Source organism: Echiichthys vipera, assembly GCF_963691815.1.
Source record: "Echiichthys vipera genome assembly, chromosome: 16".
Lineage (NCBI taxonomy): Eukaryota > Metazoa > Chordata > Actinopteri > Perciformes > Trachinidae > Echiichthys > Echiichthys vipera.
The window spans coordinates 26,975,332-27,047,420 of NC_139841.1; the positions used below are offsets into that span (position 1 = coordinate 26,975,332).

The following is a 72,089-nucleotide window of genomic DNA, read 5'->3' on the forward strand; positions in this document are numbered from 1 at the left end:
CCCGACTGAGTCAACATTTGTCCTCCTTCTCTAGGAGCCAAAATGTGTACTAAAGTGTCCTCTAGGAGCCAAAATGTGTGCTAAAGTGCCCTACAGGAGCTAAAATGTGTGCTAAAGTGCCCTCTAGGAGCCAAAATGTGTGCTAAATTGTCCTCTAGGAGCTAAAACGTGTGCTAAAGTGTCCTCTAGGAGCCAAAACGTGTGCTAAAGTGTCCTCTAGGAGCCAAAACGTGTGCTAAAGTGTCCTAGGAGCCAAAATGTGTGCTAAAGTGTCCTCTAGGAGCCAAAACGTGTGCTAAAGTGTCCTCTAGGAGCAAAAATGTGTGCTAAAGTGTCCTCTAGGAGCTAAAACGTGTGCTAAAATGTTCTCTAGGAGCCAAAATGTGTGCTAAAGTGTCCTCTAGGAGCCAAAATGTGTGCTAAAGTGCACTCTAGGAGCCAAAATGTGTGCTAAAGTGCACTCTAGGAGCTAAAACGTGTGCTAAAATGTTCTCTAGGAGCCAAAACGTGTGCTAAAGTGTCCTCTAGGAGCCAAAATGTGTGCTAAAGTGCACTCTAGGAGCTAAAACGTGTGCTAAAATGTTCTCTAGGAGCCAAAATGTGTGCTAAAGTGCCCTCTTGGAGCCAAAACATGTGCTAAAGTGTCCTCTAGGAGCTAAAATGTGTGCTAAAGTGCCCTCTAGGAGCTAAAATGTGTGCTAAAGTGTCCTCTAGGAGCTAAAATGTGTGCTAAAGTGTCCTCTAGGAGCTAAAATGTGTGCTAAAGTGCCCTGTAGGAGCCAAAATGTGTGCTAATGTGTCCTCTAGGAGCCAAAATGTGTGCTAAAGTGCCCTCTAGGAGCCAAAATGTGTGCTAAAGTGCACTCTAGGAGCCAAAACATGTGCTAAAGCGTCCTCTAGGAGCCAAAACGTGTGCTAAAGTGTCCTCTAGGAGCTAAAATGTGTGCTAAAGTGCCCTGTAGGAGCCAAAATGTGTGCTAATGTGTCCTCTAGGAGCCAAAATGTGTGCTAAAGTGCCCTCTAGGAGCCAAAATGTGTGCTAAAGTGCCCTCTAGGAGCTAAAATGTGTGCTAAAGTGCCCTCTTGGGAGCTTAAATGTGTGCTAAAGTGACCTCTAGGAGCCAAAACGTGTGCTAAAGTGCCCTCTAGGAGCCAAAACATGTGCTAAAGTGCACTCTAGGAGCCAAAACATGTGCTAAAGCGTCCTCTAGGAGCCAAAACGTGTGCTAAAGTGTCCTCTAGGAGCTAAAATGTGTGCTAAAGTGCCCTGTAGGAGCCAAAATGTGTGCTAATGTGTCCTCTAGGAGCCAAAATGTGTGCTAAAGTGCCCTCTAGGAGCCAAAATGTGTGCTAAAGTGCCCTCTAGGAGCTAAAATGTGTGCTAAAGTGCCCTCTTGGGAGCTTAAATGTGTGCTAAAGTGACCTCTAGGAGCCAAAACGTGTGCTAAAGTGCCCTCTAGGAGCCAAAACATGTGCTAAAGTGCACTCTAGGAGCCAAAACATGTGCTAAAGCGTCCTCTAGGAGCCAAAACGTGTGCTAAAGTGTCCTCTAGGAGCCAAAATGTGTGCTAAAGTGTCCTCTAGGAGCCAAAACACAAACAAACCAAAGCCTAAAAAGTCGTAGCTTTCACAGAAAACGTGGCTACATTATACTTCCTGTTTCCATCTCCAAAAGTACAGTAGTTGGGAGACGTAGGGCGTGATTATGATGATTATCCCCCAATTTGAAGCAAAGATTCATATTTTTATTCCCTTCTTCACAGGGAGGACACACCTGGCTGCCTCCTTCACACATGCCAAACCCCCACGCTTCCCTCACACACAGGACTTATGGGAAATATCTCCTCATCCTCGGCTGCTTCCTCCAGTTTCCCCAACCCCCCTCACATCCGCGTCGGGTGTCTCGCAGCAGCAGATCTGGGGTTACGGCCCTCCGTGTCTGTTAGAGGAGGTAGTGATCTGTAAACTGACAAATGAACTCTGAAGCAGCCTCAGAGGGGCGGAGGGAGACAGCCCAGCTCTCACTGCTCTGCACCCCCTCGTTTCTGGAGCTGCTGAGGGAAACACGCACGCCAGGCACGTCGTTAGACCTGGACACTCGGGGCTGTAGCCACGGGTCTCTTGGGGATAGCCCGACCTCCGTGCCGTCTAATAGATAAATAAAAAAACCATAATGATGATAGAAATAGCCCAGTATAGTAGACTTTAATGTGGCTGCATGACCAGCGGACAAAGATGCAACGTTGACGCCCATCTCATCTCATCTTCAGCCTCTTATCCGGGGTCGGGTCTCGGGGGCAGCAGCTTTAGCAGGGGACCCCAAACTTCCCTTTCCCGGGCCACATTAACCAGCTCTAACTGGGGGATCCTGAGGCGTTCCCAGGCCAGTGTGGAGATCTAATCTCTCCACCTGGTCCTGGGTCTTCCCCGAGGCCTCCTCCCAGCTGGACGTGCCTGGAACACCTCCCTAGGGAGGCGCCCAGGGTTCATCCTTACTAGATGATCCTGAACCACCTCAACTGGCTCCTTTCAACACAAAGGAGCAGCGGCTCTACTCCGAGTTCCTCACGGATGCTGAACTTCTCCCCCTCTCTCTAAGGGAGACTCCAGCCCCCCTCCTGAGGAAACACATTTCACACGCTTGGACCTAGACCTGGTTCTTTGGGTCCTGACCCAGCTTTCATGACCACAGGTGAGGGTAGGAACCAGGACTGAGGGTAGATCCAGAGCTTTGCCTTCATCAGCTCTCTTTTGGTCACAACGGTGCGGTAGAGCGACTGCAACACCGCCCCCGCTGCTCCGATTCTCCGGCCAAACTCACGCTCCATCGTCCCCTCACTCGTGAACAAGATCCCGAGGTCCTTGAAGTCCTTCACTTGGGGTCAGGACTCATTCCCTACCTGGGACAAGTGATACCTTCAAAATCAAACGACAAGGACTGAAGCGGGAAATAGTCCATTACAGTGGGTGAACGGCGAGACAAGAGGCGAGACGAGAGTCAACGCGGGGTCTTTTACCAGCGATGGCTAACGCAGCTTTATGCAGAGCTCAACACAGATGAGATGGTGGCGGTGGCGTTGGCGGTGGCGAAGTTTCTACTGGACAGGAACTTTTGGTCTGACTGATCCTAGAACGCAGCGTTACGCGTGAGAACGCAGCGCTACGCGTGAGAACGCAGCGCTACGCGTGAGAACGCAGCGTTACGCGTGAGAACGCAGCGTTACGCGTGAGAACGCAGCATTACGCGTGAGAACGCAGCATTACGCGTGAGAACGCAGCGTTACGCGTGAGAGCTCAGCATCCGGACGCTATATTTGTGTAATAAGATAGTATTTATGCGAGGAAGGTTAGCGTCAAACAAACCAGCCCTTTCACTAGCGCCGTTCACGTTCTCACCGCACGCGTCGGGCGAGGAGGGAGCGTCGGAGGTCAGGCGGGGGGAAGAGGGCGGGACTTTGGAGGGAGGCACTCAGCAGTTTCATCCCAATCATTAAATGTGTGTGCATGCGAGTGTGCATCCGTGCATGTTTATGATAATGGACTTATCCATACTCTGCATAATGTGTGTGTGTGTGTGTGTGTGTGTGTGTGTGTGTGAGGGGGAAAGAACAATGGCGACCATGTGGCGCTGCAGTGGTGGTAATTGATGAATGGGATGTTTAAAGAGCAGAATATGAATGAAGAGGAGAGGACCCCGGGGCTTCACTCCGCACCGTGGTAATCAAAGCCTTGATAGTGTCCCCGCCTTTGACTAATGGTCCTAAAAAGCCGCCTCTCGAGGGCGCCGCCTCTCACAGCCGCCCGCCTCTCACAGCCGCCCGCCTCTTACAGCCTCTCGATCCCCTCCGCGCTGTGACGCAGACCCCCAGAGAGACGCCGGCAGCGCGGGAGGGCGACGCAGGTCGGAGCTTCTGCCTCCGCACGACCTCTGCTGTCACTCAGGTACAGGTGAGACACCTGAGGGCAGCGGTGCAGGGAATACACAGATCAACGCTCAGACGAGGAGAGGTGACCGTTAAGTTTAGACGACTGAAGGAGACGGTTAAGTTTAGACGAGGAAAGGAGACGGTTAAGTTAAGACGAGGAAATCAGACGGTTAAGTTTAGGCAACAAAAAGAGACGGTTAAGTTTAGACAACAAACGGTGAAGGTTGAGTTTAGGCAACAAAAGATGACGTTTAAGTTTAGGCAACGAAAGGTGATGGTTAAGTTGAGTCAACTGAAGGTGACGGTTAAGTTTAGACGACAAAAGGGGACTGTTAAGTGTAGGCAACTAAAAGTGACAGTTAAGTTTAGGCAACAAACGGTGACGGTTGAGTTTAGGCAACAAAAGATGACGTTTAAGTTTAGTCAATGAAGGGTGACGGTTAAGTTTAGACGACAAACGGTGACGGTTAAGTTTAGACGACTAAAGGTGACGGTTAAGTTTAGACGACTCAAGACGACGGTTAAGTTTAGACGACAAAAGGTGACGGTTAATTTGAGGCGACTAAAGGAGACGGTTAAGTTTAGACGAGGAAAGGAGACGGTTAAGTTTAGGCAACTAAAGGAGACGGTTAATTTGAGGCGACTAAAGGAGACGGTTAAGTTTAGACGAGGAAAGGAGACGGTTAAGTTTAGGCAACTAAAGGAGACGGTTAAGTTTAGACGAGGAAAGGAGACGGTTAAGTTTAGGCGACGGTTAATTTTAGACGACAAAAGGTGACGGTTAAGTTGAGGCGACTAAAGGTGACGGTTAAGTTTAGACGAGGAAAGGAGACGGTTAAGTTTAGGCAACTAAAGGAGACGGTTTAGTTTAGACGAAGAAAGGAGACGGTTAAGTTTAGACAACTAAAGGAGACGGTTTAGTTTAGACGAAGAAAGGAGACGGTTAAGTTTAGACGAGGAAAGGAGACGGTTAAGTTTAGGCGACGGTTAATTTTAGAGGACAAAAGGTGACGGTTTAGTTTAGGCAACTAAAGGAGACGGTTAAGTTTAGACGAGGAAAGGAGACGGTTAAGTTTAGACGAGGAAAGGTGACGGTTAGGTTTAGACGACTAAAGATGACGTGATGACAACAGCCTGAATTATTAGCATGATGATAATGATACCGATATCTTCATCATCATCATTGAGATATGAAACTACCTTTATCCGCGCAGACGATTTTGCCCAAATTCCACCGCGTACTCAAGAACTGCAGCCTGTTGTTTCCACAACATGAAAACACAGCAGCTCGCTCACCTGCTCCTCTTAAATGTCACAGCTGTGCAGCCAGGAATATACAATCCACACACACACACACACACACACACACACACACACACACACACACACACACACACACTCTGTTTCACATGTACGGCGTTGCTCCTGTACCCAGCGTGGCCTTTTGCAGGCGTCCTCGGAGACCTGGCATTGACAAACCTCCAAACAGTAATTGGGCCATTACGACTCCCTGCCACGGTATCGATTCCCCTGGTTTAGGTGCAGCGGGTAATGGCCGTCTAGACAGAAGGGTTCATGTTGCAGGCAGTGGGGCCCGTGCGCTCGTACGCACAGTGATGCTGATGGCGTTCGTGACTCAGGTGCGTTGTTTCCTGTAATTCAGCCTGGTGGAGGTGATGTCATTTAGCCGCACGTTTGAGCTCCGGTTGCTTTCACAGTCAGGGATCGTACCGGCGTACGTGTGTTTTCTGATTATCGCTGATATGAAAATGTTTTTTTACAGAACACATGACGCAGAAAACGATGCTCGGGGTGAGAAATTGTGTCACATATCTATTTTAATTATTCTTCACGTGGTAGATGGACTTGACTTGTACGCCTTTACCGTCGAATGACTCAAAATGCGTCACATTCACACACGTGTCACATTCACACACGTGCACACGGAGCAGTTCAGGGTTCAGTTTATTTCCCAAGGTCACTTCAACACCGGGGATCGAACCGGGGTAGGACGTTCCTCTGGACCCCTGAGCCACATGAGTTTAAATGATCCACAAATGACTCATACAGAACATTATTTCGTATTTATTCTTTAAATTCTCAACATGTTTATTTTATTTATTTATATTATTTTGTATTTATCATTTTAATAGTTAATATATGACTAATACTATACTACCCTTTATTACCCTACAGTATTACGCTTTTATTTTATTAATTATTATTTAAATTATTCACAAATGACTCATACTGAACATTATTTTAGCCGTTTATTTTATTTTGTATTTATTCTTTTAATAGTTCATATTTGACTAATACTGAAAAAACAGCACTATCTGTTTGTTTTATTATTATAATTTATTAATTATTATTTTAATGGTAAACAACTGACTGATACTGAACACGATGTTTATTTTATCTATTTATTTATTTTGTTTTTATTTTTTTAATATTTTAATGGTCAACAATTATTATTTTTTTTTCATTTCTTATTAAAATAGTCAACAATTGATACTGAACATATTTATAATTTAGGTATTTATTTTATTTGTATTTATTCTTTATTTCAATGGTCAACAATTGACTAAGAACATATTTATTTAGCTTTTAATTTTATTTTTAATCATTATTTATTAAAAAAGTCAATTTATTTTGAACATACATGATTATTTAGGTATTTATTTATTTTTTATTTATTCTTTATTTCAATAGTCAACAATTGACTGATTGTGAACATAGTTATTAAGCTATTTGTTTTATTTTTATTCATTATTTTTTAAATAATCAGCAACTGACTGAAGCTGAATGTTTATTTATGTATTTATTTTATTTTTTATTCATTTAAATAGTCAATTGATACTAAACATACATTATTATTTAGGTATTTACTTTATTTTTAATCATTATTTATTAAAATAGTCAATTTATTTTGAACATACATTATTATTTAGCCATTTATTTTATTTTAATTTATTCTTTATTTAAAAAGTCAACAACCAACTGATACAGAACATATTTATTTAGTTATTTATTTTATTTTTATTCATTCTTTATTTAACTAAAACTGGATTTACTGTACATTATTATTTAGGTGTTTTTATTTTATTTTTATTTATATTTTGTTAAATAATTGATACTGAAAATAATATTTATTTAGCTTTTAAATTTATTTTTAATCATTATTTATTAAAATAGTCAATTTATTTTGAACATACATTATTTAGGTATTTTTTTTATTTTTTATTTATTCTTTATTTTAAAAGTCAACAATCGACTGATACAGAACATATTTATTTAGTTATTTATATCTTATTTTTATTTATTCTTTATTTACTAATACTGGATTTACTGTACATTATTATTTAGGTTTTAATTTTATTTTTATTTATAAAAATATTCAACAACTGTCTGATACTGAACAGGATGTTTATTCAGCCTTTATTATTATTATTATTATTATTATTATTATTATTATTATTTCTACTTTGCCTCATGCATGATTTCCAGAATACAGTATTTTTAACACTTAACTCAACACATCACACACATTTCCTCCTGGACGACTCACGAATCACTCTGTGCTTTAACCCTGACTGTAATAAACTGTGTGTTTAACGTAAAATAATGTTAAATATTCTTTAATAAAGTCATTTGTTTATGAAAGCAGAGTCACGTCTGACATCATCACGGGTCAGGGGGTGATCTCTACGCGCTGTGCGTTGGTGCTCCAGCACGTAGAGATGCTTTAGCACCGACTCACACACTGAGAGGAACTCCGCATGGGGAAAGAGAAGCAGGACACACGGAGACAGAGTCCTCTGTCCCCCCCCGTCCAATTATCACCAGAGGTCAAACTAACCCCCCCGGAGCCGAGTGACGCCGACCCGCTCCCTGACTTTGAACTTCAGTCACCTGGAGAGCAGCGCGCAGGTGAGAGGGATCTCATCACTGCCGCGCTGCTGATCCAAATCAAACATGACTGAGGCTGCTGAGGTTTCCATGGCAATCATGTGCCGCCCCCTCCGTGACATTTAGGGGTTCAGCTGTGAAGGAGGTCCCCCCCCCACCTCCCCTCCCTCGCTGTCTTGGTCCAAACGTGAGCAGAATAGATGAGTAAGCAGCGTCTTGGCCACCTTTCCACCTTGTGTGGATCTGCGTGGTTGTGTGCACAGCGCTCCCCTGGGCCGCACAGCCACAGGACCCGGCCACGTGACGCGCACACACTCCCTGTTCCGCAGAAGGCCGCGGGTCCGCAGAGAAATGCTGAGGCCATCGATTGTTTTCTCCGCGGGGGCACAGTGTGCAACCCGTGAGCCCACGAAATGTCAATGGATATGAATTCTGTAAAGAACTCTTGATCCCCTAATTCAATATTGCAGAGCTCAACGAAAGGTCGTAGTTTAAGGTGAAATAACAACAATGCCGCGCACAATCTTCTCAGCAGTGGCTTTAACAACTGTTCTGTTATTTTCTGTGTGTGTTAATGTGTGGTGATAACAGACACCTGCTGCAAATACATTAAACAACCAAATACAGACAACGCAGCTGTTTACTATTAAGCAAAAATGTGTTTCAAAAACACACAAAACACACTGCAAATACACAAAAACACGCTGCAAATACACAAAAACATATTGGAAATACACAAAAACACGCTGAAAATACACTAAACACGCCGAAAATACACAAAAACACACTGCAAATTCAAAAAACACACTGCAAATACACAAAAACATACTGCAAATACACAAAAACATACTGCAAATACACGAAAACACACTGCAAATACACAAAAACACACTGCTAATACAAAAAACATGCTGCAAATACCAAAAACACACTGCAAATACACAAAACCATACTGCAAATACAAAAAACACAATGAAAACACACTGCAAATACACAAAAAACACACTGCAAAAAAACAAAAACACACTGCAAATACAAAAATCACAACAAAAACACGCTGCAAATACACAAAAACATACCGCATATATACAAAACCCCCAAAAAATACATGTTGCAAACACAAAAACGTGCTTTAACACTCTGACTGTTGCATGACTCAGATATTATAAACACAGATGTAGATTGCTGTTGTTTACCCCGCGTTAGCCTTTGAAGTAAGGCCTCAGCTAGCGTTAGCTCTCGTGCTACGCCTCTTTGTTCATTTGTCAGACTGCAGCGCGTGTCATTATCTGTTTGTTTGCGTGTGATTCAGCCGCAGCGCACTGAGCTCTCCGGGCCACCGTACTGAGCAGCATCTTCACCAACACTCTCCCTCCTCACAACAGATCCTGCTGCCTTCCCACCTACGGCCTGAAATATTCATCTGGGAGAGTGCTGTCATGATGAAACACACATTTTAATGCTTACAAGAACTCTGCCCCGGGCTCTTTTCACAGCATCAGTCACCTACCATCAAATCAAAGCTGCCTGTGAGGGGTGAAAGTGTGAACGGGCCCCGTACGCCACACTGAGAAGGACTAAATAACAGGACTGGAGCGCAGCGGCGAACGCTTAGCTGTGAGCAAACAGGCAGGTACCGGCTCCGCGTGCAGGAGCTCCAGCTCTCTGCTCCTTTGTTTGGTTTGTCGCAGATGTTCCTGCCTCCGCGTGCGTGAGGGAGGGAGGGAATGTTTTTCACCGTGGTCGGCTGCTCTCCTCGCTACATTAGGTCGGGTCATTCCTGTGATTGCTGCCAAAGCTGCCGGTAGACCAGATGAACGTCTCAGGAGGAGGACGAGGAGACGCCGCGTGCATATGTTTAAAGTGCAGAAGCAAGAACAACACAAAGCTTTCGGTGAATGTGACAGAAATTTACTGTATAAAGGCCGAGTCCTCGTTCCCTGCTCGCACATTTACCTACTGCACTGTAATTCTTAGGTACGACACGTGTTTATTACAATATGTAAACGAAAACATACTGTAATTACACAAACTACAGCAAGTACACAACCAAATACACAAAGACACACTGCAAATACACAAAAACACACTGCAAATACATGAAAACACAAAGCAAATACACGAAAACACACTGTAAATACACAAAAACACGCTGCAAATACACAAAAACACACTGCAAATACACGAAAACACACTGCAAATACACAAAAACACACTGCAAATACACAAAAACACACTGCAAATACACGAAAACACACTGTAAATACACAAAAACACGCTGCAAATACATGAAAACACAAAGCAAATACACGAAAACACACTGTAAATACACAAAAACACACTGTAAATACACAAAAACACGCTGCAAATACATGAAAACACAAAGCAAATACACGAAAACACACTGCAAATACAAAAACACACTGCAAATACACAAAAACACGCTGCAAATACACAAAAATACACTGCAAATGCACGAAACACACTGCAAAAACACACTGCAAATACACAAAGACACACTGCAAATACACAATAACACACGGCAAATACACAAAAACACACTGCAAATACACAAAACACGCTGCAAATACACAAAAACACACTGCAAACACATGAAAACACTGCAAATACACGAAAACACAAAGCAAATACACAAAAACACACTGCAAATACACAAAAACACACGGCAAATACAAAGAACACACTGCAAATACACAAAAACACACTGCAAATACACAAAAACACATTGTAAATTTAAAACACACTGCAAATACAAAAAACACACTGCAAATACACAAAAACACACTGCAAATACACGAAAACACACTGCAAATACACGAAAACACACTGCAAATACACAAAAACACACTGCAAATACATGAAACCACACTGCAAATACACAAAAACACACTGCAAATACATGAAAACACACTGCAAATACACAAAACACACTGCAAATACATGAAAACACACTGCAAATACACAAATACACGAACAAATACTCAAAACCCACTGTGGGCCATTGTGTTTTGATGCAGTTTGCATTTGTTATATGTAGTTTTTACTTGTGTACGAGAGAAAAATAGAGGAACCACGTAAACATAGAGCTGCTTCAGGTGTACACAGTAGGCATGCTCTGCTGCTGGCGGCGCACTGCAGCCATGTACGCAGCCGTGTACGCAGCCGTTACACTGATGTGATGTGTATGTGTGATTTTGTTAGGCGTCGCTGCAGCACAGCACACTTCTTATCTCCTCTCTGTCCTTCAGTCTGTTCCTCCAAACCGGGGTCGTGCAGACCGCCATCTACTGTAGGAAGAACCTCCAAAACACCAGAAATGTCCCTTTAAGCTGCAAAACCGTTCTGCTCTACTTCGTCTCATTTACACTGATGTTTGTTTTTAATAAAAGAAACAACGACAAACGATAAATGGCTCTAATTTTAGCAGAATGCGCGACTTCACAACCAACAGATGAAGGGAACGAAAAAGACTCTGTGTGTGTGTGTGTGTGTGTGTGTGTGTGTCTCTGAGTGTGTGTGTGTGTGTGTGTGTGTGAGTGTATAATTGAATACACAGAGGGCCTCATTCTGTCTGGTCCATTGTTTTAATTGTCATACGATTCTGTTTTGCACAAACTGTCCTGTGATCACTGAAGGAGAAGCTGTGTAACACACACACACACACACACACACACACACACACACACACATGTCCAGTGGCTGGCAGCACCCCTCGCAGGTTTAAAACTGTAAATGCATCATCAGCAGAAAGTGTCTCAGGAACAAATTGGACCAAAAGCACAAAAAAAAAAACCCCGCAAAGAGGAATTGAAGCATCCCTCGTGCGGCTCAAGGTCTCAGCGGCGCGACTGTCCGTCAGCGTCCAAACGTCTCCCCAGAAACAAATGTGAGCGCCTGTTGAAAATTCCCAGAGGTTTATGGTTATTAATTATAGCAATTCATGCATCTCTAATCCAGGTGTAGGTGATTAATAGTCGTCTGAGAGGTGGAGGACGAGGCCTTGGGCAGCTCCAGCGCTATAAATCTGCGCTTCTCAAGGAAAGACGCGGCGTTCAGATGCATCTCTCTGTGAAGTTTTATCCATCCATCAAAAGTGTAAAGTGCGTTTTTACTTTGTGAAGCTCAAACTTTTTATGCCGTAGCTGTGTGTTGTGATTATTGATTCATTAGTGTGTTTTAAAATACACGAAAACACACCGCAAATACATGAAAACACACCGCAAATGCATGAAAACACACCGCGAATACATGAAAACACACCGCAAATACATGAAAACACGCCGGGAATACATGAAAACACACCTCAAATACATGAAAACACACCGCAAATACATGAAAACACACCGCAAATATGTGAAAACACACCGCAAATGCGTGAAAACGCACCGCAAATACATGAAAACGCACCGCAAATACATGAAAACACACCGCAAATACACGAAAACACACCGCAAATATGTGAAAACACACCGCAAATGCATGAAAACACAACGCAAATTCATGAAAACACACCGCAGATAGATGAAAACACACCGCAAATGCATGAAAACACACCACGAATACATGAAAACACACCGCGAATGCATGAAAACACACCGCAAATGCATGAAAACACACCGCAAATACGTGTAAAACACAACGCAAATTCATGAAAACACACCGCAAATACATGAAAACACACCGCAAATACATGAAAACACGCCGCAAATACATGAAAACACACCGCAAATGCATGAAAACACACCGCAAATGCATGAAAACACACCGCAAATACATGAAAACACACCGCAAATACATGAAAACCCCCCGCAAATACACAACAAAATACTGTAAATACACAAAAATACTGCAAATACACAACAAAACACAAAAACACACTGCAAATACACAAAAACACTGCAAATACACAACAAAATACAAAAAAAACACAATGTAATTACACAAAAACACTGCAAATACACAACAAAACACACTGCAAATACACAACAAAATACATGAAAACACACCGCAAATTCATGAAAACACACCACAAATACACAAAAACAATGAAAATACACAACAAAACACAAAAACACACTGCAAATACACAAAAACACTGAAAATACACAATAAAACACTGCAAATACACAACAAAATACTAAAAATACACAACAAAATACATGAAAACACACCGCAAATACATGAAAACACTGAAAATACACAACATAATACACAAATACACAGCAAATACACAACAAAAACGCTGCAAATACACAACTAAATACATGAAAACACACTGCAAACACACAGAAACTCTCTCCAGGAAAGTTCAGATGCATCTGTGTGTTGTGATTACTGATGCATTAGTGTGTTTCAGGATCAGTGCCACAGATTTCCTCATCTCTCCCCACTTCACTCAGTGTCACGTACGTTTTTTTATTTATATTTATATTTTTAAAAACCAAACGCATCTCAATGAAGATGAATTAATCCTCCGCTGCTTTGACTTCTGAAGCTTCTCGGGCACAACAACGCATGCATTTTTCATAAACGACAGATCATGGAGAGCAGGTCGGCGTTAGACAGCGGCGACACACTTCCTGCTGAACACAACATGCATATTTCATACCGCAGAGTGTTTTCTCCAAACGTGCACACTCACAGGCCCTGGAAGTGTGAGGAAGTGGAGGTATTCGTCTGTCGTTCACCGTTTGTTTTCACACATAAATCAGAAACTTAAATCAGCTTAAATCACACCGCCTGGAAGAGAATATCCCATTATCGCTAATGGTATTTTATTTTTATTACACGCACATTTCCATAAACTATAATCAGCAGAAAAGCACTCCGCCCCGCAGAGACAGGAGCGTTCCACTGCAGAGGCGGACGACTGGTTCAAAGTTTTCACCGTATAACTGATTAAAAAGGTTAAAAAGTCTGTTTTTATTTCTTTATTTCACCCCCGAAAAATCATAATACGCGTTATTTACCTAAATGCTAGTGTGCAGACATGCAGACAGAGACGAGTACATCCCAAGGACAGAACACCACACACCCACAAAAGCAACCTGGTTTATTCTGTCCAATGCAACGAGGAACGCAAAGATCTCTACACTGGAGAAACAAAACAACCACTGCAACCACACAAACGGCCTCCTGTGACTCCAACGACTGTCGTTAAGACTCAATAGAGCACTAACCAAGTCCAGACCTACTTCCACCAATGACTGGACCAGGACCAGGACCAGGACCAGGCTGGGACTGGACCAGCACTAACCAAGTCCAGACCTACTTCCACCAACGACTGGACCAGGACCAGGACCAGGACCAGGCTGGGACTGGACCAGCACTGACGAAGTCCAGACCTACTTCACCAACGACTGGACAGGGACCAGTATCAGGACCAGGACCACGACCAGGACCAGGCTGGGACTGGACCAGCATTAACGAAGTCCCAACCAATTTCCCACCAACGACTGGACCAGGACCAGGACCAGGACCAGGACCAGGCTGGGACTGGACCAGCACTAACCAAGTCCAGACCTACTTCCACCAACGACTGGACCAGGACCAGGACCAGGCTGGGACTGGACCAGCACTAACGAAGTCGAAACCAACGACTGTCACTCTAACGACGCTCGTTGGCACTTGGAGCACAAAGGGTTCCAGTGACATCATCGGCCTTGTGAGAGGTTAAATACCTGGATCTCACACCAGATAGTTGGACCAGTCCTAGCCTGGTCCTGGTCCTGGTCCAGTCCCAGCCTGGTCAGATGTGTACATGAACTGATGAAGCCTCTTGGATGAGAGGTGAAACGTCTTCCTGACAAAGAACCAAGTCCAGTTGCTTTTGACTGAAGTTGCTTTGAGGAGAACGACGACCTGGACACATGAGAACATTCACAGGCTACTTAAATGCTGATTCTGCAGTTCGATAATGTTCAAGGAAAACTGTGAATACAAACAAAAAGTACATTTTTTCAGTTTTTTTGTCCATTTGTTGAGGAAAAATACATTTATTTTTGATCAATTACCCTCAATAGATCTTAAGAATTATAGAGGAACGCCGTGCTAAAGTATTATTTTTATATTAATGCACATTTTTCCCAATAAAATTCTTCACATAGTGAGAAGAACACACTTTATTGTAGGTGCAGTTTGTCTAAAACTGGATATATACTACAATATTTATATTAAACGCAATATAATACAATTATAAACTGTCACGTTTGAGTTGCTGTGATTGGTCGTAGGTCACGTTTCGTTGCTGTGATTGGTTGTAGGTCACGTTTTAGTCATTGTGATTGGTCGTAGGTCACGTTTAGTTGCTGTGATTGGTCGTAGGTCATGTTTAGTTGCTGTGATTGGTTGTAGGTCACGTTTCGTTGCTGTGATTGGTCGTAGGTCACGTTTCGTTGCTCTGATTGGTCGTAGGTCATTGTTTCGTTGCTGTGATTGGTCGTAGGTCACGTTTCGTTGCTCTGATTGGTTGTAAGTCACGTTTCGTCGCTGTGATTGGTCGTAGATCACGTTTCGTTGTTGTGATTGGTCGTATGTCATGTTTAAGTTGCTGTGATTGGTCGTAGGTCACGTTTTAGTGGCTGTGATTGGTCGTAGGTCACGTTTAAGTTGCTCTGATTGGTCGTAGGTCTGGTTTTAGCTGCTGTGATTGGTCATAGGTCACATTTCTGTGCTGTGATTGGTCGTAGGTCAGGTTTTAGTCGCTGTGATTGGTCGTAGGTCACGTTTCGTTGCTCTGATTGGTTGTAGGTGTTGTTTTGTTGCTGTGATTGGTTGTAGGTCACGTTTTAGTTGCTCTGATTGGTCGTAGGTCACGTTTCGTTGCTGTGATTGGTCGCACGTCACGTTTCGATGCTGTGATTGGTTGTAGGTCACGTTTCGTTGCTCTGATTGGTCGTAGGTCATGTTCCGTTGCTGTGATTGGTTGTAGGTCACGTTTCGTTGCTCTGATTGGTCGCACGTCACGTTTCGATGCTGTGATTGGTTGTAGGTCACGTTTCGTTGCTGTGATTGGTCGCACGTCACGTTTCGATGCTGTGATAGGTTGTAGGTCACGTTTAGTCGCTGTGATTGGTCGTAGGTCATGTTTCGTTGCTGTGATTGGTTGTAGGTCACGTTTAAGTCGCTGTGATTGGTTGTAGGTCACGTTTCATTGACGTGATTGGTCGTAGATGTTGTTTCGTTGCTGTGATTGGTCGTAGGTCACGTTTTAGTTGCTGTGATTAGTCGTAGGTCACGTTTAAGTCGCTGTGATTGGTTGTAGGTCACGTTTCGTTGCTGTGATTGGTTGTAGGTGTTGTTTCGTTGCTGTGATTGGTCGTAGGTCATGTTTTAGTTGCTCTGATTGGTTGTAGGTCACGTTTCATTGCTGTGATTGGTCGTAGGTCATGTTTAGTTGCTGTGATTGGTCGTAGGTCACGTTTTAGTCACTGTGATTGGTCGTAGGTCACGTTTCGTTGCTCTGATTGGTCGTAGGTCACGTTTAGTTGCTGTGATTGGTCGTAGGTCATGTTTAGTCGCTGTGATTGGTCGTAGGTCAAGTTTCATTGACGTGATTGGTCGTAGATGTTGTTTCGTTGCTGTGATTGGTCGTAGGTCACGTTTTGTTGCTGTGATTGGTCGCACGTCACGTTTCGATGCTGTGATTGGTTGTAAATGTTGTTTCGTTGCTGTGATTGGTCGTAGGTCACGTTTCGTTGCTGTGATTGGTCGTAGGTCACGTTTCGTTGCTGTGATTGGTCGTAGGTCATGTTTAGTTGCTGTGATTGGTCGTAGGTCACGTTTTAGTCACTGTGATTGGTCGTAGGTCACGTTTCGTTGCTGTGATTGGTCGTAGGTCATGTTTAGTTGCTGTGATTGGTCGTAGGTCACGTTTTAGTCACTGTGATTGGTCGTAGGTCACGTTTAGTTGCTGTGATTGGTCGTAGGTCACGTTTCGTTGCTGTGATTGGTCGTAGGTCACGTTTTAGTGGCTGTGATTGGTCATAGGTCACGTTTTAGTTGCTCTGATTGGTCGTAGGTCACGTTTCGATGCTGTAATTGGTCATTGGTCACATTTCTGTGCTGTAATTGGTCATAGGTCACATGTCTGTGCTGTAATTGCACCGGGAGGATGGTGAAAGGCGTTCGTTTAGAGCCCCGCTGCCACATCTGTATAAATGTATGCGAAACGCGATGCAGAGCTCATATTAAATGGTAAATTCCCGTCTGCAGCACCATCGCTCCCGTCATCTTTCAACTGTCATCTGCTGCAGTTTGTCACAATCCAGAGCATCCTGCCGACTCTGCGGCTGACAGCTCCGAGGCCCCACTGAGGGGAATCAAATGCATTGTGTGCCAACTGCACACCACACACACACATCACACACACACACACACTTTGTGAAATATACATTTTCAAATAAAAATTGACAAAGAAATGTAATCTCAATTCAGGGAGCCGCTGAGGCTTTCCCGCTGGAGAAAATTAATTGTTTCCCGCTCGGCGATGGCGTGTGACAGCTCTTGAATAGGCGAGATAATGGCTTTATCATCTCGCCATGAAACAGCCATATTGAAATAAGTGACAAGCGGTGCAACAGGAAGGAGACACGAGCTACAGATAACAGACGGGAGAGGAATCGATTGAATCTTGTTTAAAACAGCGCGAACATCCTCTGACAAGACATCGGTTTTCAGCGTGTTGTCGAGTCTCAGAAGTAAAGAAGCGCCGCCAGAGACAGAAGACGCCACTAAATTTAGCCCCGTTTATGGCCCAGTTGATGGTGGGTTGGTGGAGGGAGGATGGCTGGGAGTATTGGATTTCTGTGCCACACTGCTCTAATGCATCTCATTAGAAAGCCGGTCCGGATAGATTTGGTTTACAGAGCGTCGGGTCAGGAAGAAGAGGCATTAGACGGACTCAGCAGCTGCCAGTGAGTCTGACTTTAAAATAAACTACGACAGCATCACACACAAGCACTCTAATTCAAATTCACTTATTATTTTATTAATCCCGAAAGGCTTAAGGTGTCAAGACTCGGTTCTGACAGTACCCTCCTCTCTTCCTTTGTTGTTTGAGTTTGTCTCCCTCTGTCCGTCTATCCCTGCTTGTGTATGTGTGTTCATGTTTATCTAGGTCCGGTAGGCGTTCCCCCCAAGCTGCAGCCTGTTACGCTGATCCCCTGTACCACTACAAATACCTTGAGCGGACAGGCATGCAGCGCCTGACCGTTGTAGACCCTTAACTGGTAAAACTATTCCCCCCAGATTGGCGTCCCCTTTCTCGTTGTGGTTATCGTCGTAGAGTTTACTAATCGTGTTTGTTCTTTGTTTCTCTATAGCTTCCGTGTTCCCGTCTCCCTGATCTTCCGTCGTCCCCTCGTTCCTGTTGTTCCCGTGCTCGTCTTGTTAGTTATATTACCTGTTTTCTCTGTAGTGTTTGGCGTTTGTCTGTTAGTATTATTAAACGTTTTGTTTGTACTTTTACTTCGTGTCCGTGTCTGCATTGGGTCCACCATTTTTGTGTGTTATCTCTGAACCGTTCATGAAATAAGGATTCTTGCTAGGACGTGGTGTTACTATCCCACGATGCTCAGCTCAGGCATAATGATGGACATGTTCTCTGAGTGGGTCTTGTGCCACTTGTCAGTCTCTTAGGGCGTTTCGGCCCTTTCTCACAAGACGCCCTCCTCCATGGCTGGCCCACCACGGGCTGATCAAACCTGGGTGTGTGTCACACCGGGGGTACCCTGCGGCCATCTGGCAGCCCAAACGGTCTCCTTTCTCTTCAGCCACAACAAATGACTGCTCCTTTCGGCATCACTGGCTAACTCCTTGATGGTCTTCGTTTGAGTCTGCCCTCTGATGCCGACCTTCTTCAGGAGCCTTGTGGTGGAACTGGCTACAAATCCCCTACAGCCGACCTCCACTGGTCGCACCTTAACGCTCCAGCCCCGACCCTCTGCATCAGCTGCTAAGTTGGCATACCCCAGGCTCTTCCTTTCGAATGCTTCATCGATGGCCTCCTCCCACGGTGCTGTCAATTCAATTATGAAGACACGTCGACAGGATTTGGACCAGAGGACCAGGTCTGGGCGCAGGTTGGTCACTGCAATTTCCGGTGGGAAGGTGAGCCTCTGGCCAAGGTCAACGCTCGTTCCAATACATTACTTTAACCATCAATTATTGCCTTAACTTCCATTAAAAATATGCTAATTTCATCACTATTAATGGTATTTTTAAGGTAAAATATTAGGTTTTGATAGCATCTAACGCCAGATCCTGTATTTTCTGACATGTTCGTGTCTCATTATACTGCACATAATGTTTTTACTTTGATGGAGATCAAAGTGAACAAAGAGAAGAATTTAAAAACAAGGAAACAAGACATCATTAAAAAAAAAGATGATTTTTTTGGATCTCCCGTTTGTCGTTCGCTTGATGTGATCGGGACAAAAAAGGGGGAAAGGAGAAGCATTTAATGTATGGTATATTTAAGGTATGAGGAGGTGGTTTGGGGTCTGAATTGAGGCTCCTGCTCTCTCTGACGTATCAACCAAACGTCCACAACGCCACATTCTGGGCTCGTCGAGAGTAGGTTTGATGCCAGACGCATCAAATCGCCACCTGAGAACTCACGGGCATCTCTGCCTCGCCTCCATCGCCACTGCCTCCATCTATTCCCCAAGAGTTCGTTCCTTCGTTCGTCCGTTCGTTCGTCTCTCCTGGGCCGAAAGATTCGTCTCAGGCGTCCGACAATCAGCCCGTGGAAACATAACGAGCAAACATGGCAGTAATAGACGGAGGATTGGGGGGGTTTGTGCAGCACGCAGTCCCACCGCGCACTTCAAAGTAAAAGCCCCCCCATCCCTGGAGAAGTCTGCAGCGGCGTCCTCCCCCTCCTGCACCCCTCCTTCCTCCCTCCTCTCAGTTCCTGCCCCTCCAATTAAGGGTCTCTGGCCTGGTTCCTGACAATCACCATCCGTCTTCTGGGTCGCCTAAATAAAGATCCTTTATGTGAATTCTGAATTATCTAATTTCACATTCGATCGACCTACGCAGTTACACAAGGACATTGTTTAGCCGCGTACAGCCTTGATTTTCTTAATGCATAAAAAGAACAGTGCGTGAGGTTAACGACGAGCATAACTTCTTCTTCTCTTTTTTTTTCTTTCATTAAACGACCTCAGGAGAAGAGAAACGAGAGCTCTAACTGCCAGTGAAACCCTGGGGTGGGGGGTGGGGGGGCGTTGCAGCTCCAGTGAACAGGACTAAGGGCCCCCGTCGTTGCCAGAAACCATTACCCGCTGACGCCGCTGCCTCCACCGCCGCTGCCTCCACCGCCGCTGCCTCCACCGTGGAAATGAAATCAGTAAAATGGACGGTAATTCGATTGCCTCCTTTCTGTCCTCACGGGAGCGCCGCTTCAGTTCTTCGGGTACAGATCTTCAGGTTTGACAGTGATTATTAATTAGCGGGCATTACGGTGCACGCAGTGGGTGACGTGGGCCTGGCACGGGTCATCTGAATGAACGGAGCGCTGACACGGCGAGCGTCTTAAGAACAGTCACTGTGGCGATATGTTACAGAACAGGTTACCAGGAGCAACTGTTTGTATGTGTAAAGACAAATGGTCCGTTGATGTTTGGCGTAAACCAAAATGTACGGACTTGTCGTAGACTCGGGCGGCACCATATCAGGAAAACTTGCGATAATGTTGACGATAAGTATCTCGATAAATAAACAAATATCAAAGGTTTCCAGTTGAAGCTGCAACTGTTGCTTTGACCTCTGACTAATCTTCTTCTACTCTAAAGAGAACATCCCTTACAGCCTGGAGTGTTTAAATTCATACATTTGAAATCAAGTTAAATAAATAACTAATAAACGTAATAATTTTACTCTGTCCAAATGGAGACGCTTGCAAAACTCCGATAAATGGACGTCTGTTGGGATGTTTTGCTGCTACTTGTCTCGCGTTAGCATTTATGCTTTGGCTATTTTTTGTTTGTTTTCTCATGAAGTCGTTCGTAGCAAATTCTACGTAAAGAAATTTGTACGAAAAAACAAGCTGACGGACGGGAAGTCAAACTACGCTAAACTGGAATTGCAACAACGCACAAAAACAACGTTACGTGGCTGATTTTAGCCAACGAAAGGTGACAGTTAGGGTCAGGCATGAAAAACACTTGGTTAGGATACGGAAAAAAGTCGTAACGGACCAAAGTCAACTGCGAAAAATTGCCAAACCTGAAGTGCTACAGCGCACAAAAAAGCCAACAAAGGGTGACAATGACGGTGATGGTTAGGCACGAAAAACACTTGGTTAGGTTCAGAAAAGAGGCACAGATCGGTTTAATACGGACAGGAATCGAACCCCAGTCCCCACGAGTAATCCTTCGTCATCGACTCAGCGCTCGTCTCTCTCACTTCCGCTATTACGGTGTTTTGCGATGCATATATATAACACAACACACGTTTGCACATGTACGAGCACGAGCGTGTGCACGTGTACGAGCACGAGGCCTACAGCGGTTCTGAGGTCATTTCCTGTGCGCCTGTTGGGACGTAGAAAAAAGAAGGAGGGACCATGCGCAGACATTTAAAACAATGGCGGTGAAAGGTTCACGTTGGTGTGATGCGGAGGTGGAGTGTTTACTGCAGATTTGGTCGATGAAAAGATTCAAAAACAGTCGACAAGACGCACAAAAACTCCGAGGTCTATGGAAAGATCTGGAAACAAAGCCACGCATCGCTATGACGTCATCAATGCGTGTGACGTGTTACGGCCTGATGACGTATAGGCAGCAAGAAGCATTCTCCGAGGCCCAGGTAGTGTGAGTACAAACGGGCCTGGAGGGGGGGACAAGGACCCTAAAGCACGGGGCACGGGTCGGAGGAACAGTGGGAGTGCGCCCTAAGGGATGTGATTTTTTACTATAATGACCTTAATGTATGTGCATTTCTTCTGGTTAGATGACGATGAGAAATTCGAGTTGCGCTTCAAGAAGGGAACTTTCTTAGCAGCTGATCTTGGTTGGAAATATATAAACGTAAAACTGCTTTAATCAGTGTTTTTAACCAGCTTTGAATGTTCAAACAGGAGGAGACCTCTGCGGATGATTCAGCTCGATATGAAGCCCCACTCCTGATGATAACCCGCATGCTAGTGTGTGTGTGTGTGTGTGTGTTTGCACTGTACAAGTAAACAGACACACCCCTCTGACCGTTAGAGATCTCGTAGACTTGTCAATAACGTTCATGTCGTTACACGTCTGCAGAGTGTTGAACGCAGGGAGCTGATATCTGCCTCCACACCACAGGTGAGTCCCTGAATCACCTGACCGCGTGAGTTCACCTGCACCGCAGAATCCCGGCCTTTCACAGAGTGCAGGAGAGTGGAAGAAGGGGGAATTTCCCTCAGCCCCAGACCATCTTCAAAGGGATTTTCATATGCAGCGTCTGTGCGGATCATGAATTACCCATGACTGCAAAATAGATCCCTTGCAGTATCCGCACCGCGTGGAATATTGGTATGTAAAATAATGCGAATGATCCCCCGGAAATATGTATGCATGCGTAGCTGGTCTGGATTCAGTGTTTCCACCAGACAAATTAGCTCCCTGTGTGTCACGAGCAGCTTGCGTACATGAAAGGATCCTTTCATAGAAGCGTAATTGCACACAGAATGTAATTCGGTGTGTTACGTTTTTCCTCCTGTGACATGTTCAATGCCCCCCCCCGCCGCCGCCGCCGCTATTCACGCACACACCTATAGGCACAATAATGCGGCGTGTTCATTAATCCTCCTGAAACTAAAGCAAACAGAGAGAAAGCACTCTCTCAAGTCTGACAAGGGGAGGCTGCGGTTGCTGGGGAAACAAGAGACAGTGATGGCCGACACCTCTGGGACCGGATGGACTGATGGGTAAAGCAGAGGGGAGTGTGTGTGAGTGTGTGTGTGTGTGTCTGTTAATGAAATAGAATATGTTGAGGTTCAGTCATCTTAGAGGATGGATGGTTGGCACAGTGACAGCTACGGCGGCGAGGATTCTGGGGGGAGGAAGCGTTTGGCGTCGTACGTTTTCTGCAAAGCACAGACACGTTGAATCTCAAGGTTTCCGTCCCGTCTACCGACACTTTTGAAGCTCCGCAGACGCCATTTTAAACACGGGGTTATCGATGTGAACTCATAACAAATACTATTAACAGTGGTGTGGTGGTTAGCACTGTCGCCTCACAGCAAGAGGGTTCCAGGTTCGAATCCCCTCTGTGTGGAGTTTGCATGTTCTCCCCGTGTGTGCGTGGGTTTTCTCCGGGTTCTCCGGTTTCCTCCCACAGTCCAAAGACGTGCAGGTGTTCGGTTCATTGATGACTCTAAATCACCCGTAGGTGTGAATGGTTGTCTGTCTCTGTTTGTCTCTATGTGTCCTGTGATAGACTGGCGTCCTGTCCAGGGTGGACCCCGCCTCACGCCCGATGTCAGCTGGGATCGGCTCCAGCCCCCCGCGACCCCGACAGGGACAAGAGGTTGAAGATGAATGGATGGTCTGAGCATCAAAACGATAAGGTTGAGTTTAGTATAGGATCATGGTTTGGGTTGAAATGAATCCATTTGTTATATATTTAAAGTCAGAATCCGTCATATAAGAGAGACTAGCGGCCTCTGTGGCGGTGGGATGTAACTGCAGGTGAGCCTGTTCTTGTCTTGTCTCTGTACTTGTTCTACTAGATCTTAGTGCGGCCTTCGACTCTACTGACCATCGCATCCTGCTACAGAGACTGGAGCATCTAATTGGCATTAAAGGAACCGCATTAAGCTGGTTTAAGTCGTATTTATCAGATAGATCTCAGTTTGTTTCATCTCATCTTCAGCCTCTTATCCTGGATCAGGTCGCGGGGGCAGCAGCTTTAGCAGGGGACCCCAAACTTCCCTTTCCCGGGCCACATTAACCAGCTCTAACTGGGGGATCCTGAGGCGTTCCCAGGCCAGTGTGGAGATCTAATCTCTCCACCTGGTCCTGGGTCTTCCCCGAGGCCTCCTCCCAGCTGGACGTGCCTGGAACACCTCCCTAGGGAGGCGCCCAGGGTTCATCCTTACCAGATAATCCTGAACCACCTCAACTGGCTCCTTTCAACGCAAAGGAGCAGCGGCTCTACTCCGAGTTCCTCACGGATGCTGAACTTCTCCCCCTCTCTCTAAGGGAGACTCCAGACCCCCTCCTGAGGAAACACATTTCAGCCACTTGTACCCGCGACCTTGTTCTTTGGGTCATGACCAGTTTGTACAAGTTAACGACAAATCCTCCATACACACTGAAGTCAGTCACGGAGTCCCACAGGGTTCTGTCCTTGGACCGCTTCTATTCACCTTATATTTGCTTCCCTTAGTAAATATCATAAGGTAGCGCTCCATAAACTTTCATTGTTATGCTGATGATACGTTCCTGTCTGTTATAGTGAAGGTTTTCAACGCCACCGTACTCTACGGGGGAATTGTTGGGTCTCTGTAAATCATAAATAAGTCATAGAGTGTGGTCTTTACCTACTCTGTAAAGTGTCCTGAGATAACTTTTGTTATGATTTGACACTATAAATAAAGTTGAATTGAATTGAAGTCGGCTTCTCCCCGACCCACGATCACATGAGGAATATGACGTCACTAAGATGGCGGACTCGCAGACAAACTGGGCCTCGTCGCTGAAATGTGTTATAGAAATAAACTCACCTTTCTGGTTCTCTCTTTCCCCCTTTTTTGCCCCTTTTTTCACAACTTAAAACTAAGGAACAGATCTACTCCAGCGCACAGGAAAACAGAAATAAATTGGCAATACATCACAATAAAAGATGGAAATGAAACAACAACATACTGAACTCTCTAACCCATATTCTCTGTGTGCTTCACTGCTGGTTCTGTAAACAGGCCTCTGCTGCCATCTTGTGTACAACGAGGTGAAGTAACGACCAATGAGATCACAGTTCTTCTCTATTCTGTAACAAAACAATCATTTTACACAACATATATGCAGTATATATATATATATGCACATTAGGGGTGCAACAAGCCCATGGTTTGGTTTGTATTGCGTCTTTTGCTAAATGGTAAATGGGCTTGTTCTTATAAAGCGCCTTTCTAGTCTTCAGACTACTCAAAGCGCTTTCACAGTGTTTGTCACATTCACCCGTTCACACAGACATTCACACTGATGGCAGTGGACATCTACAGACCATCTAATCTAACCATTCACACCACATTTACACACCCATGCGCAGCACAGGGAGGAATTCGGGATTCAGTGTCTTGCTCGAGGACACTTCGACATGTGGACCGGGGGAAGCGGGGATCGAACCGCCAATCTTTCGAATGGAGGACGACCCACTCTAGCTCTAAGTCACAGTCGTTTGGGTCACGTTGGGAAAACAATAATAATAATAATAATAATAATAATTCCAGATGTAATCCAACTTTTGCAAGAATAACATTCTCTTCCATGCAGAGTTTAGAGAATAAATGAATTCATCATTTATTCTTTCAAACGCAGAAGTGTTACTCAGACGATTTAAAACAAATACAAACGCTTGACTTCAGTAAAAGAAGGTTAAAGTTTCTTCTTGTCAGACAAGTTAGTTGTATGGTAAGAAGACATCATTACCATACAACTAACTTGTCTGACAAGAAGAAACTTTAACTTTCAAAATGGATAAAGACGACATTCGTAAAACATCGATTCAGTAAAAAAAAGTCTAAATATATTTAAAGGTTAAAGAGGTTAAAAAGAAAAAGTCCATACATACTGTTATTCATGCAAATTAGGCGGTTGGTGGTTAATAACACATGTTTCTGTTGTGCATGATGATTAATATTGTAATATTATAAAGTAGTGTAAAAGGTAAAGGATTAAATAAGTGTTTGCTTTTTGGACATGTTGAGTTAATATTGTGTTTTGGTCCTTTAGCATTTATTGTATTATTTATTTTACATTACTAAGATAAAAATTATCATCATAAGATAGAAAAGTAACAATTTAAGATAAAAAAACTTACAATTTAAGATAAAAAAGTAACAATATCAGATAAAAAGTAACAATTTAAGATAAAAAATTAACAATAGAAGATAAAAAGTTACAATTTAAGATAAAAAATTAACAATTTAAGATAAAAAAAGTCACAATTTAAGATAAAAAATTAACAATATAAGATAACAAATTAACAATATAAGATAAAAAGTAACAATAGAAAATAAAAATCAACAATATAAGAGAGAAAAGTCACAATTTAAGATAAAAAAACTAATTAAATAAAATAAAAAGTAACAATATAAGATAAAAAGTAACAATATAAAAAAGAAATTAACAAAATAAAATAGAAATCAACAATATAAGATATGGAGTAAAGTGCAAATCAACAGACCCTAATAACAGTAAACAACAGTTTTATATTTTATATATATTAATTATAATATTTAACACACATGTAACATTTTAAATGAGCAGTGGAGTAAACAGCAAAAGTACTGGAGTAAAAGTACTGGAGTTAAAGTACTGGAGTAAAAGTACTGGAGAGTAAAAGTACTCTCGTTACTTTCTTCAGCACTGAAGATGCGTCTCGCTTCTCCACTCGCGCATGCGCAGCGGCTCGCTCTCCTCTCCTGCTGCCTCTCCTGTCACTGACCGTTAGTGACCTCGGTTTCTGCAGCACACACACTCACACACACACACTCTTACACACACACACGCGCGCGGACATGGCCGGTATATTTGGGAAGATCTTCGTGGGTATTTACGTGGAGATCAAACGCAGCGACGGTACGTACCCGCACACACACACACACACACACCGACTCTCCATCCGGCGGCTCCGGATGAGAGGAGCCAGCGTCACCGCTCCACCGCAGCAGGGGTGTTTCTGCTAAGCTAACGGGCTGCTATCATCTCAGCACCGTGCATTTAACCTGAAATTACTCCGGTGTCATGCCGCTGTCGACTGTCAGTGAAGCGGACACCGGCCGGTGCACCGGGCTGCACCGGCACCGGGCTGCAGGGGCGCCGGGCTGCAGGGGCGGGCGGGTCCGTCCACCTGAGCGGCTATCCGTCTTTTAACCCCCCCAATAAGACACCTCCCTTGCCCTTTTCTCTGGTTCTTCCCTTCTGCATCATGGTTGAAACATCACCCACTGTGCGCTGCTGCGTCCCCCAGCTGTGGCCTGTGAATCACGGGGGGATGGATGATGGATGGCTGCATGCACTGGGCCTCCCTCCACCTCCACCTCTCCCTCCACCTCTTCTGCTCTAAACTGCTTTAAAAACAGCTTATTTTTGTATTATACACGCGTGCACAAGGCTGTAAGGAGCAGATTTGAAGCATTGAATGACAGGTGGATGTTCTTCATGCATCCATCCTGAGCCACACCCTTCAGCATCTCTCCATCCTTATTTATGTGTCATGGAAACGATGCTTTAAAGGCTCCAGCAGCACATATACTGTACTTCCTGGTTACTCTACAGTCCCACACAGGCCTTTTTTCCCCCCCAACGTCCTCACTCTCCCTCTCTCTCTCTCGCCGCAGGTCGAATACACCAGGCGATGGTCACGTCTCTGCACGAGGACAACGACAGTGTGACGGTGGAGTGGATCGAGAACGGAGACACCAAAGGGAAAGAGGTAAGAGGTAGAGCCGGGGGGAAAATTCAAATCATATGTATGTGAGGCACAGAGCAGCGGGGAGGGGAACACGGGGTCAGCTGTCGAGAGGGAGCGGATATCTTTAGAGATGCTCTGATACCATTTTCCCCTCCCGGTACCGGTGCCCATCCTCGTGCTGTGGGTGTCGGACGGTCCCGAGGACAGCTGCAGATACCCGTGTCTTTAAAAAGAGAGAGAGATCTTCCTACGCCTGCATGACTGTGATATGATCGCCATTGTGGTGAGGCCTGGCTCAGGTTCAACCCTTTGTAAAACGTGATTGAATACAGCGAATGGACGCCGTTTATTTTGAAATAGAAGAGTATAAAACATTAATGCAACAGCAACTCAACTAAATAAATATAAGGAATAATTATTACAACAACAACTACTAAGAATTATCCAGCTATTCAGCTTCAACCCCTTGTTCATATCGGGGTCACGGGGGGGCTGGATCCCAGCTGACATCAGGCGTGAGGCGGGGTACACCCTGGACAGGACGCCAGTCTATCACAGGACACATAGAGACAAACAGAGACAGACAACCATTCACACCTACGGGTGATTTAGAGTCATCAATGAACCGAACACATCTAGGCCTCGGGGAAGACCCAGGACCAGGTGGAGAGATTAGATCTCCACACTGGCCTGGGAACGCCTCAGGATCCCCCAGTTAGAGCTGGTTAATGTGGCCCGGGAAAGGGAAGTTTGGGGTCCCCTGCTAAAGCTGCTGCCCCGAGACCAGACCCCGGATAAGAGGCTGAAGATGAGATGAGATGAGATGAGACAATTGTTATATATAATATATAAAAAGGTGCATGATTGTGTCCAGACTCTGTGTGGTTTGGTCTTTGATGCTTTTAGTTTGAGGAAAGTCGTCTTTACAAACAGATGTTATTTAATATAAAGGGTTTGTCTTTGTGAATGACATTGTCTCTTGATCTCAATGGTGTTTACTGGAATAAATAAAGGCTTTAATAATAATAATAATGATAATAATCTTTCTTGTTTGTGCCTCAGATCGACCTGGAGAGCGTCTTTGCTCTAAACCCAGATGTTGTTCCTGATGAGGAGATACCACAGAGCCCAGAGGCTCCTCTTCCTCCTTCCAACGCCGCCAAAACCAGCAAACTCCCCAAGGTCTGCTCCTCTATCTGTCTGTCTGTCAATCAATCAATCGCTTATCTATTGCTTCACAGGACTTGCATTGATTATTTGGCTGTTTTTGTCTAAAGGAAAGGGAAAGTTTGGATATTTTTACAGGAGTTCTGATGTGGACGGGGCAGCAGCGAAACATATTTTAGACATTAAAGAAAAAGATCAATATCAGTTTAAATGCAGATATATTTAGAATTTTTTCATTCAATTCAATTCAAAGTGCCAAATCATAACAAATGTGATCTGAGGACACTTTACGGACTAGGTAAAGACCAGGGGTGGGCACTTCTGGTCCTGGAGAGCCACTGTCCTGCATGTTTTAGGTTTCTCTCTGCTCAAACACACCTGAGTCTGATGCTCTGCTCGTTACCAAGCAGCTGAAGCTCGTCACAGTTTGATTATTGTTAGACTCAGGTGTGTTAGGGTAGGGAGAAACGTAAATCATGCAGGACAGTGGCTCTCCAGGGCCGGGATTGCCCACCCCTGGTAAAGACCACACTCTATGACTTATTTATGATTTACAGAGACCCAACAATTCCCCCGTAGAGTACGGTGGCAACGAAAACCTTCACTATAACAGACAGGAACGTATCATCAGCATAACAATGGAAGTTTATGGAGTGCTTCCTTATGATATTTCCTAAGGGAAGCAAATATAAGGTGAATAGAATCGGTCCAAGGACAGAACCCTGTGGGACTCCGTGACTTACTTCAGTGTGTATGGAGGATTTGTCGTTAACATGTACAAACTGGTCATGACCGAAAGAACGAGGTCGCGGGTACAAGCGGCCTAAATGTGTTTCCTCAGGAGGGGGTCTGGAGTCTCCCTTAGAGAGAGGGGGAGAAGTTCAGCATCCGTGAGGAACTCGGAGTAGAGCCGCTGCTCCTTTGCGTTGAAAGGAGCCAGTTGAGGTGGTTCAGGATCATCTGGTAAGGATGAACCCTGGGCGCCTCCCTAGGGAGGTGTTCCAGGCACGTCCAGCTGGGAGGAGGCCTCGGGGAAGACCCAGGACCAGGTGGAGAGATTAGATCTCCACACTGGCCTGGGAACGCCTCAGGATCCCCCAGTTAGAGCTGGTTAATGTGGCCCGGGAAAGGGAAGTTTGGGGTCCCCTGCTAAAGCTGCTGCCCCCGCGACCCCACCCCGGATAAGAGGCTGAAGATGAGATGAGAAATAAGATTTACAAACTGAGATCTATCTGATAAATACGACTTAAACCAGCTCAGTGCGGATCCTTTAATGCCAATTAGATGCTCCAGTCTCTGTAGCAGGAAGTGATGGTCAATAGTGTCGAAGGCCGCACTAAGATCTAGTACAGTGGTCTGCAACCCACGGCTCTGGGGCCTCATGCGGCTCTTCAGCCCCTTTTCAGTGGCTCCTTGTAGCTTTTCCAAAAGGTTATATAAACAACGTGTAAATAACGTGTTTTTTTGCACAGTGGACGAGGGAAAACATTTCATCTTGGAGGTGAAAAAAGATTAGGTGAAACTAAAATATGTGTCACATCCTTGGCGTACGGCCCAGCGCCTTTCCCTGATCTGGCGTTGGTGACCCGCACTGATGCTGGATAACCCCCCCCAAAAAATTTTTAGGGAGGGAAAATAGTGTCAGTGGACGTATTGATTTGCTTTCACATGATGAAGGCTCACCTGTGTGCTTGATATGTGGTGAGCAATTAGCGAACAACCACAGTTTTAGGACAGGTACAATGGCAGGTAACAGCCACTTTTATATAAACCTTTATAAGCTGTGACATCAAATACGTTTTGCAGCTCCAGACACATTTTATCCGGTGGAAGACGAGGAAAAATGGCTCTTTTGACAGTAAAGGTTGCAGACCCCTGATCTAGTAGAACAAGCACAGAGACAAGTCCTTTGTCTGAAGCTATTAGAAGGTCGTTAGTAACTTTCATCAGTGCCGTCTCAGTGCTATGATTCGCTCTAAATCCTGACTGGAAGTCCTCAAGTATGTAAAGAGTCAAACAGCTGATTGGTGACTAACTTCTCGAGGATCTTAGAGAGAACAGGAGGGTTAGATAAAGGTCTATAGATGGCTGGTACCTCATCATTTACCTCGCTGTCGGGGGAACTGAAGCTGTTATGTCTTCTCTCATCAATGCCACCAGACTCCATGGCTGTATTTGAGCCACAGTCGGTGCACAGGTGGAGTAAATCGAGCTGCTATTGCACTTTAAAAAGGTTGACCTTGGGCGTTGAGACCAGCCAATGGACTTTGAGCAAGAACCTGTGACGCCATAATGATTTCAGCTCTCTGTGATGGTTTTCATAGTGTTTTGTTTTGTTTTGTTTTATCTTTTCAGACCAAAAGGGTAACGGCGATACCTAAACCTGAGAATCCTCCACGGGAGAACAGAGGTACGTCTGATTTAGAGCATGGGTGTCAAAGTCAAGGCCCGCGGGCCAGATTCGGCCCGCCAATGAATGATCTCGGCCCCCGGGATGATATTTGATTAGTATTAGAACCGGCCCGCACGCCACAGCCGCCTGCTGGTGTTTTACCCACAATGCAACGGTAGCCCGCAAACTCACTGTAGCGCCGCAAGTGGGCCGCCCTGTCTTCAATATTCTTAAGCATTCAGGGCAGAAGTCAACGTTCAGCACCCCCCCCCCCCCCCCCCCCCAATAACGGCTAAACGGGAGTTGGACGATGAGAACAGGGTGTTACAAGCTCGGTGGGAGGCAGAGCACATGTTCACAAAGCTGTGTGTCTTTATCTTGGTTTTAAGAAACACGTTTTCTTTTTTGCTGTTTGCCTGTTGGAAATGTTTTCCTTGAAATAACTAAAGTCATAAGAAAATATTGCTTTATTCATTTAATGTACAGGACATGTGTTTTCTCTTTGGAGGAAGTTTGTTTTTGTCTGTTTGCCTGTTGAAAAATGTTTTGAGCCGTACAAAAATATTGGATGATTAATTTAATTATTAAATAAAATACGGTACACTGTGTTAGATCTTGGTTCAAAAGGTGATATGCATAATTTTAATGTGTTTTAATAAACATTGAACCAGTCCGGCCCTCGGCTTGGAGCAAATTGTTTTTTTTTGGCCCTCTGATGTGTTTGACTTTGACATCCCTGATCTAAGGGGTTTCACTCACTGTAACTTGTACTGTGTTCGAACGCCACTATATGCGTCATAACACAGTCAATCCCTCATAACTCCCTCTGTGATGGATAGAAACTCAACATCTTACGGACGATATCTTTAATTAAACAACCCAAAACCATCTGCATGAATAGAAACCAGCAGATTTGACTGGCAAAATAAGTTTGTCTGTTTTATAATTTTGTACAAATGCCTGACTATCATCTTGGATTGTGTGTGTGTGCGCCTCAGCTGCAGCGGTGGGAACCACTCGGGCCCGTCCCAGCCAGCAGAGCCAAGCTGCAGAGCCCCCGCCCCCGGCCATCGCCCCCCAGTCCGCCCTCAACCAGACGCTGCTGCAGCAGCAGAACGGTAACAAACAGCCTCATCTGGGTCATACATGTCAGAGGTGTGTGTGTGTGTGTGTGTGTGTGTGTGTGTGTGTGTGTGTGTGTGTGTGTGTGTGTGTGTGTGTGTGTGTGTGTGTGTGTGTGTGTGTGTGTGTGTGTGTGTGTGTGTGTGTGTGTGTGTGTGTGTGTGTGAGACAGTCAGTGATGTCATTCTCCGACAGCTGTGCGTGCGAGGACGTTGAAAGGCTCTTTCACGCTCGCTGGACTCTGCACTGAGACTCAATACTACGGCACTGTTGTAGTTTGCAGCTGCGGCTGTTAAATTAGCATAAAGTCACGCAGATAACTCTTCAGGTTTAATATTCAAAAGCATAATATTCACTTTGATTATTATTTACCGTGATCACATCTCTTTAAAAAGCTGTGGTGAGTGTTTGACGACAAAAGGCGTCTCTTTCTTCCTCTTATTATTTATGTGTTAGACTCAGAAAACAGGAATGATAGAGTGAAAATAGTCAAATTTCATTATAAAAAAAAGAAAAAGCAGATGTAAATGTAACATTCACTCAGGTACTGTGCTGAGTACTGAGTATATTTATATTTTCTGCAGCTTGAAACATTTCAGACGCACATATTGAACTTTTCACTCCACTAAAAACGCCGTTACTTTGCAGATGCAGATGATTAAAGCTAATAAAACAATAGAATAGAACGACATTAATGATCCCATATATCCCACATACATAGAATCCAATATATGCATAGTGTATATATACAGTGCACAGTGTGCTATAAACAATAAACAATAATAATATATACAACAAAGTAGAGCGAGCAGAGTTCTCTGTCAGGCAGAGGTGAGAGAGTTATTATATATATATATATTATTATTATTATTATAAACAGTGATGGGAAGATTTCCTGTATCTGTTGCTACGACAGCGAAGCTGAAGCAGCCTTCTGTTAGTTTATTATTATTATTATTATTAATAATACCGTAAATTCCCAACTACAGAGCGCACCCGATTAAAAGCCGCATGCTCAAATTTTAGAAAGAAAATCAATTTTGTAATTATACAAGCCGCACCGGATTTTAAGCCGCAGGTTTAAACAGCCAAAAAAATGAACTACCGGTAATTCACGTCCATTTCTTACACTTAAAATAAATAAAGCACTGTGTTATTCTTCTTAAGCATCGTTCAGATATTTACACAGAAAGATATTACAGTGAAGATTTTTTAAAAACTTTTTTTATTTAATCTTCTTAGTAACATAAAGAAATATATTACATACGGTTCCTAAAACATGCTTCATAACTTAATAACTTAACTTTTTATAACTACCGTAATAACATATACCACAAACCGCATCCTACCAGAAAAAGTCACTCATCGCCTTCATTTTCCTCCTGCGCACTAAAGCCATCAAAGTCCTCTCACTCAGTGTCCGAAGTGAACAGCCTCAGGATCTCATCACTCGTTACAGTCTCCTCGTTTTCGATGTCGGATGAGTGCACGCCGTCTTCTTCATCGCGCAGCAGCCCAGCCTTTCGGAACCCGTTGGTGATGGTTGATGTTTTGACACGGCTCCACGCATTTAGGATCCACTGGCAGACTTGAGTTAACAATGCTACCAGACGCCACGAAAAAAAAATGAATAAGCCGCACCGTAGTATAAACCGCAGTGTTTAAATCGTAGGAAAAAAGTAGCGGCTTGTAGTCCGGAATTTACGGTAATAATAAACTAATACAGGATGAACCTCCTCCTTTACCAGCTGCAACAGTAAACTGATGAACACATTGATGCTCTTTATGCACGTTTACTGAAGTAAGATTAGAAGGCAGGTTTGTTTAATTCAGTGTGATTATTTAAAGTATGAATGTTTGCTCTGTTCTCTGCAGCGCGGAGGAAATCCAACTGCGTGAAGGAAGTGGAGAAACTGCAGGAGAAACGAGAGAGGAGGCGGCTTCAGCAGCAGGAGCTCAGGGAGAAGAGGGCGCAGGTGAGGAGCTCGTGCACAACTCCAGTAACATCATTTATATCCTGGAAACATGCGGAAGTTACAGGCTGTCTGAAAGTGTCTTTCTTTTACAGGAGGTGGACGTGAATTTACCAAACTATGAGATCATGTGCATGATCCGAGACTTCCGAGCCAGTCTGGACTACAGGCCCTTAACCAGTCACGATGATCTGGTGAGTCTGGTTTAGACAGTACAGTCCACACAGGCCAAGGTCTCTAAAACAGGGTCCACACAGGCCAAGGTCTCTAAAACAGGGTCCACACAGGCCAAGGTCTCTAACACAGGGTCCACACAGGCCAAGGTCTCTAACACAGGGTCCACACAGGCCAAGGTCTCTAACACAGGGTCCACACAGGCCAAGGTCTCTAAAACAGGGTCCACACAGGCCACGGTCTCTAAAACAGGGTCCACATAGGCCAAGGTCTCTAAAACAGGGTCCACATAGGCCAAGGTCTCTAACACAGGGTCCACATAGGCCAAGGTCTCTAAAACAGGGTCCACATAGGCCAAGGTCTCTAAAACAGGGTCCACATAGGCCAAGGTCTCTAACACAGGGTCCACATAGGCCACGGTCTCTAAAACAGGGTCCACACAGGCCAAAGTCTCTAAAACAGGGTCCACACAGGCCATGGTCTCTAAAACAGGGTCCACACAGGCCAAGGTCTCTAACACAGGGTCCACACAGGCCAAGGTCTCTAACACAGGGTCCACACAGGCCGAGGTCTCTAAAACAGGGTCCCCACAGGCCAAGGTCTCTAACACAGGGTCCACACAGGCCAAAGTCTCTAAAACAGGGTCCACACAGGCCAAGGTCTCTAACACAGGGTCTACACAGGCCAAGGTCTCTAAAACAGGGTCCACACAGGCCAAGGTCTCTAAAACAGGGTCCACATAGGCCAAGGTCTCTATAACAGGGTCCACAAAGGCCAAGGTCTCTAAAACAGGGTCCACACAGGCCAAGGTCTCTAAAACAGGGTCCACATAGGCCAAGGTCTCTAAAACAGGGTCCACATAGGCCAAGGTCTCTAAAACAGGGTCCACATAGGCCAAGGTCTCTAAAACAGGGTCCACATAGGCCAAGGTCTCTAAAACAGGGTCCACACAGGCCAAGGTCTCTAAAACAGGGTCCACATAGGCCAAGGTCTCTAAAACAGGGTCCACACAGGCCAAGGTCTCTAAAACAGGGTCCACATAGGCCAAGGTCTCTAACACAGGGTCCACACAGGCCAAGGTCTCTAAAACAGGGTCCACACAGGCCAAGGTCTCTAAAACAGGGTCCACACAGGCCATGGTCTCTAAAACAGGGTCCACACAGGCCAAGGTCTCTAAAACAGGGTCCACACAGGTCAAGGTCTCTAAAACAGGGTCCACACAGGCCATGGTCTCTAAAACAGGGTCCACACGGGCCAAGGTCTCTAAAACAGGGTCCACACAGGCCAAGGTCTCTAAAACAGGGTGCACACAGGCCAAGGTCTCTAACACAGGGTCCACACAGGCCAAGGTCTCTAAAACAGGGTCCACACAGGCCAAGGTCTCTAAAACAGGGTCCACACAGGCCAAGGTCTCTAACACAGGGTCCACACAGGCCAAGGTCTCTAAAACAGGGTCCACACAGGCCAAGGTCTCTAAAACAGGGTCCACATAGGCCATAAAAAAAGTCCCGAGTTCTCTGTAGAAACAGGATGTACAGAAGCACAGATCTGCCATTATACCGTCATGAGGCCGTTATTTACGTTTTCCATTTAGCACAAACAAGCTCTGCACCGGTCACATGATCAGGTTCAACAGAGGAGACACTGAACTGCGTCTGACCTGACAAAACTATGATTATGAATTACAAATATATAAAACTCCCACAACAGCATCTATAAACGTGTCTGCACCTTCTGCTGTTTCAGATCGAGGAGCACAGGATATGCGTGTGTGTGCGTGCACGCCCACTCAATAAGAAAGGTAAGAGAAGCTTCATATACTGCATTAAGTGTGTTCAGACGGTTACACACGCGTCAGTTACCGTCGTCTTCTCCGCAGCATTTTCTTTATGCATGAGAGCTGCAACGATTAGTCGACTTGTACAACGACAAAACCATAATTGGCAGCTTTTTTGATAATTGTTTAAGTCATTTTTCATGCAAAAATGGTAGAAGATGCTGTTTTCAGCCTCTCACATGGAGATTTCGGCTTTTCTTAGCTTTATATTATAAAACAATGAATCTCTTTGGTTCTTGGCATGAAAGACCTTTAAAAAGACCGGTTTGAGAAAGTGGTACGGACATTTTTATGCCTCTGCGGCGACACAGCGTGTGTTCTCAGGTTGTCCATCCCATTCTTGTGAACGAGATCTCCCAGGAATCCTCGGGAGGAATCGCCATCAAATTCGCAGGGGACCCCAAACTTCCCTTTCCCGGGCCACATTAACCAGCTCTAACTGGGGGATCCTGAGGCGTTCCCAGGCCAGTGTGGAGATCTAATCTCTCCACCTGGTCCTGGGTCTTCCCCGAGGCCTCCTCCCAGCTGGACGTGCCTGGAACACCTCCCTAGGGAGGCGCCCAGGGTTCATCCTTACCAGATGATCCTGAACCACCTCAACTGGCTCCTTTCAACGCAAAGGAGCAGCGGCTCTACTCCGAGTTCCTCACGGATGCTGAACTTCTCCCCCTCTCTCTAAGGGAGACTCCAGACCCCCTCCTGAGGAAACACGTTTCGGTCGCTTGTACCCGTGACCTGGTTCTTTGGGTCCTGACCCAGCTTTCATGACCACAGGTGAGGGTAGGAACCAGGACTGAGCAGTAGATCCAGAGCTTTGTCTTCCTCAGCTCTCTTTTGGTCACAACGGTGCGGTAGAGCGACTGCAGCTCCGCCCCCGCTGCTCCGATTCTCCGGCCAAACTCACGCTCCATCGTCCCCTCACTCGTGAACAAGATCCCGAGGGACTTGAACTCCTTCACTTGGGGTCAGGACAGTAATGAAAATAGTCGTTAGTCGTAGCCCTGGAAAGGAATTGTTAGAAAACGTATTTCCCTCCCTCTCTCTCTCTCTCTCTCTCTCTCCGTAGAGCTGACAACCAAGGATTTGGACGTGATCACGATCCCCAGCAAGGACGTGGTGATGGTCCACGAGCCCAAGCAGAAAGTCGACCTGACACGTTACCTGGAAAACCAAACTTTCCGATTCGACTACGCCTTCGACGAGAACTCCACCAACGAAATGGTTTACAGGTAATAATGTGGTTTTTAAAAATGGAGCCGGGCATAAATTAAAAACGAACACAAAACACGTCAGCCTTTAGGAAATAAAGACGTCTACAGAGTTCTGCAGGGATCTGACTTCAAACCCAGAAGGCACTTCCAGTTTCCTCGTCTTGAAGTCAAAGGTTTTTGTGGTTAAATGCCTGAAATCAGGGCCGTGGTTACGACACAAAACACGTCAGTAAATCTCCCACTTGTGAATTTTGAGGCTTGTACGTGTCTCCAAAGAGGCGGCTGCCAACAAGAGGCTGCATGAGACTACAAACGTCATGGCGCCAAAGGGCCTCAGTCTTGTTAGTCTTTATAAATTTACACCTGTCAGGAAAACTATCATTTCTACTTTGTGTGTCATAAACCTTGTTGTTGTTCAAGGACCCTGTGCGTTTACTTTAGTTGTGATTTGTGGCTAAATACGGGTAACGCGCTGAACCTTTGACATCAGTCAGAAGCTGCTGGGCTAACGTCATCTTTTCACTTCTGCCGGTTGCGTTCCATGCTAACATGTTAAACAAAGGTGGGAAACCGGCTTAACAGGAGCATGCAGTTAGCATTTAGCTCGCAGCAAAGGGCCTCAGTCTTGTTAGGCGTTATATTTTTGCATATATAACCTAGATTATTTGCCTATGCGCATAAAAATTGGTGCTATTTTGTGTGATTCTATAATTGTCAGGAAAACTATCATTTCTACTTTTTGGTGGCATGTGTCATGAAACTTGTCTGTTGTTGTTCTAGGACCCTGTGCGTTTACTTTGGTTGTGATTTGTGGCTAAATACGACTACAAACGTCATCACAAATTTTTTTTTTACTCCGTGTTTTAACAAATACCAGCATGCTAACATGCTAAACAAAGACGCAGAACAGTAAACAGGCTTAACACGAGCATGCAGTTAGCATTTAGCTCACAGCAAAGGGCCTCAGTCTTGTTAAGCTTTATATTTTACACATAAAAACTGGTGCTATTTTGTGTGATTCTATAACGATCATTTCTACTTTTTGTTCTTGTTGTCTTTCGTTGTTGTTCGAGGACCCTGTGCGTTTACTTTGGTTGTGATTTGTGGCTAAATACGACTAACGCGCTGAACCTTTGACATCAGTCAGAAGCTGGTGGGCGCTGTGTTTCATTTACAGTGTAACGTCATCTTTTTACTTCTGGCGATTGCACTGACGCTTCAAAAATCATGAAAGGTGTTCAACAAAATGTGGAAGTATCATGGACTTGTTTTTACCTCAGATCTTGTTATTTGTCGAGGGAACCACGGCGATGCAAACATCCGGACCGGCCTACTCAAACATACCTCATCCCTGCAGCTCTCTATTATGCATTAATTTCCAATTTATTAAATATCGTTCCTTTAATATCGAACACGCTCCTTTGCTCCCAGGTTCACCGCTCAGCCGCTGGTTGAGACCATTTTTGAGCGGGGAATGGCGACCTGCTTCGCCTACGGACAAACTGGGAGCGGAAAAACACACGTGAGCGCTTTGAATTTGAACTTTTTAAGAGTTTTTACTGCACTTTCCCTGCTCTGATTCATTTGTCTCTTTCTAGACGATGGGAGGCGACTTCTCAGGAAAGAACCAGGATTGCGCCAAAGGGATCTACGCACTGTCCGGTTAGTTCCTCCCGTACGGTAACTTCACTGCTGGGGACTGCGTCTAACTGACTTCAAGTGTCTCTTGTTTCTCTCCCTGTGCAGCCAGAGACGTCTTTCTCATGATAAAGAAGCCAAATTACAAGAAGCTGGATCTACAAATCTTCGCCACATTTTTCGAGATTTACAGCGGGAAGGCAAGTGTCGTTCAACGCGACGAGTAATCCAGTCATTTATCAGCAGGAGGTTGTTTTGTGTTGCCGAGGAAACTTTGATGTAAGTGTTCATGGGCCTGTATTTATCAGGCATCTTGGGGCGGGAAATTGGTCCTAACTGGCCAAAAAAATCTCAGAGCGACTCATTTTCTGAGCTAGTTCCATCCTCATGTCTGATCCCATCTCTGCTACCCGACGATTAGGGACACGCTTAAGCTCTTTCCAGATCGTCTGACCCTGTGCAAGATGGTAAATGCTAAATGGACTTGTACTTATAAAGCGCCTATCTAGTCTTCTGACTACTCAAGGTGCTTTCACAGTGTTTGTCACATTCACCCGTTCACACAGACATTCACACTGATGGCAGTGGACATCTACAGACCATCTAATCTAACCATTCACACCACATTTACACACCCATGCACAGCACGGGGAGCAATTCAGGGTTCAGTGTCTTGCCCAAGGTCACTTTGACATGTGGACCGGGGGAGGTGGGGATCGAACTGCCAATCTCTTGAATGGAGGACGACCCACTCTCCCACTAAGCCACAGCCGGATGCAAATTAGACACATGGGGGGCTTTTCATCATGCTATGTCGTGCTTTCTCCCTCCTCCTCTTCCTCTCCCTCAAATTCCCCTTGAGGAGACGAGGAGAGAGGAGGCTTCTGGAGGAAACACAGGTGGACCCTCTTTTAATCAAGTGGCGTGGAGTATAAATGCTGCACTGCACGTGACAGACACAGCTGTGCAGCACGCCATAAGTATCTGACGTCACTTGAGACTGACGCTTTGGCAGCTCCTGCTCCTCTGTCCTCCAGTCTCTCTCACATCCTCGCTGGGAGGAGCCGAGTCCCTGTTTAGGGAAAGACGATCTATAGGGAGGAAACGCAAAACTGCCGTTGCGTTCTATAAAATATTCACCTGCGAGAGTGAAAACCCATGCTGTCAAGGTCAGAAATCCAGCTTTGTAACAGTAATAAATGAATCTTTGATCACTCACACAGTACAGATTTAGTCATGTATCTCCACCACTGAGTGTGAAGTCACGAAAGAAGTCACTATAAGGCTGTTTGCTGCCTGCGGGGCTATAATATAGATGTATAATTAAGAGAGAGAACATTAGTAGGGGCACATATTTTAACAGAAGTACACCATGGCCTGCAGGAGGGTTTGCAGCATCATCGCTGCACAATATACCCAAGATGCACAGCATTACGTCTTTAAAACAGACTGGATAGAGCTGAAGTTTACTTTGTGTTTTAACAAATACCAGCATGCTAACATGCTAAACAAAGACGGTGAACAGTAAACCGGCTTAACAGGAGCGTGCAGTTAGCATTTAGCTCAAAGCAAAGGGCCTCAGTCTTGTTAGGCGTTATATTTGTGCATATATCACCCATAGAAAGCTGGAGAAAGACAATTATACCAACTCTTTAACCAATCGATGGGGAAAAAAATCCAAAATGACACTAATTATTATTCCAAACAAAGTATTTGTATACGTCTTTAAGTGTTTTAACTCTTCACTATGATATTAATGTTGATTGCACAATGTAAAGTACAGAATAGTGACACCAACGGCGTTTAGATTGGTCGGCCATCGCGCTGAACTCCCGGGAAAATGACGACTTGATTTACGACATAAAGGAAGAGGAAGATGTTCCTGAACTTATGAAGGTCATAAAATAACAACACAGACGCTTCATAGGCCGAACAAAGACAGCAAACTATTGCGTCAACAGCAGCGAACGACTACTTTCTTCTTATCTTTCACAATAAAAGCGTAAAACGACCTGTTTCCACTTTAAAGATGGCTGCTGGGTTTGTGCCGACTGGCGATTGGATCATGTATCCACGGTTGAAGCGATGATTGATGATTTTTTTCCCCCCTACGGCCATATTGCGGTGATTTTAATGGACTTGCTGTCAGAACTAAGATGTTAAGCGCCGCCACCCCCTCGCCGATCAGATTATCAATAATAGGCGTGTTTCCATCGGGGTAAGATGTGGCGGTGAACAGTAAACCGGCTTAACAGGAGCGTGCAGTTAGCATTTAGCTCAAAGCAAAGGGCCTCAGTCTTGTTAGGCGTTATATTTGTGCATATATCACCTAGATTATTTGCCTATACATATAGGCAAATACATATATATACATATATTTTCTTTATTTTATGTGAGTCTACGGATCATAAATGTCAGGAAAACTATCATTTCTACTTTGTGGCATGAAAACTTCCGTCATGACGTTGTTCAACGACCCTGTGCGTTTACTTTAGTTGTGATTTGTTGCATTTCAAACTGTGGAAATGTCACAGAGGCCCTGACAGGCGCAGTAAAGCTGTGGAGACGACACGTGAAACTCTGATTTTTCGTAATTTTTCTTTTCTTTTTTAAAAAAAGGTGTTTGACCTGCTGAACCGCAAAGCCAAGTTACGGGTCCTGGAGGACGGGAAGCAGCAGGTGCAGGTGGTGGGTCTGCAGGAGAGGGAGGTGAAGTGCACAGAGGACGTCCTCAAACTCATCGAAGTGGGAAACAGCTGCAGGTAGGAGGCGATGAATGAAGCAGCAGTGAGGGCAGAAGTTTGTCCTGAGAAGTTCGGAGTAAAGCTTTATGTCCCCGCGTCTCCTTCAGGACTTCTGGTCAGACCTCGGCGAACGCTCACTCTTCCCGGAGCCACGCCGTCTTCCAGATCATCCTGCGTCGGCGGGGGAAGATGCACGGGAAGTTCTCCCTCATTGACCTGGCGGGGAACGAGAGAGGGGCGGACACGTCGAGCGCCGACCGCCAGACTCGTCTGGAAGGAGCTGAGATCAACAAGAGCCTGTTGGCACTAAAGGTCTCCTCAGTACCTAAAGACGTCCTGTGCATCAGGGACTTTACAGTAGAGTCAGCGAGGGATGTGGAGGTCATTCAGTCTCTGAACACCAGTGTGGTATCTGTTATGACGCAGGTTTTGGAGAATCAGTTATTTAACGTCCGACCTCCACAGTCTGGATATGAAATCAGAGTAGTGACAGACCGATACGTCGACCGACGCGGTCTGCTGCGTTCTCCGATATTTTTTTCCCGCCATTGTTTACAGACAGGCGTCCACAGGCAGCTCCGTGTTGCTGGAGACGCCTTTTTAAAGTTCAATAAATGCTCCTTTTTTTTTAAATTGAGACCTTTAACTTTTGTTTTCATCATTATGTAATTTTATGATGTAAACTGAGGGAGCAAAAGTAGAATCGACTCCACATATCGGCCCAAAAGAAATCCATATCCGTCGATCCCTAATCACATTTGTTTTTAAAAATGTACTTTAGGAGACTTTCACGTCAGGGACTCGATCCCAGAACTGAGAAGAGTTTGATTGCATTAGGTGTGAAAACCGACTGCACCAAAACTCGGTCGTGTTTGTGTTGTCAGTGCTTAACACGGATCATTTTAACCACATATCCAAATATATTAAAGCTGTAGTCCGTAAGATTTCCATCTAGTTAACTGTCTGTTAAGTTCCTATCCATCACAGAGTGAGTTAAAACAACGGTGATTGATCAAATGACCCACTAATGAACGCACTTGTGTCTGCGGAGACTTTCCCGCGGTGCACAGTTAGTGACGCTGTTTACATGGTTCCCCTTGTCTCTTCTGACCTCCTGTCAGTGTGGAGCATGAAGGCATCAGGCCGCTGCTGCAGGTGAGAGCTGCAGATCTACTGACGTCACACAGTCGACACTGTTCGGTTTCCAAAGGAACTCTGGGAGATGAAGTCTCACAACTTTAAAGGCCCTCCAGTCTAAAATAAAAATAAGAAATAAACAAAACATCCGTCTTAAATGTCCAAAGTTGCCAAAAAAGATGTAGGTCATATCTTGGTGATGAGATGAACATTAGAGCTGCAGCGATTAGTGGTGTACAGTTGGGGTGGTTGTTTATTTTTGCCGTTGTTGGGCAAAAAAAATCCATAAAGATCTTTAATCGTAGTGTTCTGAGAAAAAACACGACTTCTGCACCTCCTCTTGGCTTCGTTTTCAGGCTTTAGAGACTTTGTCCAATCACAGGTCATATCGGACAGAGAGTGTTCGTATTGGCTCAGGACGTTGAATCCAGCGTTTTTTGGGTTTTTTCGACTCCTGCAGCTTTAAATCAATATGTTGTGAACTAGCAAATCCATCGCCTGATCGTTTTCCTCCCACTTCTCAAACATGAAATGTCTTTTTCATAGTAAAGCGATGATCAAAATTGTTGTGGACTAGTTCAGGGTTACCGCAGATGTCTATAAAGGCGTTTCATTCATTAATGTAAAAACAAGGACTTCATTGTAATGAAAACTTCTTAAATCAGACTTTCAAAGGTCTTAAAAATGTTAAAACATGGGAAATGGGTCTCAGATCTCAAAAAATCGGTTACATTTAGCTTTTTAAAATACTTTTACAGACTACCTCTCACCGTAACGATAGGGGAACCAAGACAACAGTCGTGCAGTCGCAGCCGGGGACGTGCAGAGGAGATGGTCTTAAATTTCATTAAAGAAAAAGTCTTAAAAAGTCTTGATTTTAACTTGCCTTAAGCTGTAGGAACCCTGTAATTGATCCGATATTAAATGTGTATTGTGTGTGTGTGTGTGTGTGTGTGTGTGTGTGTGTGTGTGTGTGTGTGTGTGTGTGTGTAGGAGTGTATTCGGGCGCTGGGCAGAAACAAACCTCACACTCCCTTTAGAGCCAGCAAGTTAACCCAAGTGCTGCGAGACTCCTTCATCGGGGAAAACTCCAGAACATGCATGGTAAGACAACGCAGAGCTGCTTATGTGTGTGTGTGTGTGTGTGTGTGTGTGTTACTCTACCTACTGATGCATTATTAAAGGTTTTGTAGGTAAATGTTGATGCAACGCCGCTCGTGTTCCCCTGCACAGATTGCAACCATCTCTCCAGGAATGGCCTCATGTGAAAACACCTTGAACACGCTGAGATACGCCAACAGGTAACACGGCGTCGCTGTTTTTTAAATGACGTTCACGTGAAAATATGTTTGCACAGCGTAACATTTAATCCTCTCCTGTCTCTTCTTCATGGTCTTGTGTTTCCAGAGTAAAGGAGTTTGGGATAAGTCCTTCAGACATCCCCTTCTCCCAGAGCGGGGGTGGAGGGAGTCGCTCTGAGCTCTCCCCGTCTTACGAGTACGATCACTTTACGCACGGATCACTTCTCCCCGCAGCGCCCCTTCACAACAAGTCACCGCCATCACCCTCATTACTCATTAATACCCACTTTCTGTTGCTTCCTGTCCACTCAGACGCTACCTCCCGTCACTTAGAGCTTTAGAAATAAGAGCTGGAGAAGGAAAATTATACCAACTCTTCGACCAATCGATGGGAAAAATCCAAAAAGACACTAATTATTATTCCAAACAAGCATTTTTATACGTCTTTAAGGACAAGTTTTCTGTATTACTCGTCATTATGAAGTAAATGTTGATTGCACAATGTAAAGTATAGAATAGTGACACCAACGGCGTTTAGATTGGTCGGCCACCGCGACGAACTCCCGGGAAAATGACGACTTGATTTCCGACATAAAGAAAGAGGAAGATGTTCCTGAACTTATGAAGGTCATAAAATAACAACACGGACGCTTCACAGTCTGAACAAAGACAGCAAACTATTGCGTCAACAGCAGCGAACGACTACTTTCTTCTTATCTTTCACAATAAAAGCGTAAAACGACCTGTTTCCACTTTAAAGATGGCTGCTGGGTTCGTGCCGACTGGCGATCAGGGCATGTATCGATGGTTAAAGCGATGATTGATGATCCCCCCCCCCCCCCACGCCCATATTGCGGTGATTTTAACGGACTTGCTGTCAGAACTAAGATGTTAAGCGTCACCATCCCGTCAGCGATCAGATTATCAATAATAAGCATGTTTCCTTTGGGGTAAGATGGGAACGTTTCAGGCCACGCCCTCTCAAAAGTCCTCTCACTCGACGTGTTTCCGTTACAAAAAAAGGCCCCAGAGGAATTTGCGAGACCCCGGAGGTGACGTACCCCTCTAAATGTGTTTCGATCACCGGTGATCAGCTGATCGGTGACGCAGCGGCGCTCCGTTCGCTTCTTTGTCAAAGTGAGAAATACAGGATAGTTGCAGTTTGATTTAAGGTGGAACGTACGGTTCACAGCGCCAACTTATGTACAAGTAACATGAGAGAAAACACTCCACCTTAAAAAATTCCACGCTGTAAAAGTGTGTGTTGACAGACAGGCTGTCGCCCCGCTGCAGTACAGTGTGTGTTGTGTGTGTGTGTGACAATGGGAACATGCAGCAAAGGGCCGCAGGTTAGAATCCAACCCGTCCGCTGCAGCACTCATTTTAGCTTAGGTTAGGTTCTTTATTGTCCCCAAATGTATAATCGGTTCGACACAAGTCAGTCCTCTTTTCCATGGCAGCATACATAAAGAAATAATAATTAATAATAATAATAATAATAATAATAACAAATGGATCCTCTTCCCCTAGAACAACTTATAGACAGCATGTAGTCATGATCTACATATTGTTGTTTAGCGCTGTTCTTCTTCTTCTTTAAAAATTAGCTGTCTTCCAGTCTGAGGGTTCCTGGTTCGAATCCTGGCTGGGGCCCCTTCTGTGTGGAGTTTGCATGTTCTCTTATGTCAGCTGGGATTGGCTCCAGCCTCCCGCGACCCCGACAGGGACAAGTGGTTGAAGATGAATAAATGAATAAATGTCTTCCAGTCTAACACCCTGGATCTGCGGCCGGGTGGGAGTAGACTGCAACAAGCGCGTGCAAAGATGCGCGTGCACGGATCATTTTCTGCGCTGTGTTCTTCTACACCACAGGAGAAAAGTGTCTACTCCGCCGTGTTGTTGTGGAGTCTGTACAACCACACGTCACATCCCGCTGAGAGCTGCATCCAATCAGCAACCGGGCTTCTCTCAGGGGAGAGAAACGGCCCTGCTCTGTGACAGACACAAACAACAAACAACAAACGGCCGCTCAAACGACCGCTCGAGCGACTCACATGCAAATTAGGGCGTTCCGGCGAGATCGACCCGCCTCATTCCGGGTATTCGACCCTGATGAAAACGCACCTAACCTCAAATAAACCACACTAATAACAAACTCACCAAAATACATTAACTATAGTTTTGTGTGATAATGCACGCGGGCTCAAACTGTGACATCATTTATCCCCAAAGTTTATTTCCTCCATTTTTAATTTTGCATTAACATTTTTCCTCCACCCTCCAGTGTTTGTTGACCTGCGTTTATTTTCCCAGACTTAATTTCTCCTGAACCTGCATGGAGCATTTTCACCCACAGCAGCACAGTTTTCTGCATACTGCATGCAACTCCCAAACGTTTTTATTGTTTTGCTCAACGTTCAGAAACCCCAGCAGTAGTTACAGCGGTCGTTTTGTTGTTTTAGGGTGAAGGAGCTCACGGTGGACCCTGCGGCAGCGATGGACATGCGTCAGGGAGGACATGTGGACCAGCTGGAGGTGCTGGAGGCTCAGTGGGGGGTCGGGAGTTCTCCGCAGAGAGACGACCTGAAGCTGCTCTGCGAACAGAACGTAAGACGCTCAGTCACTGCGGTGCATGACGGCCGGATTTAACAAAGCAATAGAAAGGATGGTTTCACGTTTGTTCAAGTCTTTTGGCCGTCGCCATCTTGTTTTTTTGTAAACTGGACGGGTCCATATTTGGAAGAGAGGGGGAGCTGAACACTGAGCCAAGGTCCTGCTAAATGCTAACGGCGCAGAGTCAGCGTTAAGTCACCTCGTGCAGCGATAGATAGATTATTATTACTTTAATGTGCGTACAGCGGTTTTCCATCATAATTGTTGGACATGTACTAACTGCAGGCTGATGTGAACACATGTTCCTCTCTGCAGGAGGAAGAGGTTTCCCCGCAGCTCTTCACTTTCCACGAAGCCGTCTCCCAGCTGGTGGAGATGGAGGAGCAGGTCCTGGAGGACCACAGGGCCGTTTTCCAGGTACGGTAGAGACTTCAGGAGCAGGACGCAGCCCAGAGAAGTCAGAGGTCCACATTTAAAATCATGAAAATCCATCAACGGAAATGTGTGTGAACCCTGACTTACTGTAAGAATCAATAACCAGTCGATCAGCAAACTAGATCGATTGTATTCCTAATGTCTTCTTTATCCATTTTGAAAGTTAAAGTTTCTTCTAGTCAGACAAGTTGACCGGGTCGGGAAACTTCAAAATAAAGCTCCCCGCCCCGGTCAGCTGTTTTCTTAAAACACGTCATACCCGGAAGAAAACAGCAGCTCTGAGGAAGGCTGGAGTTCAAACTGTCAGCTAAGAAAAGGTAAGAGGGCTTCCTCCCCATATAACTTACTTATCTGACTAGAAGAAACTTTAACTTTCAAATTGATCAGCAAACTGTTTTACAAACGTTCCTGGTTCGTACTAACCTGACTCCTACGGATGGATCGATTCTCATTTTCTCAGCATTTCCATCTGTGAACTCTCGTTTGGAGATTTTTTTGGGAAGGGGCGAAAACACTGGTTTCTGATTGGATAAACCATCTGTCTGTCACGAACACACGGGCCAAACCAACCAATCAGATCAACGAACAGCGTGGAGGCAAAGTAAACATGTGGGTAAAGGAGATTTTCCCTTTGTGTTTAACGTGAATTTACGGATCAAAGGCCCAATTTCAGGAGCCCGGTCCATATTCAACAGAAGGATCCAGAGAACAAAGAGTTAGTGAGCGGTTCGCTCCATAGCTGCTCATCTCATCCACGGAAGCCTCCATGTTGTTTACACTTAACAGTCTCTTCTGTTTCACTTCAATCTGCCACGAAAACAGGAGCCTAAACGGGTGCTAAAGTGTCCTCCAGGAGCCAAATTATGTGCTAAAGTGTCCTCTAGGAGCATAAACGTGTGCTAAAGTGTACTCTAGGAGCCTAAATGTGTGTTAAAGTGTCCTCTAGGAGCATAAACGTGTGTTAAAGTGTCCTCTAGGAGCCAAAACGTGTGCTACAGTGTCCTCTAGAAGCCAAAACATGTGCTAAAGTGTCCTCTAGGAGCCAAATTATGTGCTAAAGTGTCCTCCAGGAGCCTAAACGTGTGTTAAAGTGTCCTCTAGGAGCCAAATTATGTGCTAAAGTGTCCTCCAGGAGTCTAAACGTGTGTTAAAGTGTCCTCTAGGAGCATAAACGTGTGCTAAAGTGTCCTCTAGGAGCATAAACGTGTGTTAAAGTGTCCTCTAGTAGCCAAGGCCCAATTTCAGGAGCCCTGTCCATATTCAACAGAAGGATCCAGAGAACAAAGAGTTAGTGAGCGGCTTGCTCCATAGCTGCTCATCTCATCCGTGGAGGTCGCCATGTTGTTTACACTGAACAACTTTGCTTCTCGTTGCGTCACTTAAATCCGCCTCTAACCCAACGCTGATTGGGTTGGTCTCTTGACAAACTTGGCCGCACGTTACCAGACTGCACGTAAAATACAACGGAGCTAGCGAGATCAGGAGGCTAGCTTCATCCACACTAAAACTTCATGTTTACACTGTCTTTTATCTCAGTTACTAGACAATAGCCTGGTGTTTTACTTATTAGGGCGCTTATTAGACAGGACAGACAGGAAATGGGGTGAGAGAGAGAGGGGGAGACATGCAGCAAAGGGCCACAGTCCGGAGTCGAATCCAGGGGCTGCTGAGTCGAGGACCTTCAGCCTCTTTACACGGGGCAGCTGCTCTAACCACTGTGGCACCGGCCGCCCCGTCTTACATGATAAAGTTGAAACAACGCAGGACTTGTGTTAAACTGTCCTTACAGGAGTCGATCCGCTGGCTGGAAGACGAGAAGGTGCTCCTGGAGATGACGGAGGAGGTGGACTACGACGTTGAGTCCTTCGCAACTCAGCTAGAACAAATCCTGGACCAGAAGATCGACATTCTCACTGAGCTGAGAGGTAAAGTTATCCTCTTCACTTAGCTTGTATGTACTTCTTAGACACACACTCCCTCACACTGTTGGCTTACGCTTTCCGCACAGTTGGGCTCCGTTCACACTGCAGGTCTTAATGCACAGAAGTGCCCGGCATGAGCAGTCAATGTCGAGCAAACTACAACTATTCTGTATTTCTTTTTTGCCGCTGTATCGTTGATCAGCTGATCACCCGCGATCCAAACCCATTCAGAGTGCTACGTCACCTCCGGGGTCTCGTAAAATCCCTGTCAGGGCCTTTTTTGTAATGGAAACATGGCGAGTGACGGCCATTCGAGAGGGCATGGCCTGAGACTTTCCACGAGGCCGCTCTATAGGGCTAGTGGAAACACGCCTAATGTGACTTGCGCTGTTCACACTGTCAAAAGCAACCAAGATATGGGTCATGTATGAGCAAAAAAATTTGATTCAGGTCACTTGGAACTGCAGTATGAACGGAGCCTTAGTGACAGCGGTCGGTCTGCCGGTGGAGCCCGTCACTGCCACTAATAAAATCCGGTGTCTCTAACTACGTTGTTGGTGCTTTGTTGTGTGTGTAGGGACTCTTCTCATGCTGCTGCAGAGGTTTGCTGTTATTTTCAGCAGCATTAGTGGTTAAAAAAGACCTTTGAATGCCTTCACCGTTCTGCCCCGAGCTAATCACTGTTAGCCACGTACGGCTGTTAGCTACTCTCCTGGTTTTCTCCATTAATAGTTGTTACATGAAAAAAACTGTCTCGATGGCTTATTTGATGAATGTAAGTGCTTAAAAAGACCCTGGGATGATTTTGCGTCTGTATTACACTTTAAAGTTGTTATCCGTAAGAATGGAGTTAGGTTGTTTTTAGCGGCCTCTTTGGTGGTGAGATGTAACTGCAGACGAGCCTCTGGGACTTCATCTCCCAGAGTTCCTTTGGAAACCGAAGAAAAATGCTGTTTTGAATGCGATCAGCGCACCGCAACGAGCTAATCAGTGTTAGCCACGTCCGGCTGTTAGCGTCTCTCCGTGGCTTATTTGTATTTTCATGCCATTTTCACTGGACTTACACTTAAAGTCACATTTGTGCTTAAGTTTAGTACATATCCGTAGTTACATCCCACCACTGTTAACCTGCGATATTCTGTCTTCTTCCAGATAAAGTCAAGTCTTTCCGTTCTGCGCTCCAGGAGGAGGAGCAGGCTAGCCAACAGATAACCCCGAAGAGGCCTCGCGCTCTATAGACACGGAAAATATACGATATCTCGCTGTAAAACTGACTCCAGAGAAGGTGAAGGCCTGCCGCCGAGGAGGCCAAGAGCTGTGATTTCATGACTTAACTGTCTCCTGTGCGTTTCGGTCCCTCCTCAAACCCTCTTTGCTGTACAGGCCGCCTCCGCCGCCACCGCTACCCATCATGCATCAGCCGCCCGTCTGTAAAACCAAAGAGCAGACCCGTCTTTCGCTCTTCCATCCTTCCTGTGATAATGTATTTACGAGGTTTTCTATGTGTCATAAAGTCACAAGTGCTTCATTTAAAAAAGAAAAAGACAAAAAGGTGGATAATTATTTGTTTTAAATACATTTTTATAGAGTCAAATCATAGCTTATCCTCACTTTGGCCAATTTTATAGAACAACTTTTTGCCATTTTGTGCAATATTTGGAGGATTTGATCCCTGTCGGCCCCCTTGTTTCAGCTCAGGGGAGAACAGGTGTGTGTAAAATGAGCCACTGTGTGTTTGTGTTGATACTGTGTGTAAAAATATATGTTTGATTGAGAGAAAGCTTAAAAAAACTAACCTTGCATTACATTGATTGACCCGATGGGGGCACTATAATCAAAGACAGAAGTGTTCCAGACAACAATTACTGAAACAGTAATTTATCATTTGCCAAAATAAAGAAACTCTACTTCTTGCTGCTGTATTTGTTTGATTTATTCTGTAAAACCTTATTTTTTTAAATTGTGAGACTATGATAGAGGTCTAGAGATGTGTGTGTCAGAAATTAAGACAAAAAAAGCAACTAAAAACATGATCAAGGGGTAAAAAATGGCAGAGATTCTGCAAAATTTCAAATAATATACATAGAGTTTAGGCCAATATCCATCAAGCCATCAGTGAAGTGTCTCTAAAACACACTCACACAAATACCCTTATAATAACAATACTCAATCAACAGAAAACTAACAATTTTTCGTTCATTATTCGAAGTAAAATGTTGTTTTCAGACCGTCGAATGTGAAGAAGTCCTGCTTTTCTCTGTTTAATGTTATTTCATATTCATATTAAACAGAATATCTTTGTATTGGACTGAAAACATTTCATTTCAATAAATTGGGAAGGACATTATTCCTATTTTCTAATAACTTATAGACTAAATGATTAATCCATTAATCTAGATCTATATTTGGTTTACACACGTTCTGTACCTTTCAAAATGTTTTGTAAAAAATAAACAAAGATGGATTTAATTACTAATTTTAAACAATATTCAGAGGAAGAAACTAGGAATTTCAGGTTTAATCCCTTAAGTAAAGTATTTGTTTATGCTAATTCCTTTCCCTTTGTTTGTTTATTGTTTGTGTACATGTTAATTTTTGTTATTATTATTTCTACATTTAGATATACATTGTTGGTATTGTTTATGACTCATTCACATTTAAGAAAAGTAATATTTATATTAAAACTTTTTTAATAAAAACAAATACATGTGCAAACTCTCGCGAGACTTGCCTCCCGACCACCTATACTAACCTCTACCATTAGATTTCGATGCCTAACCTAATCATTTATACGTAACCATTCAAGGTTAATGCCTAACCATAACCATGTAAACGTAACTACCTGTGGTTTGTGCCATTAATGCCTAACCATAACTATCTCGCGAGATCTGGGTAACCACGTGTGTGACCGAGTAACCGTTGGTTTTCAAACTAAAATGGCGCGCATTCACTCACCAGTTTGTGAAGAAGACGCTTGGTTACCTTAGCAACCCCCATAGCAACAGGTCAGGTCAGAGCTAACGGTCGTTCGTATCGCTCCCGGGGCGTCCGTTCCCCCAGCGGCCGACGGTAGCTCACCGGCCCGGGCGGGAACCTGGAGGTTACACCGGTGTTTCCGGAGAATCACTGAGCTGGTTTATCAGTCACGAGGGGTCACTCGGTTTTGTTTTTGTTGGCCATTTTTTTTTTAATCTCACACTTTGAGTACTTTTGTTTATTAGTTTGTAGAAATTAACTCTTCTGCTGAACTTTTTAAAATTAAAAATGTTGTTGTTTTCTATTAAAAAAGATCTATGAACCTTTTTAAAGATGTAAACGTAAACATTCAATGTGTCCTAGTTCATTTCCTGTTGCAGTGTACGGTAACAAGGACCAAGGCTGTTGCCTAGCAATGGAATACCATTGAAAAGGTCTAGGGGCTGCTCAGTCTGACGTAACACCCTTTCAAAATACTATTTCCGGGTCCAAACGCTCTGTTGAAATAAAACAGACAACAACAGCCGAATATATGAACAATTTCGATCACCTTTAATGTCAGTTACACATATTTTTCATCCATTAAAAATAGGTATGATATAGGTAATTATGTTGTTTTTTAAAACACAGATCTGTTCACGGCACTGCTGTGTTAATAAATACGAGGCTCGGAACCGCTTGGACCCGGAAATCATATTTTGAAAGGGTGTTACGTCACGTCTTAACAGCCAGATAGAAAATAGATAATATTAGATCCATTTTGTCGTGGGTCCAAGCGTCTGAAGTTCAGCATCCGTGAGGAACTCGGAGTAGAGCCGCTGCTCCTTTGTGTTGAAAGGAGCCAGTTGAGGTGGTTCAGGATCATCTGGTAAGGATGAACCCTGGGCGCCTCCCTAGGGAGGTGTTCCAGGCACGTCCAGCTGGGAGGAGGCCTCGGGGAAGACCCAGGACCAGGTGGAGAGATTAGATCTCCACACTGGCCTGGGAACGCCTCAGGATCCCCCAGTTAGAGCTGGTTAATGTGGCCCGGGAAAGGGAAGTTTGGGGTCCCCTGCTAAAGCTGCTGCCCCCGAGACCTGACCCTGGATAAGAGGCTGAAGATGAGATGAAGTAATTAATCCATCTTTGTTTCTTTAATCGCGGACAGAAGTAATAATCCAATCCATCCTATGTTTTGTTGAGATATTGCAAATAATAATCTCACACACACACACACACACACACGTCGCGTTACCGTCCAATTGTATTTATTCCACAGAGCAGAGAATGGCAGAGATAACAACAGACTGGAGTCGTTCCAGTGGTTATTAATGTCGTTTATTATGTAAGAACAACACTTTTCCAATCATGTAGAAAGAGGTTATGGCCATTTGTACACAGCTGTTAACAGAACACAGATAAAACCAGCTAATACTTTACTTTAACGCCCCTGATTTAGCTTTTAGAAGCAGAATATTAACACTTAATTAATGCTTTCCGACACTGTCGTGTTTTGTAGATTTAATAAATCTGTCAACAATTATAACATGAAGCATCTATAACGCGTATTAATGCTTTTAAAAAATGAATAAAGCATTTATGAACATATCATTCACGGGAAAGTTTAATTTTGCTAATGAATTATAACTATGGTAGCAACTATTACTGTTATTATAGTACGTTTATTATCTAATTATGGATGCTTTATACCTTATAATTACGTACGGTTACACAGTACATAGTGTTCATATACTGCCTATAAATGCTAAATACCAGGGTTAAAATAAAGTAAAATACTTATAAATTTGAGCATGTTTAAAGGCACCCTTTATTTAGGATTAAAGGTTGTGAGTAATGGCTTTATTAACGGTTTATTAGGAATAAAAAAAACTGATTTTCAGTTGGTATATTGTAGAAAAATCCTTTATTATTTGCTATTAATGTACATAAGTGATGAAAAGATGTTATTAACGTTAATAAGTGATAAATGAATGGTTTAAATCATCACATCTGCAGTTATTAATGTTAATAAATGGGGAAAAAAATGGTTTAAATCGTCACGTCTGCAGTTATTAATGTTAATAATGATGAATACAGGATTGTAGTCATCACGGTCACAGTTATTAATGTTAATAAGCAACGAATAAATGGTTTAAATCATCACGTCTGCAGTAATTAATGTCAATAAATGGCGAAAAAAGGATTCTAGTCATCAAATCTGCAGTTAATCATGTTAATAAGTTATTAATAAATGGTTTAAATCCTCAAGTCTGTAATTATTAATGTCAATAAAGAATAAATAAATGGTTTAAATCATCCCGTCCACAGTAATTAATGTAAATTACTGACAAACAAATGGCCTAAATCATCACGTCTGCAGTTATAAATGTCAATAAGCAACGAATAAATGCTTAAAATCATCACGTCTGAAGTTATTGATGTTAATAAATGAGGAACAAATGGTTTAAGTCATCACGGTTACAGTTATTAATCTTAACAAGTTATGAATAAATGGTTAAAATCATCAAGTTTGTAGTTATTAATGTCAATAAATGAAGAATAAATTGTTTTAATCATCACGTCTGCAGTTATTAATGTCAATAAGCGACCAATAAAGTGTTTTAAGTGTTTTAATCATCCCTTTGAACTATAAATAAAGCAATTATTTACACCCTCTAACCTTCATAAAGGGCGCTTTAGTAGAACGTGGCACCACAGAAACTTTAGCCGTGACTTTAATAGCTGTGTATTTAAATGGATCTGACGATAAACCTCTGTACCGTCGGTCTCTAAAGAGCCTTTTCCAAATGTGGCAACAACTGTAATACTCTCAAATATAAACCAGCAGCAGAAAGTCGTGTAATATATGTAAAACAGTGAGGACGTAGTCGACAACATGACTGGTTTATTATCAATAAGCATGAAGGTTAAGTAGTTCCAATCTGACTGGATGACATGCAACAGTTAAATAGAGCTGCTTCAGTTTATGGGGTTGCCCTTCGTCATGCGCCCCTCCGCGGACTGAAAAACCAGTCTCCAGTTATATCGCAAAGGTTCTGTAAAAGACTCCAGCTTGAAAAATTGGTACGGCAGGTCCTATAAAATGCTCAGCAGCTGTCGTAAAGAGAGTCAGCAGAGGTCGAACAGCAGCTCGGGTATGAATCGTTGGTGTGAAACCCAACTGCAGGTGGTGCGTTTGCGTGTGTGGCTTCCTGTTAGCTTGTGTTGTGGTAGATTGTGCCCCTGCTGTGAGAGTCTGGCTGTGATTGGAACAATAATATTGCACTGGTAAAAAAAACAAAACCCATTGTTGGTCCGTGGGTCTTAACGACAAATAAAAATGCTACATATTCTCATATATTTCACCTGAAATTTGAGGAACACCGTGATCTTTAGGTAAATAAATAACTCTCAACCGTATAAGTCCTACATATACATCTGTACAGTATGTACACCGACGCGTCCGCGGCTCCCGAACGGCCTCGGAATCCAAAATGGCGCGGACATTCAACTCAACAGCCGAACGGCTAAAGGGGGGGGGATCGAGCGTTCGGAGCTGATAACAGAAAACTTAAAACGTACCGCGGCTACAGCGACACGCTCGACCTTTACGCTCAGTTCCAGGCTTAAAAACACATCATCATTTTTCTGTTAAAGCCGCTTATTCCTTCTCAGACTTGGACAACATCAGGATAAAAAGGTGTAGTCACCAAAAACAAAACAAAAACATCATCAAAATCAAGTCCAAGCAGTGACGTTAAGCTCTCAGTAAACTTCTTACTGCAATAAAAAGGTTGGGTACGGTCTGAGTCAGGGGTTTTCAAACTGTGCCGCATCGTAAATGGGCGAGGTGAAAGAGACAGGTGTTCTGGAAACAACAGGAAGTCAGTTTTTGTAGTTGAGTCTGCTGATTTGGACGCTTGCCAACGCGGTCAGCAGTTGCAGCCAGAGCCGGTTAAGTTGGTAACGCGCCATGGAGTGGGGTCCCCTCTTACCTATCATGATTTACTAGAAATATGTTGCTAGCAATGTTACATGAATACTTAAGGGGCCTTCCCATGATCGGCTCTTTGCGCTGGGCTCACAGGGACGAGGTAAACGGCTACATCAACGTTAGCATTATAGCAACTTGTAAACTGCCTATTCACAAACCCGGTGTGATGCTTATAAACCTCCATCTCTACGTTTTCTTCCGATATCAATAGTTCGGGAAACTCGGACACAGAGAATACGTTTTTTCTCCATCTTTCTAATCTGGCTTGATGTCGCTCTCTGGTTGCCTAGGAAACGTCAACGTCAAACTCAAAGCTTCGATCTCATTGGTTGAGCTTTTGAAAGGTCAGCGTCAACAAGGTCAGAGTTCAACTCATATGAACTTTGGCGCAGCGGCAGAGCGGCAAATCAAGAAGGAATGAATGGAACGGCCGGTGCAAAGCATTTTTGCCGCGGATCTTGTGTAGGGGCCTTTAGAGCCATTCGTAGGTCTTTGAGTTCTTTCAGCCGTTGTGACTTTCGTTGTGTGACCTCATGAACCTGACAAACTAATAACAGGAGGACGGAGGTGTCACACTTTGAAAACCCCTGATCTAAGTACTTCTCCCCTAGAGCTGTTCACTGTTTGGCACATTTACTGACATTACAGACACGTGCATACCTGCACACACACACAGTAAACCCTGAAATCAACAAAAGGTGTCATGCACTACAGAGGTGTCCAAATGTAGCAACATGAGATGGTACCTACAGTATATTTCCACCGTAAACCAGTGCAAAAAAACAACAATGAGGTTACACAGTTGATTAACTACAGTATTTAGAGAATGGTTTTGGCTTTTGTGGTGGGTTGAAGACATTGCTGTTCACACGGAGAGAGGAAACACTCTTGTGTGGTGTGGAAGCTGGGCATGAAACAACAGCATAGTAAAGCATGAAGTGAACAAGAGGTACCACCCCTCCGCACGTCCAAAAGGGAAGGTTCACAGCTTTCAAAGGTCTGTCTTAAACAACAGTCAGGTTGGATATCGAAACAGTTTTAGCTTGATTTATTAATTTCCTCCTGTTCATCCTGGTCAGTTAAAGATCCCTTAATGTGCTTCCACCATATGTGATGGAGGACAACATATAAATATATACAAAAGCTCAAATTTAAACGCCTAAACGTCTAAAATGTCACCCAGATTTTTGTCCAGTGTACAGAGATTTGAAGACAGAGGTCTAAGAAAATTGGCTACACTGCGAGACAAACTCTTCGCTAATCTAAACCCTTTAAGTCATTCAGTTGGAGAAAATATTTGGCTGGAAAGAGAATTAAATTAATCTCTTTTTGCTCAGTTTCAGTGGGAAAGTAAAGCTGTGTGTCGTCGGCATAGAAGTAATGAGGAATTTTGAATTTGTGAAAAACACAGAGCCAAGTGGAAGAAAAATAAAACAGGGCCTAGGATGGAGCCTTGGGGTACACCACAGGAGACGGCAGCAGAACAGGATCAACAATAATCACAGCTGATATACTGACACATGCGATTTAAACCATACCAACACCGTAGTCTGAACACCTGAGTCTGACAGTATCAGACATTAAAATGGTGTCGTTTCCAGAGTCTAAAGACGTCATTACCCTTAGCAGAGCTCTGGGAGTCGACTAACTCAGACTGCTGAACCTTCACATTGTAGTTTAAATACATTTACATTGTTTGTCCTCCATCCAAGGACGTATTCTGAGACAACGGGCCCCAGGGCACAGACATGTAAAGGGCTCCCAACTCTGTCTACATAGGAAGAAGACACCCAAACTCAAAGAGTTGACTTTTAGTGGTTTTGTAGTCATTTTGGGTCTCTTTGTGGTCAGTGTGCACTTATTTTTAGATGGTTTTCATCTTTTTGTGGTGGTTTTTGTATCTATTTTTAGACATTTATCGGTTCTGTCGTTGTTTTGCTTCTCTCTGTGGTCATTTAACATCTATTTTTAATCATTTTGCGTATCTTTGTCATCATTGTTGTCGCTATGTGGTCATTGTGTGTCCATTTTCAGTCATTTAGCATCTCTGCGTAGTCATTTTGCATCCCCGTAATCATTTTTTCGTCTCTTTGTGGTCATTGTTGGTTGTTTTTTCCGCCCCCCATGCCATGTTTTTTTCCGGTAGGCCTGTTCAGTAATCCATCAGTTCCACTGGAAGAGCATTAAAACTCTTTTAATGGCCAGTATGAACGGGAGGAAAGGTTACAGCTAGCATAAACCGTTTCAATGATCCTCTTGCGGGCACCTGACTATTGTTTTCAGACAGACTTTGAATCATTGTGAACCTCTCCTTTAATGAGCAAAGGTGGCATCAGCACTTGAAACTACTTTGTGCATTTGTGTTTTTTGGATTGAAGATTCTCCTTCTCTCCACTTTGTATGAAAATATACAGCTCAGTAGACAGAAGCAGCAACGTGATGTTTGCTCTCATGATTTCCTCCACTTTCACCGCCGAAAGCAACCGATCCAGTCTTTTTCAAACATTCATGCTGAATCACTTCCGTTTGGTTAAAAACACATAAATACGATGGACAAGGTCTCTGTAGGTGTAATCTATGTGGAAGTACTTCCTCGTGTCCAGCCTGACGTGAAACAGGCTCCTCAGCAGAAACGCCACGTCCGTCCTCCGTCAATCCGTCCGTCCAAAAAGAGCAATAAGTCGAGGAACACCGCACAGGCGTGTCCCGGTGGCAGCGGCGACAGCAGCAGCACATATGGGGAACAGAACACCACCAACAGGTAGATCAGAGGTATTGCAAGCAGATGAATATATAAAGGGATTGTTGCTGTGGACTGTACAGAGTTTTAAGTTGTTGCTCTAACGCTGCATGCCCTGTTTGTCTGCTGTCTGTTCCGTCTGTGGAGCAAGTGTGTTGTTGGATATTAAGGCCTTGGATGGCCCAGAGGCCACACTGAAAGAGTTAACACTACAGAGTCTCTCACACACACACACACACACACACACACACGCACACACACACTCACACGCACGCACACACGAGGGAATTAAAACTAGCATTATGTATTTAAATACATGTAGCATACGTGAGGAACAAGACAGGAAGTACTTTCACTTCTGATACAATATATTTCAGACGTTTAAAGGAGCAGTTCACCCAAATTACAAAAAAAAACACAACGTATTTTTCACTTAACTGCGATCGCGGAGACAGTTTTTGGATTTATGGGCCAAACTTTCTAAAGATTTCTGTCTCCACCTCAATGCAAATTGTGCTCACAGCATTGAAAAGTTCGACTTTCAAATCAAATCCTGGACAAACGAAGCCCAAAACTACCCGCGTGGATCGATTACCACGTGAGAGCGAGTGAGAAAACAGTGTTTTTGTGTAATTTGGATGAACGTACTATTCCGCGTGTTGTACTTATTGCCAGTCATTTCTGGGTAGAGTTGTCGTCGCTCGGCCGACGGTGAGACAGACACAGAAGTGAAGACGTCGTCGTGTCTTTGCCGCGACCGACCGACCAACAGACTGACGAAGCCGCGCTCGAGCGCTTGAAGAGGATGAATCTGGCTCTGCGGTTTTTGTCCTGAGCTCGCGAGAGAGTGTGAACGCTTGGACTACGTGTGTGTTCAGAAAAGGGGAGGTGGGGGTCCCGTTACACGAGATGCGTTTAAGGCTATTTTATTTAATCCTTCCTTGTCGCTTTGTTGTTGTTTTTGAATAGTTAGCGATGTATCCTATAAAAGTATTACTGTAAAAGAGTCATGCTACAGAATTGTCTTTTGTTCGCTGGATCCCCGCTCGGCCTGATTAGTCCACTCCTCCTGGATGGATCTCCCTCTTTCCCTTTTCACATCCCTCAGATGTTAATGCTATAATCCGTCACCTATCCCCTTTCGTTTCTATTTCCTCTTCTTCCACCCTTCTTCTCTCTGTGTGCAGTCCAGAGATCATGGTGGCTCAGGCCGGGGTCCTCTAACACCACAGCTCCGCTTGTGCACCTTATTTAGGGCCGAGTAACCCTCCGCTGCCCTCCTTGGTGCTCCCGCTGCGGCCCCAGCACCCCGCAGCTATACTCATGCTCCTCTGGGTCGCTGCTGCCGCTGCCCCCCGATCCCGCTCCATCTCGCACTGGCTCTGGGTTCGCTCGGTGCGCCCCGGCTGGTTTGGAGAAGCCGACCCTGATCCGGGCTGAGAGGAGAGGGTGCGAAAGATGTGATTACGCTTGCGAAGGAAGTCTCCCCCGGCAGCGCCCAGCCCAAAGCTGCCCTTGCGGAGGACCATGCGGCTGCTGGCGGACTTGGCGGGACGAGACCTCTGGTTGTACTCCAGCTGGGACAGGTGGGACGCGTAGCCGTCCGAGATGAACTGGAAGAGACGTAAAAACAATCAGATTTGGTTTGCTAACCTGCATGGGCCGTGACTGAGTGGTAACTGGACTTGTACTTATAAAGCGCCTTTCTAGTCTTCTGACTATTTAAGGTGCTTTCACAGTGTTTGTCACATTCACCCGTTCACACTGACATTCACACTGATGACAGTGGACATCTACAAACCATCTAATCTGACCATTCACACCACATTCACACACCCATGCACAGCACAGTGTCTTGCCCAAGGACACTTCGACATGCGGATCGGGGGAGGAGGGGATCGAACTGCCAATCTCTCGAATGAAGGACGACCCACTCTCCCACTGAGCCACAGTTGCCCCTTAAAGTGATGCCACACTGTAGGAATACTCTACATACAGTGCGTTTACATGCTGTTAAAACCAAACGCCATGTAAACACCGTTGTTCTCATACCCCAGTTAACAGACCTAGATAACTTTAGTGACCGGAGTATTCGTGCATATAAACACGTTAACCAGGGTCAGATCGGGTCACGCGTCTGCACATGCTCAGTAGGTCAAAACCACCCCTCCCCACTCTGCTTCAGTGGTTTGTGACCTGGAAATAGAAAAGATCAGGAAGCAATGGCGCCAAAAACACCAGCAACAACACAAGCTTTACCTTTAAACCCAGTGAGGACTTCACCACGGCAACTAAAGTTACTACCAAGAAGACCCGTCGTGTCGTAACTCTGTCCAAAAGTCGTCCGTGTTCTCCGTGCGTTCCAAGTTGTTGTGATTTTGACAAAAGGTGAACGTGAAGAAAAAGATTCTGACCAGTTGTGCGTTGGCGGAGCGCCACCTACTGCACCGGAGGAAGAGCTACTCCGTCATGCTTTACTTTCTTCCACGCTCATGTATACGGGGAGAACTGGCGTAACACGGTTATTCACTTAACCAAGGTAAGACCACCCCCTGGTTACTGCTGCGCGTAGCGTGAAGTATATACAAATAAAACAATAAAACACCAGGACCTTTGAACGAACCTGACCCGATTCAAGCTAGAACAAGAGTACATCAACTAACGGAGCAGTTACAGTCAGTAAATCTATGCTTCTGTCATCACGGTTCATGGAGTACCTGACACTGGTGCTGCATCTTCTTCGTAGGCCTCCCCACTATGTAGATGTGTGACGGAGGCAGGCCGATGGACGAGTACACGGAGATGTCCTTGTTGGAGCCGTAAGCTGCAAAGATCCTCATGTGGGCCTGATGAAAAGAGAGGGAGGTCGGCGTTCAGACACCTCAAGGGTTTATTCTATCGTAACGCCGGCTCAGGCTCACAGAGCGGCCGCGCCCCTTACCTCGTTGATGAGGCATTTGAGGAAGTTGGCCTTGTGTCGGAGCGGGTCGTGAACCAGCCCGTCGCAGAAGGAGACGATGCCGTGAGGGAAGTTATGCTGAGAGAGCCACGCCACCACGCGCTGCTTCTGCATGTCAGGGCGGCCCGTGACGTACACTATCACGTAGCCAAGGTCCTGCCAGTGTCTGCGGAAAACACAGATACAAATTCAATTCTGCAATAAAGGGTAGACCACCTGCTCTTGTTTGACGTGTTAGACGTTTGTGGAAACCACTTAAGAACACTCATCTCATCTCATCTCATCTTCAGCCTCTTATCCGGGGTCAGGTCTCGGGGGCAGCAGCTCCAGCAGGGGACCCCAAACTTCCCTTTCCCGGGCCACATTAACCAGCTCTAACTGGGGGATCCTGAGGCGTTCCCAGGCCAGTGTGGAGATCTAATCTCTCCACCTGGTCCTGGGTCTTCCCCGAGGCCTCCTCCCAGCTGGACGCGCCTGCACTTAAGACCACTAAATATTTATTTTAAATTTACACCTTTAAATATTATTCTTGGGGTTTGGAGAAAAAAAAAGTCCTCAGGGACTAAATACGATTATTATAATGGATAAAATATTCCTTTTTTAAGCACAATGAAGAAGTTATTGGGACTTAAATCTCTTAAAAATTACGGTGCAAACCCAATTTGTTTTGGAGAAAATAATCCCCACAAATCAAGATAAAGTAGCACAACAACACAACAAAAGATGGGAAAAGCTTTGCTCCAGAGAAGACTGGGATTATATACAAATATAGACACATGCTCTACTGGTTATATATATTTTCTTGGATCCTTCTGTTGGAAAATGGACCAGGCACCTGAAACTGGGCCACCTATGTTGGTGATAGACAGGCCAAATCAACCGATCAGGCCAATGAAGCGTATGTCGCACTAACAGAGCATTTAGGCAAAGGAAACAACATGTGGGTAAAGGATATTTTCCGTTTGTGTAACGTGAATTTACGGCTAAAAGACAGGGTTTTCTGGTGCCTGGTCTATATATTTAACAGAAGGATCCAAGAAAATATCAGATATCTGCCGCAAGAGTAAAATACAAATGGAGCTTGCAAGATCAGGATGGTCTCCCGAGGCTAGGTGGAATTTAGGGATCCTACCAATTTTATTTTAATTATCAGGACCCAAAGAACCAGGTCCAGGTCCAAGCGTCTGAAATGTGTTTCCTCAGGAGGGGGTCTGGAGTCTCCCTTAGAGAGAGGGGGAGAAGTTCAGCATCCGTGAGGAACTGGGAGTAGAGCCGCTGCTCCTTTGCGTTGAAAGGAGCCAGTTGAGGTGGTTCAGGATCATCTGGTAAGGATGAACCCTGGGCGCCTCCCTAGGGAGGTGTTCCAGGCACGTCCAGCTGGGAGGAGGCCTCGGGGAAGACCCAGGACCAGGTGGAGAGATTAGATCTCCACACTGGCCTGGGAACGCCTCAGGATCCCCCAGTTAGAGCTGGTTAATGTGGGCCGGGAAAGGGAAGTTTGGGGTCCCCTGCTAAAGCTGCTGCCCCCGCGACCCGACCCCGGATAAGAGGCTGAAGATGATTTTTTGCATCGGTCTTTGAGTGTTTTTCTGCAGCTTGTCATGTCATTGCATTATGTTGTGTGCCTGTCTGCCTGTATAACACATAAAGTTTAATTAAATTAAAAAGTCCTTACCTCACCACATCCACAGCTCCAGCCCGAACCTTCGGATCGCTGCCCATTATAGACACACTGGCAGCGAACGACCCGTCGATACTGAACACAACAAACTCCGTCCCTCGTGGCACGATCGACAGGAAGCTGTCCGCAACTGTGTGGTCGCCCCTGAGAGGGGAAGACCAAGTGTGAGACGGAGGAGATTCACAGGGTCGTTTGCTTCATCACCTGAAATAACGACGACTCACCTGACCACCATTTTGACAGGATACACCCCGATGCCCAGCTTCTTGTTCTCAGGGATGACGTAGGAGACACGTCCGCTGCTGTTTGTGAGCTCCGTGTTGAAGTGCACCCACTCTCCGGAGGGAGGCTGGGTCATGATGTGGATGTCGATCTGACGGGAAATAACACAGACGTGACCTCAGTGACGCGGACGGTGACACGATTACACAACCGGTCTTTTCCCGTACCTTCTCTCCGGTGAGGGTGACCATGTCCAGAGGGCCGTACATGAAGCGACCCATCACCATCTGGGCTCCGTCCTCCGTGAACACGGCGTCGTTCACGCGGTGGTTGGCCGTCACGTTCTGACACACAGGAGACAACGGACACAGGACATGAGAACGCCGTCCGTCTCCTTTCTGTTGTTGTTGTTGTGTGACACTTTACTGAGGTTAGTTCAAAGGAGTCGTTTCCACTTTAGTTTCCACTAACGAGTCTTTTTGCTTCTTATTTAGCTGCTAAAATCCAGACGAGAGAAGCTCCGATTGATTAAAAATGATAATTAAGCTCAGCTATTTACAAACTTTAGACACATTATGTTTCATTCTCTATCCTCTAGAGCAGGGATGTCAAAGTCAAACACATCAGAGGGCCAAAAAAACAAATTTGCTACAAGCCGAGGGCCGGACTGGTTCAATGTTTATTAAAACATATTAATATGATGCATTTAACCTGTTGAACCAAGACCTAACACAGTGCACCGTATTTTATTTAATGATTAAATGAATAATTCAACATTTTTGTACGGCTCAAAACATTTTTCAACAGACAAAAACAAACTTGTCCTGTACATGAAATGAATAAAGCAAGATTTTATGACTTTAGTTATTTCCAGGAAAACATTTTCAACAGGCAAACAGCAAAAAAGAAAATGTCCTTCAAAAATAAAACATGTTCCTTAAAATCAAGATAAAGACACACAGCTCCGTGAACATGTGCTTGAAACCCCCTGTTCTCATCGTCCACCTTCCCTTTAGCCGTTATTGTGTGTGTGTGTGTGTGTGTGGGGGGGGGGGGGGGGAGGGGGGGCTGCTGAACGTTGACATCTGCCCTGAATGCTGATGAATACTTGCGGCGCTGCAGTGAGTTTGCGGGCTACCGTTGCATTGTGGGTAATGTCGTTTTGGTGCGTGAAAAACACCAGCAGGCGGCTGTGGCGTGCGGGCCGGTTCTAATACTAATCAAATATCATCCCGGGGGCCAAGATCATTCATTCGCGGGCCGGATCTGGCCCCCGGGCCTCGACTTTGACACCCATGATCTAGGGCTGCCCCTTCGATTAGTCGACTACACTAAATTGTAATTTTTATTGCTTTTACAGGGGACTACGGATGAAAACTCGCCTTCTGGCTAATTCTGGCCTTTTTAACCGTGTGTAATCACGTGTTTGATGAAATTGCACTGTCCCCCTTTTAAATAAACTAATACCTAAAACCTACACGGTCGTTTGGATCTGAAGGTGTTTGCACACTGAGTCCGTATCTTTCATACATGTCAGAAACAGACTCAACCGTTAAGTGTGTTCTCAGCTTTAAGTGTAATTCCAGCACAAAATCATCTCGACAGCACGTCAGACATCAAATAAGTCGTCAAGACAGTTTTTTTGAACTATTAACGGAGAAATCCAGGAGCGTTGCTAACATCCATCGTAGCTAACAGTGATTAGCTCGGGGCAGCACGGTGAAGGCATTCAAAGGTCTTTTTTAACCACTAATGCTGCTGAAAATAACAGCAAACCTCTGCAGCAGCATGAGAAGAGTCCCTACACACAAAACAAAGCAGCAACAACGTAGAAAGTGAACCCAGAGTTTATTAAAAGAGTGTTTTAAAGACTTACCTACTGGCCCCTGTACCAGCTCCTCTCATAGTAAAGTCCATTACAGTGGATTAGCAAAGTCAATCCCAAAGGAAGGAGCTCATTGGTGCTTTGTTTGCATCATTTTATTCATGAAAATAAGTTTGTTTGTTCTTAACATTGTTAATTAACGACATAAACTGTGATTGTGCTTCCAGTCTTCACTCCAGCGTGCTCCACGGGGAGCCGGGGTCGCGGCGCTCCAGCAGCAGCACGATGCTGGAAGGAGGCTCTTTGGGAAAGTTCGACTTCGAGGTGAAAGTGTTTTGAAATAGGGCTTTTATTTTATTTGTGGCTTATTTGATGAATGTAAGCGCAGAAATAGACCCCGGGGAGAATTACCCTTTAAGAGGGTAGGAAGTGACGCCTGAGTGTTAAACCAGAATAAATAAAGTATATTATTACATCTATATATATATTGTTTTTTTATAAGAGGAGGGAATGAAATGCACGGACAAACAAAGAGGGATCTTACCCTGATTTTGACATGAGTCCTCTTGCGGAGCCACTTCTCTCGGGGTTTAGACGGAGTGAACTCAGACACCTCTTTACCGTCCAGCTCCAAAATACTGGAGTTCTCATGTCTCATCACCTGGGGACGAGAATTAACGTTAAACAAATACACACAGAACACGTTTAGTCTCCCCCTCTTTCAAACTCAGACGCTAAAGCAACATTGACGGATGTCTGTGCTCCACTTTGATGTGAGAAATATCATCTTAAGGACCCTAAAGCACGCGGCACGGGACGGACGGACAGTGGGAGTGCGCCCTAATCCCTGAAACGCTGACATGTTTCTACAGTAGCCCAGAATGGACAAACCAAACACTGGATCTAGAGACGGCCTTTTGCGTTTTTACGCTACCTGAGGGCCACCGTAGGTTGAGAGGTAATCCTTTGACTGTAATCTACAACCTCACTGCGACTAAATTCTGCACACTGCACCTTTAAGTTAAGTTTCCTTCTGTTTTATTATACAAGTTACACACACACACACACACACACACACACACACACACACACACACACACACACACACACACACACACACACACACACACACACACACACACACACACACACACACACACACACACACACACACACACACACACACACAGGCCCGGGGTTCGGTGCCTTGCTTAACAGCACCTCGGAGAGAAGGAGATGAACTGGCACCTCTTCAGCCACCAGTCCACACAGGGACTCAAACCGGCAACCCTCCGGTTCCCAGCCGAGTCACCTATGGACTGAGCTACTGCTGCCCCAAGTCCTCAACGCAGCGGCCAGGGTTTGAATCCCACCTGTGGCCCTTTGCTGCCTGTCACCCTCACTCTTCAAAAGCTGTCACCATCAAATAAATGCACAAAAAAAACAAAATGATCATGATCGAACCTGTCTGAGGAGGAAGGAGACGACGTCTGTAGACTCCCAGTAGGACGCGTGGAAGAGATGAGGCAGAGCCACCGTGGGGAACGCCGTCAGGGCGTCCGGGCAGTACAGGGCGTAGTCCATCCTCTTACTGCCCCACCACCGCGACGCGACTGCAGCCGGGAGCGAGCGAGGGGAACAAGAGACGCAGAGTCAGTTTAGGGATCTGTGGTCTTTGTTCGCGGTGTCCACCGCAGATCTACAGCCCGCAGTTCAGGGTTATCACACACTAAAGGTGCTTAAAGGTCCCATATTACGCTCCTTTAAAGGTGCAACAACAAAGATTAACACAAAACGTCCCGGTTCGAATCCAAACTGACGATGTAAAGGTAGGATAAAGTAGAAGAAACCCAGATGAAGGTAAGCCTCATCGGTCTTTACTGTCGCTGTGTTGTGCTTTTGTTTTTACGTATCTGAACTAACGTGCGGAGGTCTGGGGCAACACACACAACACCAGTCTGCATGCATTGAAGGTACTTTGGAGGTAAAGTAGGAACTTTGCGGTGTAAAGAATAATGAACACACACTAACGACTTGTTCTTGAGCTGCGTTCAAACTTCTAGATGTCATTCACCGTATTTTCCGCACTCTAAGGCGCACCTTCAGTGAACGTCTTATTTTGAAACTTTGTTCATATATAAGGCGTCTCTATGTGTCCTGTGATAGACTGGCGTCCTGTCCAGGGTGGACCCCGCCTCACGCCCGATGTCAGCTGGGATCGGCTCCAGCAGCCCCGCGACCCCGACCCCGGGATAAGCGGTTGAAGATGAATGAATGAAAGAATGAAGGCGCATAGAACACATATTATAGCTTGATTGTTTAATTCATTCATTCATCTTCAACCGCTTCTCCCGGGGTCGGGGTCGCGGGCGGGGGGGGACGCCAGTCTATCACAGGGCACATAGAGACGAACAGAGACAGACAACCATTCACACCTACGGGTGATTTAGAGTCATCAATGAACCGAACACCTGCACGTCTTTGGACTGTGGGAGGAAACCGGAGAACCCGGAGAAAACCCACGCAGACACGGGGAGAACCCAGCAGGGATTCGAACCTGGAACCTTCTTGCTGTGAGGCGACAGTGCTGACCACTACACCTAAGTCACAGAAAAAATAGAACTACAAAAAGGTCAGCTTGTAGTCCAAAAGTTTCGAAACCTTTAGCTTTTAACCGTTTGTCGTGTAACAAACAAGCTAGCCTTTAAGGTGCTGCTAGCTTTATGCTAAAACTAGAGCTTGAGCCTATGACTCGAACATTTGAACCAGAACTTTTTCATTCTTCTGTTTTTGTACAAATTAAACACACAAGATATAACGTGTCAATTTGTGGGTTTTATATTTCTAAGTAGGCAGATTTTTGTTATCTTTGGGGCAGAGTTAAGCTAGCTATGCTAAGCTACTGTACGACGTGCAGAGACATTTGAACCACATTTTTTTTATGTTTCTGTTTCTGTACATCTCAAATAAACGCAATATAATGTTTAATTAATATATATGTGTATATGTAATAATGGTATTTTGAGATATTTAGCTCTGATGTGTGCGTTTGTCGTCTAATGTGAACAATGATAGATACATTAAATAAACAAATGTCTGAATTTGGCATATATTAATGTGTGTATCACCATCAAACATCTAGTATCTTAATAATTACCGTATTTTCCACATTATAAGGTGCATAGAACAGACGCTACAGTGGAGGCTGGGGTTACGTTCTGCATCCATTAGATGGAGCTGTGCTAAAGGGAACGTCAACACAACAGTCAGGGGAGGTCGTCTTGTTGCTTCCTCTACTTCGGCACCATTGATTGGTTCATGTTCAACTCTCTGGCTGCTGCTCTGTTCCCGTGTTCTGCTGCGTGACTAATGGCCTTGAGTGTAAACTCTGCGTCGTAAGCGTGTCTCTTAACAGGAGCCATTTTGGGCTAATATGGGACCTTTAAAAGAACTGAAGGGTCACACACGGAGGCGCTAGACTCCAAACTACGAGTAAAAACACACGGTAAAGAGGTTCTGAAGAGGCACAGTCGCAAGAAGACAACAGCGTGTGGCGTGGGTCTCGTCCGTCGTCTCTCTGAACTACTGAGGAAGACTATCGGAGAGAGGAAGACGCCACAGGAGGAAGGAAAGAGAGCACGGGGAACGAGGATCCTCGCCTCAGGTCCTCTCACTACGTCTCCCAGGGTACCTTTCTCTACGTTCTTCAGCAGCCCGGGCGACGGGGGCGCCGAGCTGAAGTCTGTGATGTAAGACGTGACATCTGTGAAGTCAGAGGTCACGTCGGAGGTCACATCGGAGGTCACGTCCGAGGTCACGTCCGAGCTCTGCTCAGACTCCACGCCGTTGGGTTTGGGGAACACCCGTCGGACCGTGTTTCGCTGCGACGAGCTCCGAGAGACAAACCTATTGTAGGGGAGAGCCAGCTGGGACAGCAGGCCGGGCCTTTTAGCGTGGCCGACGTCACGTGTGCGTGCTGAGGGGACGTTTGGAGGAAGGAAATGACAACGTCAGCGTGTAAAAGTGTCAGACCATGCCAGAACCAGGGTCTCACACACACACACACACACACACACGCGGGAGGGGAGAGGGGAACTCACTCGTGGCGATGTTGGAGGCGGTGTAAGAGTCGGCGATGCCCGACACCTGGCTGGCGATGCTGGCCTCGCTGGCCCGGCGGGTGCAGCGGAGGTGGGGGACCCCCGGGGACGTGGACGACGGGAACTGGCCGTCCACGAAGATGTGTGAGTGGAGAGAATCCGCTGCAGAGGCAGAAGAGAGGCGTCAGGAGTCATGTTCTTCGGATTAATTAATAATATTAAAGAGGAAATACAGAAAACAGAGAAACGCTCCAGTGAAAACTGCTTTGTCATCGTTTTCTGTGGCGTTAAAAACAGAAACGAGTCTGTTTGAAGCGTCTGCAGCTGACGTCAAACTGTTTATAACTGTTTTTCTAACTTCTGTAACTGTAAGATTCATTTTATATGTTTAAATTAGCTTTTATGCATTCTTTTTTTACCTTTTATGTATTTTAAACGACCTTTTATGTATTTTAAATGACCTTTTATATATTTTAAATTACCTTTTATATATTTTTAATGACCTTTTATGTGTTTAAAACTACTTTTTTTCTCAGTAAACTGCACTTTAACTTCTGTAACTGTAATAATCTTTTATATGTATAAAATTACCTTTTATGTGTTTTAAATGACCTTTTATGTGTTTTAAATAACCTTTTATGTATTTTAAATCACCTTTTATGTGTTTTAAATAACCTTTTATGTTTTTTAAATGACCTTTTATATATTTTAATTTACCTTTTATGTGTTTTAAATCTTTTATGTTTTATGTGTTTTTTCAGTAACTGTAACAATCTTTTATATGTATTAAATTACCTTTTGTATATATATGTTTTTATATTATGTGTTTTCAGTAAACTGTATTGTACCTTCTGTAACTGTAACAATCTATGTTTAAAATGACCTTATATATGTATTAAATTACCTTTTATGTGTTTTTAATATTTTAAATGACCAGATATGAGTTTTAAATCTTTTATGTTTTAAATCTTTCATGCGTATTAAATCTTGTATCTGTTTTTTCAGTAACTGTAACAATGTTTTATACGTTTAAATGACCTTTTATATATTTTAAATGACCTTTTATGTATTTTAAATTACCTTTTATATAATTTAAACGACCTTTTATATATTTTAAATCACCTTTTATGTCTTTTAAATGACCTTTTATATATTTTAAACAACCTTTTATGTTGTTTTTCCCATGTTTTACGTAAAAAGCACTTTAAATTACCTTGTCGTTGAATTGTGCTTTACAGATAAACTTGCTTTGCCTGATGAGTTAACGGCGTGAGCGACGCACTGGGCAGACGCTAAAACACATAAAAATCAAAGCTGGAAATCGACCAAAGGGAGAGATACACACTGTCGGTGTGGAGCTGCCAGTTGAGCACGGGCACGGGGATGGAGGTCTCGCTGACGGCGCTGTCCTGGCAGCGGTGGGACACGGCACCGACCGGCTCCGTCATCAGCAGCTGCGGGTTACTCTGCACCGTCTCAACTGCAAACGCAGAAGAAGAAAATATACAGACGCCTCATCTACACGCAGTAAAGGTGGTGCAGGGACACGTTTGACTCACCCAAGAGCGCCGAGTGTCCGTCGCCCAGAGGGAAGCGCTGGTAACGCGGCACGCTGAAGGGGGGCAGCAGGTGGAAGCGCTTGTCCAGCAGGGGCTCGAGGCGGGAGGCCGAGGGGTCGGCTGGGTGAAACAGGTTGTACACCTGCTGACAGGCCGGACGCAGGGCGGACACTGGGGGAGGGAAAGGAAACACGGAGTTAAAGAGATTCAGGGTTCGCCCCGAAATTACCACCCTGACGTTTACACACGAAACCATTGAAACCGGCTCAAAGCGCTGCAGTACGCACGCCGGGCCTGTGTGTGGCGCTGTAACTCTGAAGAAGAAGAAGAAGACGAGGGTTGTGAGTGCAGGACGAAGGACGAGAATGGGATCGTTTTATTCGTGTTTTGTGTTCTGGTGTTGTGACGTTAGAAGATCGGGAAGTCCGGACGCAAACGCAACAGGTGGCGTTCTGAGATTCATTCGCTCTGGGACCCGTTTTCAGAAAATAGCGTTTTCAGTTCTCCCAAAACACCGCACACGTCTGGATGATCGGCCTAAACAATAACAATAACAACAAAACTTTCACGTTCACAGTCACTACGTGTGCTGACACATTCACCTCTCTACTTCCTGTCCGTCCCCGAAATGTTCCCCTCTTAAATCCACACACACACACACACACACACACACACACACACACACACACACACACACACGTTCCTACTACACTTCTGCCCTTACTACAAGCCTGACTCAGAAGTCGGAAGTTCCAGATTTCAGATTACAAGTGAACGCAGCATAACCGTCAGTGACGAGCTCCAGCTGCAGACCGACCTCTGTCAGCAGCGTCACCAACATGGCGGCGTGTCTCCACAGACACACAGACGTGAAAACTCAGCAAAGAGGCAACAAGTGCTTTCATTAGCTGG

At 44.7% G+C, this 72,089-nt stretch overlaps 2 protein-coding genes across 2 annotated transcripts in view; one reads left to right on the plus strand and one right to left on the minus strand.

Annotated features, from left to right (window-relative positions):
- Nucleotides 1-26,580: 26,580 nt before the first annotated feature.
- LOC310958549 (kinesin-like protein KIF2A) lies at nt 26,581-50,403 on the plus strand (the record flags this gene model as incomplete). Its single annotated transcript, XM_083929526.1, has 21 exons — nt 26,581-26,641; nt 27,403-27,497; nt 28,539-28,658; nt 30,999-31,053; nt 32,034-32,153; nt 34,033-34,133; nt 34,226-34,321; nt 36,051-36,105; nt 37,208-37,370; nt 38,784-38,874; nt 38,951-39,014; nt 39,099-39,190; nt 41,610-41,752; nt 41,842-42,046; nt 43,865-43,975; nt 44,105-44,172; nt 44,279-44,422; nt 46,635-46,779; nt 47,101-47,202; nt 49,010-49,145; nt 50,295-50,403. The coding sequence occupies 21 exons, from the start codon at nt 26,581-26,583 to the stop codon at nt 50,378-50,380; spliced, it is 2,253 nt and encodes a 750-aa protein (XP_083785652.1). The 3' UTR covers nt 50,381-50,403.
- Nucleotides 50,404-60,078: 9,675 nt separating this feature from the next.
- LOC310958551 (membrane-associated phosphatidylinositol transfer protein 2-like) overlaps nt 60,079-72,089 on the minus strand; it is a gene marked incomplete at both ends in the record, with an annotated part of 31,286 nt that continues 19,275 nt past the window's right edge. Inside the window, 12 exons of the mRNA XM_083929528.1 lie at nt 60,079-60,444; nt 61,549-61,677; nt 61,773-61,956; nt 63,466-63,615; nt 63,696-63,844; nt 63,921-64,037; nt 66,063-66,179; nt 66,983-67,131; nt 69,210-69,494; nt 69,619-69,780; nt 70,964-71,098; nt 71,178-71,348. Coding sequence (XP_083785654.1) covers nt 60,079-60,444; nt 61,549-61,677; nt 61,773-61,956; nt 63,466-63,615; nt 63,696-63,844; nt 63,921-64,037; nt 66,063-66,179; nt 66,983-67,131; nt 69,210-69,494; nt 69,619-69,780; nt 70,964-71,098; nt 71,178-71,348 — 2,114 coding nt within the window. The remainder of the gene's footprint in view (nt 60,445-61,548; nt 61,678-61,772; nt 61,957-63,465; nt 63,616-63,695; nt 63,845-63,920; nt 64,038-66,062; nt 66,180-66,982; nt 67,132-69,209; nt 69,495-69,618; nt 69,781-70,963; nt 71,099-71,177; nt 71,349-72,089) is intronic.